This window comes from Opisthocomus hoazin, chromosome 7 (genome assembly GCF_030867145.1).
Source record: "Opisthocomus hoazin isolate bOpiHoa1 chromosome 7, bOpiHoa1.hap1, whole genome shotgun sequence".
Classification (NCBI taxonomy): domain Eukaryota; kingdom Metazoa; phylum Chordata; class Aves; order Opisthocomiformes; family Opisthocomidae; genus Opisthocomus; species Opisthocomus hoazin.
Window position 1 is genome coordinate 64,793,225 of NC_134420.1, and position 62,474 is coordinate 64,855,698.

The window sequence follows — 62,474 nt, forward strand, 5'->3', positions numbered from 1 at the left end:
AGGGCCCAGCAAGAGTTCAGCCTGCTTTTTGAGGATGCGAGGTTTCAAGGTGCAAAGCACACTACAGATACAGGTCTGGGGAAGCAAATCAGCTCCTGCATCCAGCTCTGGACACATGTGCACAGTGTAGCTTTATCCCCTCAAAGGAGCATTTGTGTGTTCACTGCTCACCCCCACACTCCTATTTGCTTTGGTCAGACAGGATTTTGGTGAAACTGAGGGGCATTCACACAGAATTTAATTTTCTCTCCTTGTCTTGTCTTTGCTCAGCTCTGCTCTTCACTCCTATATAACGGTGAGAGTTATAATTTATTTTCCGTAAGCCAATCCCGCTCATTTGCCTGGGCTGCCCCTGGACACAAAGGGAACAGACAAGGCAAAGGAGAAGAAAAACAGACTCGAGTAGGAAAGATTTGGGTTCCCTATTCCTCTTCATGCACCAAAGTAGCAAAAACATGCAGAGAAGGGAAAAAGGCTAAAGCAAAAACAGCAACAGCACTGGAAGACAACTGCTATTCCCCAAAAAACAAATAGCTCTTTCAAAATCAGGTTTATATACTCAGAGAAAGATCCCAGGGGACATATCCGTTTTTTCCTGCTGTGTAGATTTGTAAAACAAATTATGTACCCACCTGAGCATTGCATAAGATACCAATTAGAAACATCTGAATAAAAGAAAAACTGATGAGCCACACTGGTTAACTGCCATCCCTGAGTGATGCAGTCTGCTTCCATTTCTCTCTTCTTCCACTAAAACATAGTGGAGTGTTTTACGAGCCTCGGGTCTCATTTTCCAATTTGAAGTCTCAGAGATGCTCGGCACTGCGTTCTTACCCTGTAACTACCCCCCAGGCTCCCGTAATCGCACTCCACGGTCTACACTTGCCTCTCACCAGCTTGCAGCAGCCCTTTGCGAAACACTTTATCACGATTTCTACGTCAGCTTTGCCAGACCCATGATTTTTCCTGCCAGGTTTTCTTTCCGGATGGCAAATCTGAGTGGCTCTGCCTGCAACCAGAGCCGAGCCTGGCCTCCAACGCCTGCGGGAGACAGCACTCCCGACCCACGAAGGGAAAGAAACTTTTCCACCAAACTCTCCCCACTCGGCTGATAATATTTAGGCTTAACTCCACTGCTTCACTGCTCATCTGTAGAGCTGAAGCGTTTTGCTAAGGGTAAAGGCATCCCTCCCCTCTTCTCACAGACGCAGAAAGCGAAGCGCTTCAGTTAGACCAGGGCACAAGGTGCCTGGTAGAAGGCACGGTTGTTTGGGGTCTCTGACCGCCCGGGGAGCCCCTCCCCAGCTTTCATGACTCCCCACTTCACCCCCCAGCCGCGGACACGGAGGGACCCCACGCCGGGGCAACGAGCAGCCCGGGTGGCAGCACCCGCCTCCGGGATGCCCACAGGTGACAGGAGGGACGGGGATCCCTCCCGAGGGGTCAGGACCCCTCGGCGGCGTGGGGGACGGCCAGAGGGACGCGGCACGGTGGCTCCGGGGAGGGCCCTTCCCCCGGGGAGGCTGTGCCGGGACCTCGGGCAGGGCGAGCCCGGGGAAGGGTCCGTCGGCTGGCGGTGGGGCAGGGGCCGGTCCGGACCCCCGCCCCGCCCGCGCTCCGCCCCGGAACCGGGCGCGGCTCCCGCCGGCGGGCAGAGCCCGGCGGCTGCGGGCGGCGGCGGAGGGTCCGGGCCCGCCGCGCCTCGCCGCCCCCCGCCCGCAGGAGGCCGCCGCGGTAAGGACGGGCCCCGCCGGGGGCGATCGCGGGGTCCTCTCGGTCGGGAGAAGTTGGGCTGAATCCCGCCCCCCTGCCCAGGGCCGCACCCCGGCCGGACATCCCACCGCCCGGTCCCCACGGTGAGGCGGGGCTGGCGCCGGGGGGAAGGACCCCCGCCGGCTGCTCGGGGGCGATGCTCGGCGCTGCGGCGGGGATCGCCGGTGCCGCGGTAGGGAGGGGTAGGTGGGACCCGGGCTGGGCGCAGGTGCGACCGTACCCGCATGGCTGGGACGCGGTCCCGACCGCCGGTTTGGGTGGGAGCCGGTCCGGGTTGCGGGTGCAACAGTGCGGCGTCTGGGTGGGACGAGGCCCGGGTTGCGAGGGTGGGACGTGCGGGTGGGAGCTGGTCTGGGCTGCAGGAGCGAAGGTGGGATGCGCGGGCTGGATGTGGCTGGGGTCGCCGGTGCGACGACGCAACGTGGAGGTGTGAGGTGGTCCGGATCGCCGGCGTGGTGTGTAGGTACCGGTGGTCCAGGGTGCAGGTGTGATGGTGCGATGGGCAGGCTGTGCCCGGGTGTGACAGCGCGTCTGCTAACACGTAGCGTACGGCTGCCGTGCCTGCTCCCGGCGCTGGGCCGCTTTCAGGCGTTTGTTTTGAAAGGTTCTGTTATCCAGTGGTTTGGGGACAAGGTCTGCCAAGTCCTGCCCGGGTTTACTTACATACTTGTCTCATGCCTTATCCTCCCTTTTGCTCAATAGCTCTGCAATGATGAAGTGGCTTCTTGCAACATCAGCACCCAAAGCCGAATTCCAGAGCTTGGGGGCGGGGAGGGACTGCTCGAATACACTGATCTTAGGAGAAATACCCCAAAATGGTGTTCGTGGTCCTCCCTCCCAGTACCGGGTTGGCACTGTGAACTGGGTGCCGTTCTTTTCGGATTCCTAAGACCGGAGAATTTCTCTGAGTAAACCTGCTGGTTGCAAAACACGTTAGGCTCCCTGGTAGACTGCAAGGAAACTTCTAGCCTAAGTCAGTTAACAAGAAAAGTTGGAGTCAGCAGTTACAGTAAAGGTTGCAATCGTCCTACTGAACTTGCACAGAATTCGGGCTGCCTGGACACTAATCTTATTTCTTTTCCATCCACTTAAGCTTGTTTTTCCACTACACAGAGAAGCAGTGGCTGCCAAAATTGCGGGTGGGGGGGGGAGGATTGCAGGAACCTATGAGCATATGTGCGCTCTTTTGCCCTGTTATAAATTAATAATCCCATTCTAGGCTGTTGTCCAAGAATTTTGCTTCAAAAATGCAAACAGTGTAGAAGAGCCATTGTGTAAAAGATAATCTAAAAGTGGGACAGGAAGGGACCTGGCAGGTCAGCAAAGCTAGGCACTGAATGATATTACGCCTTATTACACACCGCTGTAATTCATTTGTTCACGGTCTCCCGGGAAGGGGAAGTTTCAGAACTTTGCTGAACTCATACTATAAATATTTTTCCTCAATACTTGGCTTTCTCTTACTTTGTATTTGCACAGTGATTGCTTAGTTCTCCCAGTCTGATGCTTTTCTCTCTTATCAGTGTAGAAATAGGAGCAGCACGCTTTTCTCTTCGCTGTGCAATGCCAAACAAGCTAGAACTTGCCATCTGGTTTGATGAAAGAGGCTCCGGCTGCTGCTGATCCCCAGCACTCCTGCGCTGGGCTTCTCGCTCTCCGACTTGGATGAGCAGAGCTGCAAGGCTCGGAGCTCCGTCCAGTGCCTCTCATACTTGGACACCTCACCTAGAAATAAATACCTCATCTGGTAGGTATTGCAATTAACTTCCTCCTCGGGCTCCTCCGGTCCTGGGATGAGGGTGGGAAATTGGGATTTTCATCCCCAGGTGTCCGTTTGACTTTTGCTTTCTGCTGTCAGATCTGATCTCATTCCAGCCCTCTTATTCATCTCCTTTTAATTGCGTTTCCCCATGCTCTGTGCTGGTGCGGTATTCTCCCAGCTTTCTCCCACTCGCTCTGTTGTGAAGGGAGATTTAAGTAGGATGGGGTCTCCCTCGCTTTCCATAGTGACCCCTGCCAAACTCAGACTGACCCCTCCTGTGGGACTGGCTGCCTGATCCTTTTAGGTCTGTGCTCTGTTTATTACAAATTTTCCTCTTTTGTGGCTGAACTCCCAGTTTTACTGAGCTGTGTACCAAGTGGCTGCGCTTCAAATGTGTTGGAAGCTGAACTCTACCCCTTTCTTGTGTTCAAGGTATGCCAGATAGGTCTCCCAGAGCAACCGAGTAGAAAATTGTTCTTATCAAAGTAAACTAAGTTGCATTTTGTCCCTCTTCCCCCCCCCATTTACTTCCATGTCTTCAATTATTGTTATTTTTTCTGCAACGATTATTCTGTTGGTGAGGGATTTTTAATCCCACCATGGTACCTTAACCAGCCATGAGTAGAAGATGGGAGTAATTCGACAGCAGGTAGCAACACAATACCATAGATTAAGCAGTGCACAATATTCGTAGAGCTGAAACAGTCGGGTAAACTTCAGACAAACTCAGTGCTCATATCTAAGCTCAGATTTAACTCCCAGTTGAATATCCTTGCTCTTAATATTTGCAATAAGGTCTATCAGTAATGATTCAGAGGAAATACCACCCACTGAATCAACAAAGTCAACTCGGAGGATCACACAGTGGATCAAAGCCAGCTCTGCTTGATATGAAGTACTGCAGTTGGTAGGTGCAAGCAAACACATCACAAGGAGTTATCCCTGTTGCGTTCGTTAACATTGTACATGGCTTTTTATCTAACTAGGTGAAAAATAGCTCAATATTTTGCAGAAGCTAGATACAGCCCGGCAGCTTGGTAGCCCTGGTGTTCAGTGTAGGAGGGACGCTCGAGAATGGCTACGTCCTTCTGACCTAATATGTTATAATCTCTTTGGTATTATCCACCAAACTCAAGTTTATTCCAGTGTTTCTCTGCATTGCGTGTGCAGCAGTCCATCATACAGTGCTTGTGAGCATTGTGCTGTGGAGGCTGCCTTCATCTCCCAGTAGAAAAAGCTCTGAGAGCACCAAGTGCTACGACAGAGCGGGCAAACAATCTGTATTTTAATTGTACAAAGAGCTCTTGGGTGCTGCGCTGTCAGCTGAGATGTTAAGACAACATTGGGAGAAGGAAAGAGGCTATGGCAAATTTTGAGCCTTGGCTTTCTCCTTCTAATGGAGGGTGGCATTATGCTGGTAGGTCACGGCATTCCAGTTGTTCCAGTTCTGCAGGCGTGCTGTACAAACTGGAGCGAAGAGCAAGACGGGAATGCTTCAAAAAAGGGTTCGCTACGTTTGTGCGACTTCTCGGTGCCACTCAGGATCCTCTTGAAGGGCAAATATCGTCTGCTTCCTTTTTTCCTAGGAAAAAATAACCAGTGAGGAATGGCCAAGCCTTATGATTGCTACCACATGTTGTCAGTGGTAGACAAGGAGCCTGTTTTATGGAACTGAATGTGGAAACAAATAGGGAGAGGGTGCATGGGGCTCATGAGCCCCCGAGTCATAGCTTGGCATCTACAAAAGTGGCTGCAGTTAAAAGAAGCGGTTGTACAGTGTGGCAGGTGAACTTTGGCTGCAGTTTTGTCAACTTAGCCTTTCACATCTGCGGAAAGCATCAGGAGAGGGTCTAACAGCGTGACAGCTTTTCTGTTTGATGTAATGAACAGATACTGTTCACAGATTCAGCTGTTTCTACTAGTTTGATACCTGAGCTGACATTTCAAAGCGCTGGGAATGCTGAAGCGACAGATCAATGGAAATCTTAAGCAAGCAATAGTGTTTGCAGAAAGCTCTATGGCGTATTTCGAGATGCTCTGAGAAACCTACTGAGCTGATAAAGGAGGTTGGGGAAAGGCAGAAGGAGGACTGAGAGCCAGTGGATGAAGTCCTCATCCCAGCATGGGAGTCACTCAGCTGGTTCCAAAATGTTTCGGTATCCTAAAAGTTACAGCTCAGTTCAGCAGGGACATTGCTCCAGCACGATGTCCAATAAAAACAGTAGAAGCAAATGAAGAGCTGCCACATCTTGTAGCTGGTAGGGCGCAGCGTTCGGCTTGGCATGGCTGTAGCAGGTGTCACCAGTTGGGGCTATTTTGCATGAACTTCCCAGTTGTTTTTCTCACCATGCCCATTATTTTGCCTTGGCTTTGGTGTATATGGTATTAATTTGGGGGAATGTTTAAGGGCAGAGGAGGAATTTGCTCTTTGCATTGCCGCTTCAGTCTGCTATGCAGGTGTTGTTGGTCAGTCCTTGGTGCTGGGAGGACTTTCCCAAAAGGTCCCATTGGTAGGTTGCGTAGCTGCTCACAGAGTGCCCGCAGGTTCAGTAACACTGATTTCTCCCCAAATCCAACTTGCGAAGCCTTCTGCTGCCTCTGCTGCTCCCAAGCTGATGGTTAATGCCGAAGCAGGACACCACTAATGGCAGCAGACCACCTCGGGACTGCGCTGGTGTTCACGTTTCCAGCTGTGAGATCTGAGTCATGTTTTAATGAGCAAGGACAGTGGAGGAATGTGGAGATCACTCCAGGAAAGTGTGGGAAAGGAGGCACCCTGCAACCATAAAACCTCTAAATTTAGCTCTGGTTGAAAATGGAAAATGTTGGTGATTTTGCCCTTGCAGAGGCCAGAGGAGTTTGGAGACCCACGGCTCTGCTCCGCTCTGCAGCGAGCCTCTCCGCGGGGCGTCGGGGCTGCCGGCCCCCCCTCACCCCGGCAGGGCCGGTGCGCACGGGGGACCTGCCAGCCCCGGCCCCAGCCCCGTCCCCATCCCCGGGGCTGCACAGTGAGCTCGTCCCTTGCTGGAAACACAGCCCCTCTCCAGCTGCCCCGGCTGTGGCGGGGACGAGGGGAGGGAAGCGGCAGCAGCCCCTTTCTTCTCTCCAAGTCGATGAATGAGGATGGCATTGTTTCTATTTATTTATTTATAACTTTGGTGAGTGGCTCTGTTTGTGTCGGTGTAGCTAAGGAGTAACTTTGTTACCCTCCGCTCTGTCAGTTAAATTGTGTTATTTTTAATAAGGCAGCTATCACTGTGCTGCTTCTGTTCTGCTGGTTTCCTCTATCTGGAAACTGTCTACTTCTCGTCCGTCCTGCTTTTTGTTGTCATGGCGTGGCATTCGCTGAAAGCGGCGAGCTAAGCGTTAGCTTTATTCTTCTGACAGAGGCCCCAGATGGAAACAGAAGTTTCCATAGTACAAGGCAGCAGCTTCTTGTGAGCAATGGTTTTCTTCCCACAGCCGGCCATGGAGCCCAGCGGTGGCAGATCAGCTCTTTCCATCAGCTTGGGGGTTTTGCCCCCTTTGCTGCCTGGAGCTGCGGACCCTGGGCGGCTGCCTGCGCAGTGTTGGTCGTGTGAGTAAGGCTCCCTCCCGCCCCAGAAACAGCCACAATCTCCTCCTTTGTGCCTTTCTAGCTCAGAAAAAGGCTGGTTCATTCTCTGAAGCAGATTAATTACTTCTGCTATTTAAAAAAAAACAAAAAAGAAATCCTTTAGAGTTGGTCGGCTTAACTTTCAGCTGCGTGTACAATGCAGTAAAGCAGATGTGCTCGGAGCCAGAGCAAGAAAGTTTGCATGGAAAAAGAAAGTGTGGGTTGCGATATTTACCTGGCACTTCAGCAGCGGGCTCTGCAGTTTAGGAAGTGTTGGTGAGCGCGTCTTATTCTTGACTTACGTAGCGAGTGGTGCGAAGTTGAGCCCGCGATGCAGGCTAACTGGGGAACAAATATTTTTATTCCCTGATACATTTTATGACTTGTTTCCCTTCTGGTTTGCATCACGCTGATGTGGCGCCCGGCCCCCCGAGTAGCTCACGTCAGGAGCCTGGCTGAGCGGCTCCGTTTCTCCCACGGAGGGCTGCTTTCCAGCCGTCTTGGCGCTGCTCGCTTGTTTATGTGCTGATGGGCTGTAGTTCCACACTGCAGAACAAGCTGTCCAATATTCATGAGTTATTTTGTATTTACCCAGTCCTGAGGCTTCTTTCATACGCCTCGGGATAAATTCTGGGTTTTGTTATTTCCGTTACTCGGAATGCACTGGAGCTACACAGCCATTACCAAGCACTAAATATGGCCTCTATTCATCTAGAAGTAAGGTAAGGGAAAGGACTATCACAAGCTAAATTGATTTACAAGCCTGTAATTCCCAAACCTCTGTTCTGATAACACTTGTAAAGCAAGTGTTGGAGCAAGCCATATGTGCAGAGATGAATCACTTATAAAATGATATCCTAATATTAGTTGTGTATTTATCTATCAGGTAAACATAGTAATTTTCCTCTTGATGATCAACGACAGCCACATGCTCAGCTGGCATAAAGCACTGCAACTCTTTGTGCTGTGCAAACCTGAGGATGTGGCTGAACAACTGATTTCTTTGCAAACGAAAAAACAGTATCAACTATTTGTTTCTAAAGTGATTGAAATTATTATGCAGGAAAAACTAAAAGAGATTGAAGTGCTGATATAAGATATCCTGCATGTAAGTTAGACCTATATATAGTAAGGTCATTTTGCCCCAGTGGGAGAATTTCCCATCGTAAACCTCCAGCTGGCTGAACCATATTAAAATCCCTTCACATTAGTTCTAAGAGTGAGTTAGAACTGGAAAGGTGATGTCTAGGAGGACAAATTTAGGTCCTCTGGAAACAGCTGGACCAAGTACTGTAGCAAAATGAGGGGTTAAGCCAGTCAACATTCTAGGATTACTGCATTATAAAATAGGGACTTCAAACTTTTTCACCCAGCAGTAGAGAAAATAGTCTGAAAGCATCTTTGGAGTGGATTAGTTTTGAAATCATGCTAAGCCACTCTTCTGCTCTGTGCAAGAATTTATATTTTAAATGGCTCAAATGCTTAACTTCTTGAATTGGTAACCAGAGAACATGCTCAGCTGCTCTGAGTAATGTTCATATTCAGACAAGCTCGCAGGGAAGTACCTGGCAGTATCCGGGTCTGTTCTCCATAATGTGTGCAGTATGTACTTTGCCTGTGCCGTTAGGAATCCTGGCTATGCTCAGCCTTATCTGAACAGAAACATTCAGGATGTTTGCTCTTGGGCTGTTCCCCAGGTGAGATAAGAGCCACCATGATTCATCAGCTGTTGAATGGGAAAGCTGGTCTCCACAGGCGGGTGTCGTGTTTGCAGCCGGGTTGGAGAACAGCTGGAAAAATGCCGCTTCCTTATGTACCATTCTGCAGACTCGGTAGCTTTTTTCAGCAGGGACATCAGTAAACGTTGATATGGATCTGTGTAGCTCTTCGGCTTAACGGTGCCTACAGCTCTTTCCTCTGTGGACCTCCCACATCCCATCGGTTGTCAGGGAAGAGCCGTTCCCTGCCCAAAGATGTTCATCCCTGTGCAGGCGAGGAGGGTTTGTGCCTGTGCGGGAGAAGTATGGCTAAAACCTGCGCAGGGCCTGCCTGCCTCTCTCCCTCTGGAGAAGGGCTCAAAAAGTCTTTTTTCTGTAATCACATCTTCTTGTTCCTGCGGCGGCAGCGTGTGTGCAAGGGAGCAGAGTTCAGCCGCCTGGGCAGCCTTCATCCTGGCAATCCCTAAGCGGTTCCCCTGCAACCTTAGCATGGGAGTAATAGATGTATGCAGGATAAATAAACTGAATAAATACCAGGCTCTTTACTCAGCCTGTGCTTAGGAACACACACATCCTTCAGAAACCTGGTCTCTGCCCTTTGCTCTGGGTAGAACTGGTGATGCAGTTTAGGGTTTTGACAGAAAATTTTGTCATCACCTGTCCAAAGAAAGCACCCTGCATTTAACGGAGTGGTCTCCCCAGCTGGAAGCACCCTCCCCAAAACAGGATGTTTTTTTTGTTGCAGAAACTTCCTACCAAAAGAGCTGTGGAGTGAATGTATTGGATGTTTAAAGCAGATCAATGCCATTAAATACAAAGTTCCCAGAAATACGCATGTGCTGACAGTAGCAGAGTCCTTTATTTTCATTGTCATCTGAAGTATCCATCATATAAAGATTACTTCAGAAGATTGTGGGGTTTTTCCTCCTTATAGCACCATCTAAAGTGAATGTATTCAGCAGAAAAGCAGTCAGAGACTGTGGTCTGTGACAAGAGGGCTGAGGGGGTGCCAGTCTCCAAGGAGGATAGGGAAATTGGGTAAGAAGAGCCAGCAGTCAGCTTTGTATCTCCCTGTCTTCATCCTGTGACTTCCCGAGGATGCTCCGGTGACTCCGCTCCCCGAGGAGGGAGCAAGCCGGCTGTGTTCACCGTGCTCTCCCAGTGCCCAGGGAGGTCCTCGCTGGCCCACCCCATCTGCTCCCCAGCTGCTCCTCTGGCATCTCCTGACAGCCCCGCGGCACGGGATCCTGCAGGAAAGGCAACACCTTCCCTTCCTTGTGGTCGGCGGGAGGATTGGGTTTTCCCCCTAAATTTGTATGTCTTCACCTGGCCAAACCCCCTTGCAGTGCCCTTTCAGCACTTTCTTTGACACAGGTCCTTCTGGTTGCTTAATGCAGAGTTCAGTTCTCAGATGGATGAAGGAGTGTTGTTGAATTATCCAGATTTCTTTCTGGTACCCTAATTTTTCGCATGTAAACATGTGGTTGCATTCACTGGCTCCGTAGGAGCAGCAGTACCCAACAAGGTGGTGGCAGAGAAGCGGAGGCGAGTATGATACCCATAATTCTTGAATACTGGCTGTGCTGTTGTTTATTAATTTAGTAGCGGGCGATGCTGGGCATTTTAGGCAGGATCACCTAAAAAGAGCCATTGCAGCAGACCTCTGGCTGGCACCTCTCCTTGCCAGTCAGAAACAAGCTGGGTGTCTCCTTTCCGAAGCCCTTGACACAACTTACAAGACAAGCCATTGGCACGGGACCTGATTTGTCACATAAATGTAGAGCAGCGAGAAGACACTGATTCCTGCAATTAGGAAGAATATGATTCCTAAGGGCAAGTGGGGTGTATTTATTTATTATTTATCTGAGTCCTGATTTCGTGGACCAAGCGTGTGGGCAGGGGAGCCACTGCGCTGCGATCCAGAGGCAGCAGAGCAATGCTGGAGCTGTAGAAGGTCTTGGCTCTTCTTTACCTAACATGGGACTAAACTCTCAGTTCTTGATTTAATCTGTCTCATTTTGATGTAATTACTGTTCAGAAGGCCACCAAATCATCTGCTAGAAAATCGGGGTGAAGTTGGGCTGATTTGCTCGGGGAAAACCATGAGCCCTCTCTCTGAGCAACCTGAGAGCCAGGTTGGTGGGACAGGAGCTCAGACGTGAGGGGATGGATCCAAAAAAGGATTTATGCCCTTAACACCCTGCATCCTTGTGGTCTGGGGGCAAAGCTTTGCCCCCCGGGACAGCGCTCAGCTCTTTTGGGAGACGAGCCTTCTGACTCCCCACCGGCTCCCGGCTCCAAGCACATCAGTGTGAGGCTGCCGCTGCTTCCTGCAGAGGAAGAGGAGGCCAGGGTTGCTGAGGAAACCCTCACTGCCCAGACGGTGCCCAAAGCCTTCAGGCAGAGAGGCAGCCCCACGCGTGGACGCTTTCTGGTCCAGCCGTGAAAAGCAAATGGCTGTGCTAGGGCTGAGTTACAGCCAGTTGATGGACCTCGGCTGGGGACTGAGGTTGTCAGGGTGAAGAAGCATCCGTCCATCCGTCCGTCCACCTGCAAGTGGCTCCCACGCAGGCTGGTGTTAGAGCGTGGCGAGGGCGCGGGCAGCTGCCTGCAGCAGCCAGGCAGGGCTGCAAACGCCTGGGAGCAGCACCAGCGACACATGGGCTGGGAGCAGGGGCCGGGATCCAAACCCCCTCGTTTCTCTCAGCTGCTGCCCATTGCTGCTGCTGTTAATCTGTCATGGCAGAGCAGCCCTGGGGCTGGTTTTTCCGCCTTTTAGCCCAATTTCTCTGCTTCTGCTTATTTTTTATGTGGGAGACGATGCAGCCTTTCTAAGAACACAAACGTTTCTGGCATATCTCGCAGGTCCAGGCTTCAGATGAAACCTGATGGGAGCTGATAGTCTTTTAAATTTCTTCCGTGGTTGCGAGGACAGGAATTTGCAACATCAACAATCCTTTCTTTGCGGGAATTTTTTTTCTCTGAACTTTTTATTTTTTTCCCTTAAACCTGCTGTGAGCCCCGTCCTGCTCCCAGCAACCAGATTAGCGACTAATGTTTTGAGGACTTGAGGATATCGCATCAGGAGTGCACGTAACTTAAAATGAAATTTATTCGCTGATGTAAAACCTGTCATGAATTAATGGTTGTCTTGGATCGTATAAACACGCCCTCAGAGTGCTTCCTACAGCAGGGTGGGGAGCTGTGCAGAGTCATTTCCCTGGACATTGAATTGTTGTGGTGAAACTGCCTTAAATAGAAAGCACGTGGGCAAGTTCTGCTCTTAAATGCTAGCTGACTTTGGACCAAAGGGCAGAGATATCAGTGTATTTCTAATAGTGGTGGAACTGTACTCATTTACACAAGGGTTGAGGTTCCCCAGTAAGGTAGAAAAACTCTTGCTGTGGGCTCCAACTTTTGATCTAGTTCAATTCAGGGCAGAGAGCCCACAGAGTAAGAAAAAAACAGTATTTGAAGTCTAACTGCTACCCTGAGCCAGGCAGGATGCCTCTGCTAAATGGGCTGTGTTGAAATATTCACAATTTAATAATAACTGGCTTTCAGTTAACACCTCCTGAGAGGCTGAGTGGATGCATTTTACAGCTGTGGCTCACAAACTAGTTTCCACGTGAAATCTCGATCAGAAAGGCACAGAGATGTTTTCTGTTAAAAAGAGCTTTTAAAGTCTGCAGAGCCTGCTCAGCCCATGAAAGCCCGGCTGGAGTGAAGGGATGCCTTGGAGAGAGCAGGATTCCCATCACCGAGCCCCTGCCTAGGGGGACACTGCCTGAGCCCCCAACCTTTGCTGTGCCGCCCCTCTCCCAGCTGTCGATCCTGGGGTGAGCAGCCTTGGCTTGGACACCCTGCTGATTTTGAGCTGTCCTGGCTCGCCCAGCATTTGAAAGACCTCTGAGATCTTGCAGTGTGTAAAACCCCGGTGCCATAAAGCCAGAAAACCCCGCGTGGGTGATGCAAGGTGCGAGAGGCTGTCCCCACCACCTGCCACCCCCACGCTCTCCATCCCATCCACCCCGGCCAGCCGGCTTCCTCTTCCTCTATTTTCTTTTGGGCTTTTTTTCCCCCCTTTCCTTTGCCAGATCCTTTTCCTGCTTTGGTCATTTCCCTGCTCTGAGTCACCCCACGCCAGGGTTGCTTTCGCCTGCAGATGTGTGGTGCGGTGCAAGACTCCCAAAGTGTCACCCTCCCAGCGGCCAGCGCGGAGTGAATGAGGGGGGTGACAGATGACATGCAAATGCCTTCCCTGGAGGCTGCAGGAAAGTCTTCTTCCCGAAGACTGGTATTTGCATGCGATTAGACACCGACATCCTGTTGAACTTTCTTAGAGCGTGTGATTTGCAGACACGCTCGCTCGGGGATTTAGTCTTTATTGACTGAAGGCTCCTTGGCAGGGAAGGAGACAATGAGCTGGCTGGGGAGCCGGTCGAGGAGGATCCTTCATGTGAGAGAGACAAGAAAATAATTTGGCTTCAGCTCCGAGGTAGGAATTCTTTCCTCTGTCCATTTTCTCTGTCCTCATAGCATCCTGTGGAGGTGTTTAAAAACAAACAAGCAAAGCAATAAAAAGCATTTGGCTCTCGTCATTTCTGTTTGTGCGACAGCTTCCCACCGAGTGGGAACCGGGAGAGTCAGAGAAAGTTCCCACCGCACTGTCCGTGTTGCTGGGTAACAGTTGCTGCTTCTCACGTGACCCCCAAATCATAGTAATAAATTGCATCGCAGAATATCAAATGATGCCAGAGTCGCTGCAGCGGGGTGGGTGCGGGAGCGTGCGGGTGCTGGAGCAGGGAGCGGGGGGGCCTCCCAAGCCACCTTACCCCCCGGCCTGGATTTCCATGGGATCCAGACCCGAGTCCCGTTCCTTCCCAGCTGGGGCCAGGACACCTCGCCGGCTCCCGTGGCTCAGCCATGGGCAGCGGGGACGAAGCCCTGCAGAGACGGGGCGAGGCATTTTGCAGCCTGCTTTGCTGCAGTGCAGCTGGGAGCCAGCACCCTCCGTCTGCGCGAGCGAGTGCTGGCCACCTCCGGCATCCCTCCAACCCGAAACCTCCGAGGCCTGGGGCAGCGTGGGAGGGTGCCGCAGGGCTCGCGTCTCCCGCGGGAAGCTGTTGAAATTGGTGCGGCTGGCTTGGCGCTCAGAGGCAGAGGGAGGGCTGGTGCCTTACTTCTGGCCGGGTCTCCCCCGTGGCAGTGGCCGTTTCTGAAGCAAAGGTCTGACAGCTGCACCAGCTTGGTTGCACCCTGGCTTACCGGGTTGAGGTAAGCTGGTTATTGAGCATCTTCAGACAGCGTTACTTTTGTAACAGAGGATTTTCTAAACCCATTTCAGTCTAAGCTAGTCCAGCCTTTAAATAGAAATAAGGCTTTAGATGTTGCTGAACGTCCTAACATGAACATTCTTGAGCATCTCACTTGAGTGTGATTTGTGCGTGGTACATGTAGCAGCCTGAGGATTTATTTACTTTTTTATTTACTGGCGAGGAAGAAGGCATCAGCGATTATTTTTGCTGGTGTAGGTGTAGTTAATCCTGGTGTACAGCCATCGCTACCGACACATACAGAATGGGCACATTGCCCACTTGTGTGAGACATCACTCAATATCGTAGCTTATATTTGGCCAGGGGAGGGAAGCTGTTCCTGCACAAAGTATCCTAATGGTGGATGGGACTGAATCAGGACAATGTGTTTTTGCTTTCTTTGTAAAAGAATAAGCTATACTAGGAGAATATATATACTTTTATGTCAGTATGGCCGTGGTCCCTTTTGTCAGTGAAGTCCTCTCTGGGAGTTTGCTGCCAGAAGAAGCCTCTGATACAGCTGAGGACCAAGAATAACTAGATCTGAAGGCGACAGAAGCTACTGGCTATGGCAGAAAAAGGACAGAGCAGCAGTTGTTTTGCATGTTGGGTCTGACTCGCGGCTAATTTTGCTGTAGTCTGTGGGGCAAACCACATCTTTTGTTTGCACACTTCGATTTCCCACCGTACCCTTACCAGCAGCTCCCCTGGGAGACTGAATACGCTGCCGGTTCCTACCGACACCAATGGGCCCACACCAAGGGGTCAGGTTGGTTTCTAAAACAGAGATTTGTGGTCCCTCCCTACTTCTTTTGGTGCGTGGGAGGATGATTTCATGAGTCTGTACGTACGCGAGCTGTTCAGACGCTGCACGGGAGAACACAATACTACAAATGAAAGCAAGAGGAGAGGAGGAACAAACCCATCGCGCTTCTTGAAGTGGTTTGGGAAAGCACAAAGCCAGGATGTTGTTTCTTTTCACTGACTGAGTAGTCTGACATGTTGCAAAATACAAAGGCTTGGCGTGTTCCCAGCGGCAGCGTGAAAACTGGAACTACTCAGAAGCAAAACCTATCATTAGCAGTCAGCCAGGCAGAACGGGCTCCGGAGTGCCAGGAACGGGCATGGAAGGGAGGAGGAGCTGAACAGCAAAAAAAAGCTTTTCTTAAGGGCCAGCGGAGTGCCCCAGCAGCGTTGCAGAGGGAAGCAGGGAGCTGCGAGGGCTGCACGTGGGGTCGAGATGCGCTCGACTCCTTCAGCGGGCAGCAAGGAGCTGCTGTTCCCCCTCACTCCCCCCCATCCTGCAGCTTGGGCAGTGGGTCTGTTCCCAAAAAATCAAAAATTTGAGCTGTAGTTTTTCTCCTTTTTGTTTTCTACTCAATTACACTTTGCTACCCTGAGAAATCACTTTTTACTTGTCCTCCCAGGTCCTTTCTGTGATCCAGGTCATCCTGGAGGCATGTAACAATTTAGACTGAAAGCTGTGCTGCGCAGCTCTGTTCTTCACAGCTTCATAGGATGGAGAAAGTATGACGTGCTCTGATTTATCTCCCACAGATGTCATCTCCCTAGGAGCTGACTTGAAGGACAGAGGGGCACAGAAAACTGAATCTGGGAAGCACCTGATTCAAAAAGAGGAGGAGGAAATTTTATGAACTGAATGGGATGGATGCAGGGAACATCACAGCTTTGCAAACCCAATGATCCGAAAAGTTAGCGCCGTGGACTGCAATGTGGCTGCGGCCAGGTGCAAGAGGACAAGCCTTGATGGTGCCTTTATGTTCCCCAAAGGAATCTCTTCAAATTAAGAGTATTCTTTTGCATTGATGCTTCTTTAGTTGTCATTCCCTGCACGGTCTAACCAGCCTCTGAGGGTGAGAAGCACGATGAGGCGAGGGTTGCGTTTGTCACAGTGGATGCAGTGGGCTGTGGGTGTCCCCACGGCACCAAGCACAGGCGCGCCATCGGGATGTGCCCTCGGGAGCAGCACCGAGTGCCGGTGCCGAGCGTGTAGCTGGGCAGGGCAGACCACGGGTGCTGCAGGCACGGTCGGACACAGAGGCCGGGGACATTGCTTCCACCGTTGCTTCCTCCTCTATGGCCTGGGCAGCAAAAAGCAAAGCTCCGCATGTCCTTCTGCTGGCAGGAGGCAAGATGGATTCAGCCTCTCAAGTCTATCGCCTTGTCTCTTATTGCCAGGGGGCTTTCCTTCCCTCAGCCAGCATACTCTGAATGGCCTCCTGAGACAGTCAGGTAGATGCCTGCCTTTTTGATCCCTTAGCTGTCTCACACTGCTGGGATCATTTACCTGCTAATGAGCTCCTGTGGTCAGAGATAAAAGGTGAAACTACCAGCCCTTTAAGGATGTATCTGAGTGGCTTTGCAGCACTGTGCTTCATGGGAAATATGGAAAGATGTTGTGTTCATGATATATCACTCATATCTGTGTTTGTAAACAGATTTGTCACACCATCTGCAGAATCGTACTGTGGTCTCCTCCATATTTATTTCCTTTCCATTTATATGGTACAGCTCCTGTTTATTTTATTCCCTTTTTACAATTAGGTACATCAGCTGTCTTTTTTCTTCCCTACAAAAAGAATGCACGCTCTGTGGCAGAGAATATTTAATCAATCCAATTTGTTCAGCTTGGTGCATAAAAACACAAGCCGGCACTGTTCGGAGAGGTACCTGCCAGGGTTTGTTTCTCATCTCTTCACATCTGTGCAAAGCAGGTGGGGAGGAAAGGATAATTCAGAGCAAATCCGCCAGTAAACAGGATGCTCTGTCGGTATTTCCTGTCTCCTGTTTCACTGGTTGAGCTTAATTTTCAAAAATCAGCTAAGCCTAAGGTCAATAACGCTATTATAATCTGGCTTTCTGTAGCTGATATAATATATAATGACATATTTGTTCAACTGGGAGCAAAAAGCCAGCCCGCTTTGTTAATCAGGTGCGATAAGAAACTTGTAGTCATACGCAAATAAAAAAGTGATTTGCTGAGTATAAAAAGAAGTCAGACAGAGAGAGGCAGCTTGCGGTCGGCAGCCGCTTCTGCAGCCCCTCGGCTGAACGGCACGAGCCCTGGCACAGCTCCGGGCAGGGCAGAGCCAGGAGGACCATCCTCCTCCAGCCGGCTTTTCACCCCGCCAGACCACGAGGCTCTTCGTGCACACGCGGGGCCCAAAACCAGATTCTCTGCTTGGTGCGCACTTTCGCTTTGGGGAGAGGAAAGGGCCCGGGTTACAGCAGAGCCGAGCGGAGGGACGAGTCCCACCCAGTGAGCAGGGCTTGGCCCCACTGCCAGCCCTCGGGTTTGTGCCCATCCCCTGTGCAGAAGCAAAAAATCCTGGATAGTCGATTCCTCCTCCCAGGCAGGAGGCTGAGGGTCTCTGGGGAAGCCACCAAAGAACATGGCTGGGCAGGATAAGCTGTGCTCCACCCTGGATAGTCTTCAGCACTGCCCCTCACCGAGGGTCTTCACCTACAGGCGCTGGCAGAGCACCCCTGGGCTCGATGCGTGTCACAGGGTAGGGTTTGACCACAGCTCCTCAGGAGTGCCTCTCCAGCCGCATGTCTGTAAATACGCTGCAACGAGGGGTGCAGGACGCTGCCCCAGCACCAGGGCTGTGACCCCGGGGCAGGACGCTTTCCCTTCTCTCCCTTCGGGGAGGCAGGGTTTCTCTTCTGCCCTGCACTGAGCCTAACCCAAATTCCTGGGCTTGGGTGCAGGGGAGCGGCTGGAGTGACTAACTCCAGCAAGAATTTGACCAGGAGTGAGTCAGGGCTCTGGGCTGCAGACAGTGATGACAAATCTTAGAAATTCAAGCTTATACTTTGGCAGGAGGGTTTATTGTTTGGGTTTGGGGTTTTTTTGTTTTTTATATGGTCCTTTTTATTACTTTTCCGCTGCACAGTATGTTCTCAGATGGTATATTTGCAACTTCACGTTTTTCAATTGAGACCATCATTTTTTCGGCTAACTGAACAGTGAACAGCTAGGCACTTGGCCAGTTCTTTAGCCTTTGAAGCAAAGGGAAACTCTGAAAGATAGTTTCTCCAGAGCCTCTAAAACAATTTTCTGTGTCCGTATCCCCCTAACTCCACCACCCCTCTGCCCCTTGCGCAGCGCAGCCTTTGGTGCTGTGAGCTGGGTGTGCCTGCCAGAGTCCCACCATCACCTTGCCCCAGCGGAATTGTTCGAGCTGTCTCGAACATCCCATCCCACTGTACTTTCCATCTTTCCAAGAGGCATGTTCAGGCCTGTAATATCATGCCCTAAATATCTGCCGCAAATAAGTGAGCACACTTTTTGGCTGTGTAGTATTTCCCAAGGGGTGGCTGCCAAAATGAGACTTTTGGGTAAACCAGCAGCCACGCTGCTCTGCTGCGGTGAAAAAGCCAGGACATTTCTCAGCAGTGCAGTCCCCAGGAAGAATCACAAGGCAGGCTTATTACTAGTTTTATATTTTTATATATATATCTGTAAATAATATATGTATTATACGTATGAAATTTATTATTTTAAATAACAAGATTATTTCCAACCATTGTAAATGGTCTATCCTTTATCTTTGCTTTCTGGCAAATAAAACTGTTCAGAGACTTTCAGTTCCGATTTTCAAGTCCTTTCCCTACATGCTGCAGGGCTAGAAACCCTTGTACTGGAGCTGCTAAGGAAAAGCGATATTCTCCCATAATCCCTTCAGTCCCCGAAGTGCTGGGTTTTAGGGGCCAGCTTGCCCCAGGTTATTCTGAGCCCCGTGTGGGCTCACCAGCCCAGGGAAGCAGAGGTCCCACTGGCACAGCAGGGAGGGGAGGTAGGGCTGGCCTTGGGTCCAGCAGCTGGCCCCAGATTTGTCCCCCTTCCGTGGGAGAGCTGGCCTCACTGGGAGCAATTCAGCTTTAAAACGATTGCATTCAGTTTTGTAATGGATTAAATGACTAACTTAATCACTGCGGGTCTGAAAAATAAAGATCCTGCCTGAAAACATGGAATTTGGCACCAAGGGTTAATTAGACTTGGCTTTGCTATTTCTCTATGCTGGATCAGCTCCTCGCCCTCTTACGGGCCATGTCCTCCAGGGAGACGGGCCTCGACGAGATGCTGCCCATCTCCGAAAAGACGCACTGCTGTGTTCATGGCCTCCTGCTGCTGCCCCTTCGCTTGCAAGCCGTTGGGCTCTCACCTTATCACGCACAAGCACCACATTTTGCAAATACATCTGCTATTACAGCAGGCAAGAAGAGATTTAAGTGAGTGCTATAAAACTAACCTCCACATCAGTCAAAAGAAACAAAAGCAAAAAATAACGGGGTAATCGGATGCTCTTATGAGCAGGGTAGGCTCAAAATGACTTCTCCATCCCATTACAGATGCTTAGAAACTGCACAGCCTCTCCAGCGCAGTGAGATTTTAAAGTGGTTTAATGGGCATAAGGAGTTCAGAGCTGATAATGCCGCTTCCAACCTTATCCTTTCACGGCATGAAAATAAGTAGTGGCTATTGACTGGTGTAAATTGGATACTTACAAAGCTCTATTTGCTGGCTTAGATGTGCTAAGAGTCTCTCTACAGAGTTTTCAGGGTCTGAATGTAATGTGTGTGGTTAAGGAGAGGATATATTGAGTTTCCCTAACAGAGGACTGGTTCCAGTGTGTGCCCTGCATGCTGGAGAGCTGGTGTAGGAGCAGGGATCTCCTGCAGTTGAGCTTTACATCCCGACTGCTAGGAGGAAAACTAGGGCTGTTAGAAAGTTGTCGGTCAGTCCAGACAAACTTCTCACTTTGTCTTTTCTTTTTCTTTCAGGACAAACTGTTCACGATGTCGATCAAAAAGGAAGGTGCCCACAAGAAGTGGGTTGCCCTGAAGGAGAAACTCGGACCCCAGGAGACTGACCAGTCAGAGGCCAACCTGGAAAATGCAGAGCCGGAGCTGTGCATCCGTCTCCTGCAAATGCCGTCCGTGGTGAACTACTCTGGGCTGAAGAAGCGGCTGGAGAACAGCAACGACGCCTGGATGGTCCAATTCCTGGAGCTGTGCGGGCTGGACCTGCTCCTGGAGGCCCTGGACAGGCTGTCTGGGCGAGGAGTGGCCCGGATTTCTGATGCCTTGCTTCAGCTCACCTGCATTAACTGTGTGCGAGCAGTCATGAACTCCCACAAAGGCATTGAATACATTGTGAGCAACGAGGGCTACGTCAGAAAACTCTTCCAAGGTGAGAAGACATCTTCCTGCTTCACCCATCGCATGTGGCATGGGGGGAGAACTTTTCTGTTGCTTATCCTCCTGCCCTGCACTAGGCTTGCAAGCTGTTGATCGCAACTGTTCAGTGAAAGACATTGTTTTCTTTAAGCTATTGCAAAAAATTGCATGGAAATGGCATTGCCTTTGCCACTCAATGCTATTTAGATGGGCTCATTTCCACACAGATGTCTTCATAGTTCACAGAGAAGCCAGGGATAAACCCAGCCTTAGCTGTATGCGGGCATGAGAAGTCCTTGACCCTTCAGTTGTCAGCAGACATTTGCTGTTTGGTCTTTCTGAGCCCTTAGGGCAGGAGAAGGGGAGCTGAAAGGACTTGGAGTCTTGTAGCCTGTAAAGAAGAGAGAAGGTGGCATGTCTTAGACTCAAGAGAGATTGTTCTCTGCGCTGCTTGGTCTGTTCCTTCTAGAAGATGCTAGGTAATACCACTCACTTTCTCCTGCCATTCACTTGGCTCATTGTTAGGTATGAAAGTCATCAAGGCATCTCCTAGGATTTATTGTACAGCACTTAATGATGATGGTGCTGGGAGGATAACTTCTGTGCTGCTCCACAGAGCTGAGATCACAGCTGCGCCCAGTAACCATTATTAATAGCTCTTTAAAATGCATTTAGTCTGAAAGCTAGCTTGCTCCCCTCTTCAGTTTTGAAGTCCTCTTCCTTCCTTTCCACCCTGTATTTTCTCAACCAGTGTGAAATATAGAGCTGGCATTTTTCTGCTGTGAAAAACAGGGGGGTACCCTGGGCTTTTCAGTAGTCAAGCTTCTTTGTGCACTGATAAAGGAAAAATAAGATGGTCTAATCCACTCCTCCCAGCTCCCAGGGCTCTCAGAGAAAGAGTAGTGGAAAAAGGGAATACATGGGGACTGTTTAGAACAACTGGCCTACTTGATATGCATATTGGGTGTTTCTGCACTAAAAATAAGACTCATTAATTGAGGAAAATGGTTCATCTGCTGTTCTAGAAAATACCCATATGTGAAAAGTGGAAATAAAATGTGTGATTGTGAGTGCTGACACCTTGGCTGCTGTTGCAGCACGCCGCTGGTACGTGGAAGAGATGAACACATACAAACTGGACCAAAATGCCGATAGGGTACCTGAACTAGCATTTGCTGTTCCCACTAGCAGTTACCACCAGATATTGCTATTAGGATGGAATATCTATAAATTGAGATATCTTTCTTTCTATCCTCCACATACTGGCTCCAGTCCTTCAGTCTTTTTGTACAACTGGTCATAAGCCATGTAGCAGGAGACACTGAGATTCAGAACATTAATGTGTCATTATAAATCCTTTTTTGTTTTTTTTTTGTTTCTTCTCCAGCACTTGACACAACTAACGTTATGGTCAAAAAGCAAGTATTTGAGCTCCTGGCTGCACTGTGCATTTACTCATCAGATGGCCACGCTTTGGCTTTGGATGCCCTGGACTATTACAAGGCAAGTGTAGGGCTGCAGCAGGATGTACTGCTCTGCTCGGATGTATGCAGCTGGATCCATGTACCACAGAAAAGGGCTGAAAATGAAGGTCATTTTGCTTCATTTTGTTAAGAGAGGCAGGAATTTAAAAGGTGACGTCTGTAGGAGTTTTGGCCTGGTCAGCAGAAGCCCATGGTACTGCTCTGTGAGTTGTCTGGGCAGATGACTGCCAACCATAAGGTTTCTTCTGGCAAAAAAAAGCGCTACCAGTTCAGCAAAATGGATGGTGTCACATCCATGGGTTTCACTGGCCGCAATGCCAGGTATGTGGCTCAGTTATCAGAAAGCATAAAGGGATCCAAGAAGAGTTTCACTGACCTTCTCTGCTGACCAGATCCTGCTCCATGATGGAGAAGTGCTGCTTTTACCTATATCTTTCTGTCTTGTGCACAGTGGGATAAACTGAGAGGTTTTAAGATGCTAATTCCATCTGAGAGCCTGCACCAAAGTGGTAGATGTTTCTGAGCTGTCTGAACAGAAATATCACTTGTGTTATTAACAGAGTGTGAAGAACCAGCAGTATCGATTCAGTGTCATAATGAACGAGCTCTCCAACACAGATAACGTGCCATACATGGTGACACTGCTGAGTGCTATCAATGCCATCATACTGGGGAAAGAAGAGCTAAGAACAAGGGCACAGATCAGAAATGAGTTCATAGGTAAGGACGGTTGTTGCATCTAACTTTCTCCAGAGAAAACCAGTTGTGAAGCAGTTTTCTTTTCAGATGTATCCGTAAGATGACTAGAGAGGGCTGGGGAGCAAAACTGCAAATATTAAAGGCAGACTCCTTTTTCATTTGTCTTTTGGTCTCTATTCTTTTTAACAACCTTGCTGCAACCAGATTTTTTTAACTTTGCTGCTTTCCCATAGCTTTGTTCTTTTGTAGAATCCCAGCAGCATTGTATCGCTTGAGCTTCTTCAATACATTTCTATAATGAACCATCTTATGGGGCCACATTTCCATATGTTAGAACTCCTCATAAGAGTAGATAAGGTTTCTTTGCCCTGTGTCTACTCAGTGTAGCCAGAGAAACTGCCCTGTGATTCAGAAATGCTTTCCAACTGCTTGAATACTGGGGTCCTAGGTACCGTTGTTAGGCTTCACCTGATGTAATGCGTGCATCTGAGCCGGTGAGCGTGGGCTCTGTTTCTCTCTGTGGAAAGCGAGGGACATTTCACAGCACTGTTCATCTGACCGATTTTAGATGTCTAATTTGGAACGAGGTGGCTTGTGCCCCAGAAGTGGCTGTTGCCCTCAGTAACTCCAGGGGGATGCTGCAGTGGTTCACACAGCTGCACACATGTACCATGGGTCTCTTCATTTCCCAGATGACCCTACCCACTTTGAAAGATCCATCTGAAGATATTTTCACTATTTCTCTCTGCAAAAAGTGGTTATGAGCATTACGTTATATAAAGATAATAATAGATCAGTGCCAAGTAGGTCATAATGCCAATATATATGTACTTTTGTCCTTCCAGGGCTTCAGTTGTTGGATATCTTAGACAAGCTAAGGTAAGGATCACTGTTAATACTTTCTTTATAAATGGAATTCACAGTAACGTAGCTATGCAAACTTAATACTTACCAGCCTTCAGTTGTGTGAGTTGAAGTATACCTGGGTGGAGCGGACCATGCTAGTGTGCACCCATTATGCGGGAATCGGAGGCATTAAGCTGGCGTTAAGATGCTGTTGCCAACCGCAGTGTCACAGGGACAGCTGTTGGTGCAGATGGCATTGACAAAGGCTCTGGGTACAGATGGAGCAAGGCTCAGCAGCATTCTCGTGGAGGCTGTGTTTCAGACTGAGCCCAAAGTAATGGTATGGGGTCACTGAGCAGCTTTCTGTGTTCAAAACCTCTTCGCTGCTGGTGTTGGTCCCAGAAGCATCCAGCTAAGACACTTCACTAACACATATCTGGGCATACCCAGCTTTGCAGTTTCTTGATTTAAAAATGATGTTCTGTCAGAAACACCCATGATAAATTCTAGAATGTGTTATATGTGAGTTGCAGTTATCCATGTAACTGGAATTGGTCCGTTCAACCCCATAAAGATAAGGGAAGAGAAGATCTTTCAATACTGCCAGTTACCAAGGGTAGAGATCCTCCACTGAATGGTGTTGAGAGTGCTGAAAAAGTTGATTTTAGAGTGTTTGAGCTTATTTTAATCCAATTTTGAGTAACAAAGAAGGAAGTTCTTCAAACAGAAATGTCATTGGAATATTTTCAATTTGTTTTCACTTTAAGAAAAATAAAAAGAAGAAGGTGGCCCAGTTTCAAACAGGTGGAAATGCCACTCTGTTGTTACAGCTCTAAGGAGAAGTCATACAAAGCTTACACTGGGCCAGGTCATGCCATGAAAAGTTGCATTCATTTGTACGTGTCGACTGTAGAAAGAGGTACATTCAGTTCAATAAAGGATGCACTGATGGCATTTGATCCTATATAAATAAGGTAGAGTTGGGTACTTTCAACACAAACTGGCTGAGTCTGAGAGGCAGACATAAAAGCCATTTAAACAAAAACAATTCTCTGAAAATCACTGAAGGGCTCTCCAGCAAAAATGAATGCTGTAATATTGCAGAGACATAGAGGAGGAGGATCTGCTTATCCAGTGTGATACATTTGAGGAGTTCAAGATAGAAGATGATGAGGAATTATTAAAGATATGTGATGGGATAAACATGAACGATCATCATGAGGTCTTTTCATCTCTCTTCAATAAAGTAAGTAGGCCCTCACGTGGGGCACAAAGTCATGCAATGGCAAAGTTAACACACTTTGCTTGGAACCAGTCTTGCTGTGATGAAAAGCTGCCCTGTCTTCCAGGTGAGCCGCTCTCCAGTCTCCATCCAGCTCCTGTCCATCCTCCAGAGCCTGCTGCACTTGGAACCATCTCATGACTCCAGCCTCCTGCTGTGGGAGTCCTTGGACGCAGTAGTGAACAGAGCCCTTTTGCTCGCAAATGACAGTAAGAATGACATAACCATCCAGCCTTGCACTGTCCTCTTGTTTTCCCTTGTCTCACCCACTGCCCACAAAAGTCCTTCCCAAATGTGCAGAAAATAATTTATGGGACTTGCTAAGAGCTGAACAGAAGCTGGGACAAAGCTACACCTGCTGCATGGGGTCGAGTCTTGATGTGAAGCCCCAGCCATACAGATACCAGTGAGAGCTGACCATGTTTAGCAGTGTGCTTGGGATTCATGGGCTTGGGATTCATGGTCTTGCTTTGATGGTTAAGCTCTGAACTTTGGGTCATGGGAGTCAGTGGGAGTCTGTCCTTGTTGGCATCCCGCCGCTGGTGTTGGCTAGTCTTGCTGGCAGGCATGCTCAAAATAGTGTTTGTGGGCCAGGAGTGTGGGAAGGAAATTGCCTGGAAGCTAAAAGTGCAGTTAGGTAAAGTGACACCAAGGAGTGGCCTCTGTGGTTCCAGATCTTGTGCTTGGTGAGGGTTGTGTGCCCTGGCTGCCAAGAAAGCTAGTGTGATCCTGGGGTGCATCAAGAAGAGCGTGGCCAGCAGGACGAGGGAGGTTCTCCTTCCCCTCTACACTGCCCTGGTGAGGCCTCATCTGGAGTACTGTGTCCAGTTCTGGGCTCCCCAGTTCAAGAAAGATGAAGAGCTACTGGAGAGAGTCCAGCGGAGGGCTACGAGGATGGTGAGGGGACTGGAGCATCTCCCCTACAAGGAGAGGTTGAGGGAACTGGGCTTGTTCAGCCTGAAGAAGAGAAGGCTGTGAGGGGACCTAATAAATGCTTATAAATATCTGAAGGGTGGGTGTCAGGAGGATGGGGCCAAGCTCTTTTCAGTGGTACCCAGTGACAGGACAAGGGGCAATGGGCACAAACTGAGGCACAGGAAGTTCCGTCTGAACATGAGGAAGAACTTCTTCCATCTGAGGGTGACGGAGCACTGGAACAGGCTGCCCAGGGAGGTGGTGGAGTCTCCTTCTCTGGAGATATTCAAGACCCACTTGGACAAGGTCCTGTGCAGCCTGCTGTAGGTGACCCTGCTTCGGCAGGAGGGTTGGACTGGATGACCCACAGACGTCCCTTCCAACCCCTACCATTCTGTGATTCTGTGATTCTGTGAATAGCACGAATCAACCTATGGGCCACACCCCCTTCTCTAACCCCGACTCATTTCTCTAGTCCAAGGGAACACAGTTGAAGAAGTCATTGAGAGGCTGCTGTCTATCAAGAAACATCCAAACAAGCAAAAGCGAGCTGAAAACCGGCTGTCTGGCAGTGCAAATGGAGGTGTCCAGGCTGAGCTAGAGCCATGCACACGTGCAGCTCAGAGCACAGCGTGTTCATCAAACCCCTCCAAGGCATCAGCACCTCCCTCAGGGCCACCTGCCAACGAAAAGAAGATCTTGTCCTCCCAGCTCACAGCCTGCTGTGCTTCACCGGAGACATCTAACCCTCCACCCAACGCTGCTCCTGACCCAGCACCTCCACCCCCACCACCTTCACCCCCGCCCTCTGGCACTGCAGCCGTGACCCCCACATCCCCTGTGTTGAATGCACCTCCAGCCCCTCCCCTCCCTGTAATCCCACCTCCTCCCCCTCCGTTGCCCACCATGGGGGGCATCCCACCCCCTCCACCTCCATTGCCTGGATTGGGGGGCAGCCCTCCACCCCCACCTCCATTGCCTGGCATGGGGGGCATCCCTCCCCCTCCACCTCCATTGCCTGGCATGGGGGGCATCCCTCCCCCTCCACCTCCATTGCCTGGCATGGGGGGCATCCCACCCCCTCCACCTCCATTGCCTGGCATGGGGGACATCCCTCCACCTCCACCCCTCCTGCCTGGCATGGCGGGAGATCATATAGAAGCTGTGGTGGTCTCCCAGCTCAGCTGCCCTCTTGGCTTGGGCAGGCCTCCCCGCAAGACAGTGAAGACGCCAACGTTGAGAATGAAGAAGCTGAACTGGCAGAAGCTGCCCTCCAACGTGGTGAGAGGTGGGTGCTTCTGGAGTAAAGTCACTGCTACTTTAAGGGTAACCCAGAGGAAAAAACACTGTCTCTGAATTTATCAAATGTGGTTTACTCCATTTAGATACAGAACTTCCCTGATTTCCATTACATCTGACCTGCAGAGCTTAAATAAATAAAAGTGGCATGAAACTACTAATACAATATAATAACCATTCCAACCAAATCAGTAGTTTGGAATAGCTTGTTTATAACTAAAATACTTTGAAATTAAAAGAAGGGGGAAAGGATGGAAATATTTCCCTAATCCACCATGACATGCCTTAGGCTTGAGTTCTCAACAGGCCCTGATCTGGGTTCCCCAAACTTTCATTCTCCAATTTCTCTATACTTGCATCTGGGTATATTAAAGTAATGAATTAGAGTGCAGGTAAGGATCACATCACAGTTCTAGAAGGACATTGAAAGAATTGGAAAGCCATGAGAATCATTGACTTGTCTGTTGATTTTTGGGTTACATTTCCCTGTCCTAGTGGATTCAAAGAGAAGCATGAAATGTGAGAAGAAGCCGGGACAGGCAATGTCAGCTTTGTCCTAAACAAGCAAGGCATCCACTGCATGGAAGTTGCCATAGTTGAAGTCTAAATAAGTCATGTTTTCAGTCACAGGAATAGTTAGTTAATTGTTGAGATTGTTTCAGTAGAGACTTCTACAGGCATGTTTGGATGATGGGGTTTTTTTGAAAAAAATATGTTTAAGAAAGTGCAGTGGGAATTAGTTCAAGCAGTCCTATAGCCAACATTATGCAAGGAGGCTTCATTATAAAATGAAAAATGTAGGAAGGTCACAGTCAGAAAATGTCCAGGTTGTGGCCAATCCTTCAGCTAGCATGCAAGGAAGCAAAAATAACATCAACCATGGGACAGGGAAAGAAATGACTGAGACCCTGCTCACGCTGACCTGGTTTGCCTACCATGGAGGAGAATGCAGTTGCAGAGGGAGGGATGGGGCCGTATGGCCTCTGTGTGCCCAGTGCTGCATCCCCTTATCAGCACATCTTGGGGTAGAGCTTCAGTTACCCTTCAAGCCCTTTGAATCCTGCCTGTGGGAATTGCCCCTCTTAAACAATTAGCATTTGTTCAGGACTAACATATCTCTTCTTATTTCATGCATCTTCTGAGAAGTCTCCCTTCTAGCAACTCACATTGCCCCAAAAGCCAGGAGCTTTCAGCTGTCCCTGTAGCCAGTCTGAACACCTTCTCTTTTTTCAGAAAGTCACTCCATGTGGGCTTCAGTGAGCAGCAGCAGTGAGGAAACTATAGAGCCCAACTACACAAGCATAGAGCAGCTGTTTTGCTTTCCACAACCAACCCCCAAGGAGAAAACAGCCACACCGGTGAAGGCAGAACCGAAGGAGGTGAGGAGGTCCCTCTCATTCTTTCTCATAAAGATCACTGGAGACAGCTCATCTAATACGAGATATCTTCTTTTTCTTTAATGAAGATCACATTTTTGGACTCCAAGAAAAGTCTCAATTTGAACATATTTTTGAAGCAATTTAAATGGTAAGATACGGCCAATTTTCGTGACAGTTGACAAAACTTTGAGCAGGTTTTGCATAGCATCTGGAAGGTCCTCATGAAATCTATTTTAGCCAATGTGCTTTGGTGGTCTGTGTTACTGAAACATCTGAACATTTCCCAATTTGCCCTATACTGTCTTTAACATACTGGGTTTAGGCGTTTAATTGCATTTTTACCTACAACATCCCTGTATGTTGGAAAAGGTGTTACATGCCCATGTTACAGATAAAGTTGTGGCACAAACTCTTAGGGTGACTTAGGCTATGAGACACCTCTGGAGGTCGAACCCCTCCTCAAAACAGGGCCAATGGAGATGTTAAGAATTGTGGGTTTTTTTTTTTTGAAGTTAATCAAATGCCCAGAGAGAGTCATCTGAGTTACAGGGTTGATCTCTGGCCTTGAGTCATTTGACCAGGGCCAGAAACAAAATCTGGGGCATGGCAGGGATCCAGGTCCCAATTCTGAGTTAATCACGGGGACATATCTTTCCTTTTGGATTACTGTGGCTCTCACTAGGGAAAGCACAGAGCACTTGCACAGATCTGTGTCTCGATAGCATGTGACTGTGGAAGAGGGGTCTTTGGGTGACAGCTGACTCTGCTCCTTCTCCCTGCAGCTCCAATGAAGAGGTGGCTGCCATGCTCCAGAATGGGGACCGCACCAAGTTCGACGTTGAGGTTCTGAAGCAGTTGCTGAAGCTGCTGCCTGAAAAACATGAGGTCAGGAGGCAAAATGGTACCCTTAGTTCACAGAGCTGAACACATGGTGCAGTCATGCAGTCTTGATTCTTTATTTCTCATTAGATAGAAAACCTGAAGGCCTTCAAAGAAGAGAAATCAAAGCTTGCAAACGCAGATCAGTTTTATCTTCTCCTCCTTCAGATTCCCAGGTAAGGGTGTTGGTCAGGAACTCCAGCCCAATCTTTTTTCTGGGTTTACCTCTGGGAAGTTAAAGTTTTTTTATAGAACCCACGCAGACAGATATAGACGGATATAGCTGGTAGATTCCCCCTTCCATCTTACAGGCATCCCTTTCCCCATTACTCCTAGATGAAGGGCTGTTGCTGCTCCAGCACCTCCTTTCCCTCTGAAGCAGCAGAAGCTGGCCCAGACCCAGGGTCAGACCTGCCCAAGGAAGCCCCATAACCTACTGAAAGGCAGTGCCAAATGCAATGACAAGAAGGGGTAACCCATATCTCACACAGTGCTCAGTCTTCTCTTTGCTGATCACAGTGCATTGGCAGAAACTACATCCGCAGTGGTCCCCGAGGCAAGCAGCAGCTCCTCCCCTCCCTCCACAAGCCACAGGCACTGGTTTGATGTGGCTGTGGTTGACAGCCGTGTTGTGGGGTTGCCAGACTTACCAGCGATGTGGGAAGAGGGCGGCTGTGCTGGCCAAGGTCGCAGTGCCTTTAAGCTTTGAATCAATCTCTGTCCCTAGCTACCAGCTGTGCATTGAATGTATGCTGATCTGCGAAGAGACCGCTGTTGTGCTGGACATGATTCAGCCAAAAGCTGAAGCCATCCGGAGGGCCTGCGAAGGTAAATGACCTGACCTTATTTCTGAATCTTGTTTATGACATGAAGCTTTAAACCCCTCAAAGTTCCCGTGGAGCTCTGCAATGATACAGCCCAGACCCCCAGAAAACTCCCCTGTGGTCTGTTCACTGGTTTGCTGCAGAATACAGGATGCAGCTTTAGGTTGCTCTATGGATGGTGAAAGTCCTGAATAGGACTGGAGATCATTTTTCCTCACCCTCAGCCCTCTCTTTCTGTAGCAGATGTATTTCTCTGAAACACTTTCAACAGTGAAGCATTGGAAGCTCATTAGCCCTTTCAAAGAAGCTGAATTTCGACTGCAGAGCTGGCCTCATTACAGCTAATTCATCCAGCACTATTTGTCTCCTTAAGGCCTTCACACAGCAATTTTCTCTGCTGCCAGAAAAGCACACCCCAAACTTCCCCCAGAAAGTAGTGATGCTTTAGTTTTTCCCTGCCTACAAATGGAACAGAAGAAAAAGTTTGTTATTTTGGGCTATAGTTTGCTCATGCTCCAATTTTGTGAATTCATGGAGACATTATGCAATAGCTTTCGCCTTCCTGTGGCAGAAACCTCAGGTCTCACTCCACTGAGAGCAGGATGCTCTTGTGACGCTGCCAAGTGCTGCCTGTCCTATGGAGCCAGTTCCCCCAACTCCTGCCGGGGATTTCCCCAGCTGGCATTACAGATGCCTGCTGGGATAAATTGAAGCTTCCCCCAAAAAGTGTCTTACCAGCAGCCCAGTTGTCCTTTTGGAGCTGTTCCTGCCTCAAAGCTGAGTGCTTCAGAAAGCGCACCACTGCAGCACCCCGTCGTAAGAGCAAGGACAGGGACTGCACCCTTCATGGCCGGATAATCACCTCCACCATGCGAGACCAAGAACAGGGCGAGCGTGTCTGGTTTTAGAGGCTGGCAGATAGTCGCAGGGCGGTCAGAACTGGCTTCACTGCACAGCTGAACGGAGTCTGCAAGATTAAAATTGCAGCCCAGTTACCCTCGCCCACACCAGGGTAAATCTGGGTAATTCCAAGGAAGGCGGCAAGTTGACCGCTATTAGTGAGAAGAGTCCAACTCTAGGTTATTTTCCACTAGGAATGAGAGACGAGATGTAAAGAAAGAAAGAAGCATAAGTCAACAAAAGCTTGTATCCAGCCCAGTTCATGAATCTATTGTAGAATCAGTGTCTCTGTAGATCGTGCCATTGGGCTGAAAACCTGAAATATCAGATTTGGTTTGGTGGAATTCAGAACCCCACCTTCTGTGCAGTTTAGGAAATGTTCTGGTGTATCAGAGGCTTTTGTTTAAAAGTCCTTTATGTTTTTCAGATCTTCTGAACAGTCATCGTCTGCCGCTGTTTTGTCAGCTGATTCTCAAAGTTGGAAACTTCCTGAACTATGTAAGGACTTCTTTTGCCTTGTCCTTCCCCCATTACAGTACATGGATGATCTCCTTTAGGATTGTAATTTGGATGGACATAGGAGTTACGTCTACTTTCTTTCTGTCTTGTAGGGAAGTCACACAGGCGATGCTGATGGGTTTAAAATCAGCACTTTACTCAAACTAACAGAAACCAAAGCAAACCAAACCCGCATTACGCTGCTCCACCATATACTGGAGGTACCACTACCAAGTCCTGGGTGGTAGGGAAGGGGGAGGATTTTATCATGGATGAACCATCTTTCCCGCTCCACTTTTAGTTAATGCCACACACTCATATTTGTGTCTTCCCTGGCCAGCACAGAGTGTCACAAGTTGGGAGCGTTGAAGTCACTTAGGCTAGGGGACGCTGCTTGTGGGCATTACTCAGGGAGCTCTTTATTTGAATACTTTTTCTGCTTTCCTCCAGCATCTTCCCCCACAATGGCTGGAACTTCTTTTTTCGTATTTGTGCAATCTGCACATCATCAGCTGCAAACCACAGAGGCCACCAGAGCTATCCTGGCTGGTCTGTACCCAGTCAGCCCTTCTGCGTATCCATGGCCTCTCCCTTTTCCACCAGACTATGCTCGAGCTTTTCATGCTCCTCTCCAAGCCCCCATGGCTTTCTTATTCCCTGCAATGCTGGGGTTTTTTTCTCCATGCTCAGATCTGCCACCTTCATTCATCAAGGTCCCTCCATTCCAGTCATGCATGTTCAAACCCCACTTTAGCTGGCAGTAGCTTCAGCAACCACAGCCCTGAAAGTAAATTATGCAAATAAGATTCATGCCATTTTGATACTCTTCTGGGACTGTGGGAAGTGTCAGACTGCATCAAACCACAGTCCTGCCTCCTCCCATGGCCAGGAATAGGTGTCTTGCAAGAGGGTAGAAGGAGAGCTCAGCGGCAGGTCAGCTTTACTTTGAACTATGAGTATTTCTCAACGTTCAGCCTCTTGTAGGTTTTTATAGCCTGGGAGCAATGCCTGTCCTCCCAGAACGTGCCATCCTGTTTTGAATGAGGCTCGGCTCTGCGAGGCAAAGCAAATTGCAGAAAGGCAGCAGCAGCAGGACATGGCATAGTAGTCCTTCCCAGGCACTTCTGCCCATGTCTCTTCCTTGCAGCTTCCTCTCAGCTCCCGCTACACAGAAAATAACACTTCTTTCTCTCTTCCACTTTAGGAAGTAGAAAACAGCCACATGGACCTACTGGAACTGCCAAAGGATCTTGAATATGTTTCAAAAGCAGCAGGGTAAAATTGTGTGTCACTTCCTTCAAATTAAAAACAAAAATAAATCCCATACACATCAACAATGTACCAGAAATTAGGAGACATGCAGCTGGTATAGCACATAAACAAGATGGCATCATATTCCGTTTTAACCGAAAGATTGGGTTGATGAATGTTGAAACCCCTTTAACAGAGAATAGTTCTACTACAGCTGGCAACACTTAGGGCTGAAATTTGCAGAGCATTCAGTTAATGCCGCCTCCCAGGCCCTTCCAAAATCTACACTGCCTGTGTGGTAGCAGGAGCTTCTGAAGGCCAGCTACTCAGAGGCATTTCTGAAGAGCCTTTAGCCAGGGAAAGTGAGCTAATGCTGAGCTCTGAGGGTGGAGAACAGCCCTTTGAATGGGTGGACTTTTCGGGGGGCATTTATCTATTCAGTACACAAAGCTGTAGGTAGACCTGGCCGCTTTGTCATAAGCACTGTGGGGGAAGGCTGTTTTTCATGAGCTCGGACTGTATAGAGAATTCAGAGCTCAGGTTTTAGTTCAGTGAAGTGGTGGGAGGCAGAGGGACAGCGAAACCACCAGCTCAGACTCAGACTTGTCCTGTCTTTGGTCAGCACAGGATGCTGGAGTGTCACCTAATGGGGGGGTTCTGTGTGATTTCAGAATTAATCTTGACATTATACGGATGGAGTCCAGCACCAATTTAAAGAAGTTGCTGGAGCTTCAGCAAAAAGTCTTATCATCAAACGATGGTGTGAAACAACAGTATGAGAAACCTATCCAGGTCAGTAACAGAGCTCCCTCATATCTCCCCCATTACACACACAGAGACAGTGCGCAGTACATACACAGCTGAGGAGGCTCATGAGAGGGTGTAAAATCATAGAATCATAGAATGGTTTGGGTTGGAAAGGACCTTAAATATCATCTAGTTCCAACCCCCTGCCATGGTCAGGGACACTGCCCATGAAAAATATTGCCACAAGACACGCTCTCAGATCTGGAAATAGGCTGTGATGCCACACAACCCATGAGTGATTAATTGCCACTTCCATCCCAAACCTAGATATCTTGGTGAGGCCTTTTCTTGAGGCCCCTGCCCCAACTGCTCTCTCCACTCTGTTGTGTGACTACTCACTTGTGAGATGTAGATGTTCACCCTCTGTGTGGATCACCAGAGTAAAGCCTTTCTCTTGGGATTAAGCTTTGCACTGAGCTTTCCATGTCTTGCTCAAGCCACCCCTGTAAACTGGCACAGCAGAGTCACCAGGAGCAAAGATCATCTGCAAATCTTAGTTTCTTCCCACCTTATAAGCTCTGCTGCAGTTAAAAGTCAGGGCCCAGGGTCCTGCTCCAAGCTCTTATGTTGATATCCTTTTTTATTTAAGTGCACTTCACTCATCGTCGTCTGGATGGTGTTTTATTGTGTATATCAAATGCGTTTCAGGATAGCATTGATGCCTCCAGAAAGCTGGAAGAAGAATTTGAAACCATTGAAAGGAAGAGAGAAGAGCTTGCAAATTATCTCTGTGAAGATCCAAGCAAGTTGTCCTTAGAGGACATATTTAGCACCATGAAGACCTTCAGAGATCTCTTCATCCGGGCCCTGAAGGTTGGTGTCTGCATTACATGATGCTGAGCATCCCTAGCACTGGTGTATGCCCCTGCTCTGACAGAGAGGGGTGGGATGGGCACCCAAATCTGGTGGGGGAAGGTGCTGGTTATGGCCTCCTCCTTTCAGCACATGGCATGAGGTCAACTGGGAAGCGATGGCTGATCCCTGTTCCACTCATGCAGTAGTGGTGCTCCTGGCCTGGCCCACACCCTGGTGATTTATGATTTTCGTGCAGCTTTAGCTGCTGGGTCACAAAGATGCTTTGGAATGAATTGTGTAAGTTTTAGAGGAAGGGGCGTATAAAACTTAACGCTTTGCTCCGACAGGCTCAGGACGGGGATGTACAGTGAAAAAGCCACCAGTTTGGAGGAAATTGTGGCTTCACTGCCTTCCACTTTTGCCTCAGCTAGAGAGCAGGCAGGTCTGCACGCTGGTAGGTGGCTGTGTTGGGCAGATCACCACGGCCACCTCCTGCTGGGATTGGCAGAGTTCTGGCTAAGCCAGTGGTCTCCCTGTCACCCTCTTGGCATGACAGACCTGACTCCCCATGCCCGTTTTAGTTCTTGCACAGGATAAGGCCAGAATTGATCTTCCTGCTTCGCAACCATCTGCAGATCATCTTCATCGGCTTTTCTAGCAGACATTTAGCCAACCTTCTCATGCCCCTGTTACCTCACCACAGGAAAACAAGGACAGAAAGGAGCAAGCTGCCAAAGCAGAGAAGAGGAGGAAACAGCTGGAAGAGGAAGAGGCGAAGAGGCAGAAGGGCGAAAATGGAAAAGTCAGTGAGTATCTGAAAGGGCTTCAAAAAAGAGAGATGGAGCTGACAGGAGCTCTTTGCTGGTCCTTTAATGGACCAGTGACGGTAATTTATTCTGTGGGTTTCCAGGTGCCGGCTGACTAAAGGCTGTTAGGTGTCTTATAGCCATAGCTATGAATTGACTTTTCACATTTGACTCTGGGCAGAGAAGTTAATTTTAGGTTTGCTGACTGAACAGCAGAGAAAAAAAAAATCAAATTGAAACATTCCAGTTAACTTTTTCAGTTTCTAAACATAACTTTTGAATCCCAAATCTAACAAGAAACGTTTGACTTCTCCCTCCCCACAAAATCCCCATCTACACTTGAATAGTTTGTCTTTTGTCTGACATCCCAAAAATCTTGCAGATAATTTAAATCTGCCTTTCTCGGGATGAAAACGAAAGGCACAACTGAAAAGTACAATTGGAAGAAGCTGAGAGAAAAGAAGAATCAAGATTATTTTCCCTCCATCCCTGCCCCCTCCCCCCAAAACGGCCCCCACCTACACGGATAGCAAGCAGGAGGTGTTTCAAGGTCATGGTACAACCAGGCACAAGTCCAGGCAGAGCTGGTGCCAATGGTGCCAGCCTGTAGAGCCCAGACGTTGAGGTAAACCCTTTGACTTCATGCAGGACATCCTGCTGTGGGGCCACAGAGCACGGGCTGCTCCCAGCCCTGACATCGGTGCCTTGCTTTTGCCCGGTGGTTGCTTGTACCAGGGCAGAGGTACGAGCCCCAAGCAACAGCATCACTGCAAAGTGTCCTTCTGCCCCACCTCGTGGGCAGATTTAACACCCGTCTCTCTCTCTATCCCAGTTAAGAAGGGGGTGGTGAAGCAGGAGGAGGTGTGCGTCATCGATGCACTGCTGGCTGACATAAGGAAAGGGTTCACGCTGAGAAAGACAAAGAACAGACATGAGTTGGATGCAATTCCTAAAACCTTGCCTGCAGAGAGCCCGGAGGAGACCCAGTCTGGTAAGGACACAGACCCAGCTGTAACTGCAGCTATTCATGCCCATCTGCCTCTGAGCCTGAGCCAAGCACAGAAGCAAGAAGCCTTCGTGTTTGCATTTGGGGCATTTTATTTCAGGAGCCTTTGCAGCCAGTAGCGTGAAGAGGAACAGAAAAGCCTGAGCTTTTGCCATCCAGATCTGCCCCAAAATTAGGAGCAGTTTGGAGCAGCATGGCCTTGCACCCATGCTGATAAAGCCCCTGAGAGGCACAGCCCGTGGGTCAGCCATCGTACCGTGCTGATGGAGCACTGGTGTCCTCCCCTCTCTGTGCTATCAAGTCTCAGTAGCACAGCTTGTCACTGCCTTGGAGACTGCTGTGCCCTGTCTTAGTCTACATTTGGAACTCTAAAGAAGCCCTTAAAAATGATTAGAAAACCCTATTTGCAGAAGGACCCAAGTCCTTTAGGTGCTTTTTAGGAGGTGCTCATGGGTTTAGCTTTTCTTTGGTCTGTTGACCTTGGTGTCAGCGCACGTTAGATAAGTCCAAGGACATTGGCCTACCATAGAGCCTGGCTTGTGCACTGTGGCTCTCCTAAACCTGTGTTGCAAAGGCAGGATTAGGCTGGCTGAGGAGCAGTTCTGAAGTCCTCGTGCAGCCAAGCCAGCAGTCCCAGCTGGTTCAGAACCTCACAGGGTGGTTCCCTCTTCCTGCGGTCGGCTTCCAGGCACCCCTGTGAGTCCAGGGGCTTCCATGGAAATCAGGCAGTTGGCATCAAAGACACAGAAACAACTGCTGAAAACAGAGCAGGGGCTTTGTGGAGCTGGAGCCTTGGGAGTCCAGCTGGAGTGACCACATGGGGTGTAAGGAGGGGAGGTATAGGGAGGGTGAGATGGTGCTGCCTGCATAGCTGCTTGAGGGTCTGTGCACCTTCCACAGGCAACTGCTGGCCTGTAACATCTCCCAGTGTCAGAAACACCTTGGTTGATGACAGGTGCAACTCTGCAGCTGTTGCTGATTTCATGTTTTTTGTTTAAAGGAAAGAGCATGAAGGATCCACAAGCAGCAGGAAAGCAGATTGATGATAAGACCAAGCAAAACAACAATGGTCATCCCTCAGAAAGCACCTCTTCTTCAACCACTGCCCTGATGGAGATGGGTGGAGATGTTACAAATGCCCCAGCTTCAAACCAGGTGTTATTTAAAACCAATGCTGGAGGAAATTTGCCACCAGAGTCCCAGACGGAAAGCCCCTTGGTAAGCTTGGTGGAAGCTGATGGGGCCAGTGACCCCATGCTGGGCGCCGGGGTGGAGCAGGCAGATATCTGGACAAGCCTCCAGCCGAGCACAACAAGCGGCTCCATTGCTTTCTCTGCTGCTAACATAGGCACAGGGATAAGATTTGCAAGCCTCAGTTCGGGCACTGCTCTGAGAGACCAACTCAATGGATCCATCTCAGAAGGCCAGGACAAGGAATGCCCAGCTGATGGCTCGGAGAGCTACAGCCTGGCACAGGAACCAGAAACCCGGCCGAGCGAGACCAGAGTCGACCCCAGCAGTGCTCAGGCCGCTCCCTGTGATGAGGCTCATCGGGCGGAGTCAAAAGAGATGGCAAAGGAAAATGAAGACCCTGGTACAGACTCGCTGTTGGACACCTCTCAAGAGAAGTCGTTCTCTGAGGAGCCAGCCACCGACTCCTCTTGTTCGGCAGCGCTCCCGCCGGGGCAAGCCCACATGGACAGGGAAAAGCAGAGACCATCTGGGAAACGGAGGAAGAAGAAGAGGCACAGCAAAAGCTACTCAGGTAGCCTATTTCATATGTAGCCCTCGGGAACTGAGTTAAACTGGGGAGGCTTCCTTATATGTTTGTATATGTCTGTTGCCCTCCACTTTGAGGTCCGATGCCCCCTGCCCCTAGAGCCACGCTGTTATTTTTTTAAACCTGAAGGAGGCTGAAAAAAAAAACAACAAGCATTGTTCATTGTCTTGACATTTTTAAGTAGTTTATAAAGGGGTAATGATGAATCAATAATTAAAAAGCCCATTACACTTAGGCAGTAAAGATGGCAATAAGCACATCTGTCAAGTGTGCTAAAGACAGCTACAAGGCACGGTTATGTGCAAACAAGAGCTCCATTACGCTCCAGAGCAGTGATTAAGAGCAGTTAATACTGGGTACTTAATCAGCAATCACCCCCTCTCCACTGCTTATAAACACATAAAACCAGCAACAATAGTGCTGCCGTAGGGTTGTTTGGTTTCTCCTCTCCTAAGCCGAGCTGCAAGAGCACTTTGCCTGCAGTGACTTGACAGCCTGCCCCAGGGGTACTTCGGGGGCTCCCGAACATCAGGCCCTCCAGCCGTCCCTGCAGAGTGAGGGAAGAAAGTCAGCAAATAAAAAAGAGCATCTTGCTGATGCTTCTGCGAAGGGTCGTATTTGTCCGGCCAAATCGGTCCCTCGCACTGGGGTGTGCCAGGAGAGAGCTCAGCGGCCGGAGGCAGGGAGCCACCCAGGTCTCCGCCTCATGGTGAGCATCCACAGCTGGTGCCAGACCTGAGAAGTGTGTGCAAGTCCCTCAGGATCTACCGAGCTGAAGCCACCCTTGGGTGGATACTTAAATCCCAAATTAGAGGTGACTCACAGGGAAGACACATAGGTCTGTCAGCCTTTGGAAAGGTGCAATATACTGTCCAAAGCCTGTTCCCTGCAAGATTCTGGGGTCAAGCAAATGAAATGAAATGACAGGAAAGTGGTGGAAGTCTCTTTTTATAAATGTTTAATGTTTTCCCCTCCAAGGAAGGTGGAGGAGAAAGGAAAGGAGGGTTTGAATACCCACTGCTGAGAAAGACGGCACAGGGTGAGCATCTGCCACAGAGGCCCTTACCCTTATGATACTGGCATGCCCTGGGGCCACAGTTATTTATGTTTTTAAACATGCCACCTTCCCCTAGGGAAAAAGCAAGCTGCAAACCAGAAGTGGTTTCCCAGAGCAGAGGTTCCCAAACTTGCTTCCTGGGAAGCCGCAGGAGGAGCTGCAGCAACGGGAGCACCCCACTCTCCCAGCCGTGGCGATGCTTTCCCAACATCTGAAATTAGTATTTCTGGCTTAAGGAATTTACACCACACCACCACCCCCCCAAATGATCCCCCCTGGGCATCCAGGGGTGGCATCTTAGGAACCTCTCTCCTCCTACACAATGTTTACATCGTAAAAAGTTCCCTGTTGTTACATTTGCCTTGCCATGATCCGATATATTTAGTGTCTCTCTTTTGTTTAAAAGCAGAGGTTGAGGCTGATACTGGAGATAATAAAACAAAAAAAGGTTGTGTGGTACAATGAGGTATGTAAACTCGCAAAGGTGTTTTTATGTGAACTAACCACAGCACTGGGACTTTACAGACCTAATCAGTATTCAGCATATCAGCTAAGCTTTTCGTCTTTGTGTCTAATCACAAATACATGTAAAATAAATTTGTTACTCTGATTTTTACTCTCCAGGGCGTTGATCTTGCATTGAGTGGAGTCAGTGCTGATCTCCCCTCGACGCAGGATCACAACCCACATGTCTGTCATTTGTGTCAGCAGCCAAACTGCCTTTCCCTGCGGATAATTAAAAGTCACTGTTCTAACCAAGTGAATCCAGCTTCATCTGATAAACAGAGTCTTTGCTTTGATCCCATTATTTTCTCAAAAACTGTAAAAATGCAATTTCAGTACCTACCTCCTGCAAAGAACAATATTTGGTTTACTGGTGGGTAGCCACTTCTTATAGCACCGTTAGATGTCTGGACAAGGGAATAAAACATTGCACCCGGGGAGAAGTACTAGTTGGAGCAAAATACCAGCTCCAAGTCAAAGCCAAATTCAATCCCAGAGCTGACACAGCGTAGTCTGTTGGAGCAGACAGACCGTGTGTACATCTTCTGCGCATTCATGCAGCTTTCTGGGATGGGGGCGGGGGGATATAATTTGGCTTTTGTCCTCCCAAAACATAATGCAGGTAAACCCAGTTTCTGGTGAAATTGTGTACCAGGTTCCCTGCATCTTTCACTGATGCTGGCAATGTACATTTGGCCCTCAAAAGAAAGCTTAAGGAGTTTCAGGATGAGACTTTGATTTGCAAAACTTTGCCTGTTTTTACAGCAAGTGGAAAGAAAAGCATGAAAAAGAACCAACCAAAACACCCACTGTACTGAAATTGCATAGTTACGCATTGTCCTTTCCGTGCTGATGAGCATCTCTCATGAACTGAATCAATAATGTCAAATCTCTCTCTGTCTCGTTTCCCGAAAGGAATGTATTTATCCTCCAGCATCCCCCTTGCCTGGGGCTGGGAGCCCGGCTGGGAGCTCAGCTCCTGTGCAGCCCGGCAGCCCAGGCCCCTGGCGTGGTGGAACAGAGGAATCTCTGAGGGATTGCTCCGTGAGGTTGCTTTTGTTCCAGCACCTGAAGTGTCACTGCTAGCAAGAGAGAGTGAGAGATAAATTGGGTAATTACAGTCCTGGCTGCTCCTGTGCCCCTCTTGGCCCTTTCCATGCTGCACCGCAGGACTACAAGTGGAAAAGGGAAGTAGCTCTGTTGGTTTAAAAATCATAAGGAAGATTTACAGCAAGAGCAGAAAAAGTAGCAGCAGGGCACAGGTAAGAATGACAGGACCAGTGGTCGTGCTGCAGAGGGAAGGCAGCTGAAACCAGGAGTTAAGTGTAACTCAGATTATGTGTGTTTTAAGCACAGGTATTCCAGCAGGCAGGCTTAAAAAAAAGTTGTATTTGAAAAAATTAGAGACACAGACTGCTTTGAATTCTTATTAGAAGATGTAGGAAAGCAACACAGAGGAACACATGGAAGAACGATACCTTTCTGAAGTCGGGCAGGAGTCTCGGTGCCTGGCACAGCCGCATCGCCCCGGCAGCACCCGGCTGTGCTTCAGTGCTGGGAGGGCAGAGATGAGCTGCACCTTGAAACCCACCGTTCTCTTTTTCCTCTGCTCCCATCTTTATGTCACTTGGCAAGGTTAGCGGAAACAAAACCCCATTTGCTTCTCTTAGTTTCCAGCCACCATGCTTCCTCACCTGAAGGCAGCTCAAGGCTGTCCCTCTTGATGCGACAGCCTCAGCAAGCCTCGAGTGCTCCCCATCAAACAGGTGGGAGAGCCCCGTGAAAGAAGTTAAATATTTTTTCCCAGGATGTTCCACCTGATTATTCTTTTCTTTGTTCAGAGAGATCACCTTTTATTTTTTGGCCCAAGTGCACATGAGCTTCTGTAACAGCAGCACAGTGAGGGCAGGATCTGGTCTTCCAGGAACAGCCTGTGACTCTGAAATAATATTTCAGAGCAGTAAAAGGGCTGCTGTGATCAGCTGCTCAGCTCTTGCCTCACCTTGACGGTAACTTGTTATGCAACCGTTTCTGTATTCATGTCAATATTCTTTAGAAGTCAGCTTTTGCACCCAAAGATTGGTATCCCACAGAAATGGTTTAGCTGGTTTTCCTGTGGAATCGAGGCACTGATGGTCACGCTGTGTTCGTGTGCGCCCTGGTGACGTCTGAACTCATTTCCAGCCCAATCTGAAAGGGGCTTGGAGAAGGACCATTTAACAAAAGCTGACAGTCAGACAGCGGAGGGACTGTACAAACGCCTGGACTCAGGGGAGGTGCTTGTCTGAGTTCCCTTGTCTTAGACCCTACAGAATCACCGCAGACAAACGTTCACGTCTGTTTGCCTCTCTCTTTTTCCTCTCCTCCCATCTTTACGCCACTTGGAAAAGTTAGGGGAAACAAAAGCCTTGAAAGCACAAGTCCATAAGCAAGCAGGCTTTGGCAATTTCCCTGCTCACAAATCTACTTGATTTATTCCCTAGAAAATAAAAGAACAAACCAAACCTGGAGCATAGGTCAGTGCTTGAAGACTGCAGCCTGGAGAGGAGGGAAGGAAGGGGAAGGGGGGGTGCACGTCATCAGCCTCCCCCTGGCAGCAGGGCTTGACACTCAAGGTTTCCCTTTTTTTTTTTTAATTGTTTTCCTTTAATTCTAGAGAAGCAGTTGCTTCACCTCCACTTCTGCAGACTCCGTGTTGTCTGTGGGCACTTTTCTAATGGACCATGAGAATGTAACCGAGCTAACGCTTGTCTTCCTCTATGGTGTTTGCCTTCATATCTGTCATTAGAAATGGTATTTGCTTTGGTTATGGAGTGGGACAGACTCTTAAAAATGACAGCGTGCTGCCCCACCCCTGAGAGTCCTGGTAAATCCTGTAGATTTAGTAAGTTCAGCAGTTTAATACCTAGAAGCATATTCCAGTATTCTGCTTGGCAAACACAAGACTCACGTTGTTGGACTGAACTAACATCCAGCTTAAAAGCAAAGCTGCCCAAACTCTTGAACATCAGGATCAGTTCTGGCAACATGAGTTTTTTATGAAGTACATAAAGATTTAGCTCTATCTGTTTTTAGGTTATCTGAAACTGTTTTCCCTAGTAGCACCCCAACCATTAGATACACACAGGTGCAAAACCACACCGCTTTTGTTTTGTAGCTGCAAATAGTTTGCATTTCCCCCTCCTCCTGCAGGTGCCACAGCAAGGCAGAAGAAATAATGGAGACCCAGCGAGCTGCTCGCGCGTCCCCGGAGTGCTGCCAGCTCCTCGGAAGCCAGGTTCTGCATCGCTGCAACGCCGCCGTGGTCACCTCAGCCCCGCCGGGACACATCGCTTCTGCTCGCGCAGCCTTTCGCTCCCTTCCCCAAGACCCAAGGAGCCTCTCCGGAGACTTTGGCACCCTCGGCCTGTGCCTTATGCCAGGGGCCCGTGGGGACCGGAGCCGGTTCTGGTCTTTTAACCTGCTCTTAGGCCAAACTCCTTTTGAAACGACAGCTAAGCGTGGCCCAAGAAAGGACTGCACCATTTAGCCCTCAGAGAAATTTTAAAAATAGCAGTGCCTCAACTAAATTAAGGGTATAAATTAAGCAGCGGCTGTACCATCAGAGGCGGAAGCATGTTACTCCCTCTTCTCATTGCCCGCTGATGATTTTTATCGGACCAAGTCCAAGACCCAGATCAGACAAATGTATTTTTACTCTCAATCATTTAAAGGAAAGGAAATCAGTTACAGGAAAAAAAAAAGCAAAAAGTATGTATCTTAGTAAACATATGGCCATACAAACAGTGTCTGGTTCCTACATGGCGCTTATGTGCAAGTAATTTGAAGCTCATCAGTAGTTTTGCGGTAGTCTTCTCACATGCACAGATGTGTCCATCAACTTCTGGAGAGTCAGGGCCCAAGTTCCTGTTATTAAAGTGCCAGAAAGAGGTTTTCCAGTGTGCTCTGTTGGACACATTTTCAGCTCATCCTTTATTAAATCTCTGGGTCTGGATGCCATAGTCAGCTGCTTGCACTCCAAAGTCTTGCTGTTCAAGGTGCAGAAGGCGTAGGTTCGTGTTACTTTTGCTTTAAAACTGGGAATGTGCAGTATTGTGTTTTAAAAATTCAGATCTTTATTTCTCAAGTTTTGTAGTAACATTGTATCATAGTTTTGTACATAGCTGTCCATTTAAAATGATCTATGTTTGTTGAATCTGTGGTGTGGTACTGCGCTGAAACATGAATCAAGTAGAAGACCTGAGTACATTTAAGAACTATGCCTTTATATGGTCACTCACTGCGGCTAGACTAACGTGCAGGCTGAAGCTTATTTTGCTTTGCTTAATAGGACTTGTAAGGTCCTTGTAACACTGAAAACTTTGCTGGACTAAGTTAGAAGTTAAACCGAGAATTAAATCACTGGTTTATTTCAACCAAAGCATTGCTGTGAGCATATTGAGAATCCATTAACAAAAGCAAAGATCAGCTGAGAGCAGACACATGGGCAGCTTCAGTTCGGGAGACCCCACAGAGCGGCACAGCCCGTTGCGGCTGAAATCCCATTCGCAGCTGGCAGAAGCAGGCAGAGCCCCACCGCTCCCCGCAGAACCACGTAACCTGCCCCAGGTTTCGCATGCAGGGCTGTCTCTATCACATTTACAGGTTTCCCCTTTTTTTCTTTCTTCTTTTCCAGTCTCAGAGCACATCACCCAAGCACCAGTCCTTTTTAATTCAGCTTCTCTGCTCTCAGATGAGAGCCCACACTACAAAAATTTGAGTATCAAACATGTTTTCCCGGTGGCCTTGCAACCTCGTTGTCTCCAGCAAGAGCCTGCAGCCCAGGCTCGCAGTGAGCAGCCAGCCTCCTTCTCCCCAGCCTGCTGTTTTATCGGCAGGAGCAGCATCATTCTGAGATTCTGGACTTTCCCTGGAACAGCCAGGCTTTCTGGGTGTTCCCCAGGGAGCAGTGCCTGCTGATGGCCCGCAGGCTGCTCTCTTCAGGTGCTGCGGCAGGTGTCCACTTCTCTGTCTGGGTCTGTCAGCTACCCCCATTTCCACCTAGAGACAGCAGCTCTTTTCACACAGCCACAGTTCTTACTGCTCTGCATTCTTACCCTGGCCTTCAAAGAGAGGGTGTTTGGCGTTATCTTTCCACTGCCCTCAAGAGTTTACGGGAAAATGGGTTATTCTGAGCCACTGCCTGTTCTTTGTTCCATAGTCATCTGTGAAAACTCTATTAAATTATCTATACAATCACATCCCAATAAGCAGCCTGAAGCACAGCATTTATAATTTATTACTCCAGAGCAGCTCTGCTTCCATTACAGTGATTATTTAACAAGAACAGGGGGACAGAATCAGAGCATGCAAAGAAAGATTTTCAACTGGGATGTGCGGTTTTGCTCCATTTGTGACGTTGAAATAAAGCTCATGATCCTGAAGACTTTTCAGTGGTTGCAAGACCAAATTAATTGCTGGTAAAAATGTTACTTCAACAGGTCTGTGGTCATTTAAGCCAACAGTGACTTTAGACCTCAAAAAATAATTCTTGTTGTTTATTACAGCAGCTGCACATGGAATCCAGTATCTAAACCAGGCTCTGAACACCAGAAGTTTCTAGCTGCCAAATAACTCCATATTCCTTAGTTAAGCATTGGCTATATGATAAAATGAAGCTATGGAAGAAATCAGCAGAAGTCTTTTCCAAGTATTTCACATCAGAATTCAGATATGTTTAATGGGATGGATTTTCAGGGTTTGTCTTGGGTTTTTTTGTTTTTGTTTTTAATTTCAATACTGAAAATATTTCAAAGTTTAGAATAAAATAAATACTTGACAAGTTTCCTTTCTCTTGTGGGGATGGGGGAGGGCCTAAGATTCATGAGAATTTGTCCATCAAAGTCGTATATTTTCCACATAGTTTATGAAGCACCTAAGCATATCATTGCTCTATGTGCTTAGTAATAATTATCTCTCAAAGAAACAGAGATGTATAAATGAAGCTGTATCTACTACATGAGCCCCACCACAGCATTGCACTATACTTAGAGCATGGCTGAAATCTCTGTGTCCAAAGTAATGCCAACACCTTTTGGTTTGAGTGTACCATCTGGTCCTCTCCTGCATTCAGTAGAGCAGAGGGGGCTGAGAAATACCTTCTGTTCTGGTTAGAAAGAGAGAGGATAAATTGAAATAAAAGAAAAATGCATGAGCACATTTCAGCAAAATTAACCAGTTTTCATTCTGTCTAAGCATAAAGCCTGGATCTACAGCTTCATATTTCTGGTTTGCTGTACAGGGTGGTCAACTGAGTACAACATACAAGCTTACAAGTACTAAAAGTCATCACTGTACCAATCCTAGCTTGCTCTATCTATATACATGGTAACAGTCACAGCCGTGAAATACAGGTGAACGTGTTAGTCATGGGATTACTTTCACCTAATGCATCTGAAAGCAAATACAGTCATAAACTAACTAACTCCATCACGAACGATGTTTTGTTTGGTCACCTCACAATCAAGGTGTAGGCAGCATATGAAAAACAGCTTTGCTGGGTCTAGAAGCTTGACTACAGAGGGTTAAAAATGGGGCAGTGATAGTGAAGGGACCTCGCTGGGTGTTTGCAATTACTACACAGTGACAATCTTGCAGAATAACCACATTGTTTGCAGGATTTTCAATGGCAATGCAGGTCCATAGTAAAGAAAAAGGTTTCCTACTCCTTAGCATAGAGCAGGTACCAGCCCTTAAATACCAGTAGAGAATTTGATCACTGCGAGTTAATCAGCATATTCAGCGCTGTAAGTGTAACTCAGTCCTTCATCCGCACTGTGCTTGCACTTAATTCACATTAGGGACTCTCTAACACTCTCTTTGCTGCGGCATGAACAACTCTTGCAAGAACTGTGTGTGACAATTCATACAGAGCCAGGTGTTGGTAGGAATTAGCAGGCGCTCTGCTCTTCCCTAACAGAGACTTTGGGCAGACTCAGCTCACATTACTCAAAGTCAGAAGACAAGAATCACTCTGTGACAGTCAGCTTCTATCAAATCAGTTTAGATACACTCCCAGACTGTCAAAGAATGTTTTTTCTAGGATGAGCAGTCTTTGCTGATGACACCTACATTACGGTTGCGGTTGGTTTGCCCTGCTCTGGGCATGCAGAACCTGATGTGTTTGTTTAGTGCTTATGCAGCTTCAAACAACATAATCTGCAGTGAGTTTAGTCATGAACTGGTGACAATAAATGACCAAATCCATCAGTCAGAATAGATGGAGAAAGAGCTACCGCAAAGAGATAAGGTTTGCCCAAAGAAGAAGAGGCAGCACAGGCAAAAAGGGTAACAGATCTGTATTGTCCGCTGCTGTGATGCTTCAAAACCCACAGCTCGATTTTGTAATCTAAATGAAACCCCCAACAGCACACAGCTTCCAGGGGTGATCCTTTGAGGCCAAGAGACTTTTTCTATACACTTTGCTGTGGTTTTTTGTTCATGTTTTGTAATCTCCATGCTTCAAGGTTTTCACAGCTCAATTAAGACAAAACCACAGCTGATCTAACCCATGGAGGTGGTGATAGTCTTCTGAATGGGAGCTTGGACAAGACCACTTCCAGGGTCCCTCCCAACCAACATTTCTATGATTCTCTGTTCAGCAAGAACCAGATACAAGAGAAGCAGGATAGTTCAGAAAAGACATGAGTAGCAGGAGGTCAGAAACCCTTTCAGGTCTATAGTTTAACATACTGTGAAGAATACGCCCTAGGAACAGTGACTGTTTCACCATACAAGCAGTCCACAAACCCATCCTGAATCACAGACAGCATGGGCAGAAATGGTTTGCTTTTCTAAAATACCTGCTTAATTGGAAAGACCCCAGTCAGAACAGGAAGACAGAAGGGTTTTTATCTCTCCAGGTACTTTCAGTTGCTCTGCTTCACTTGCAGAGGTCTAGAGGACAGAGGAGTGACCCTGACCCCCACAAGGCATGTTGTGTGACACATACAGCTTCCTGCAGAGCTCTCAGTGCAGACCACAGCATAACTGCATGTAGATCAAATGACAGCCAACACGGTAATCTCTTCCAAACCATGACCGATCTCAAACCTAGCAAACATCCCAAGATTAAAGCTATTATATCCTGTCACTAATGCCTTCAGCTATACAAGCCCCAATTAAAGTAACTGCTGAAATTCCTTTCCGTTTTGAAGAGTTCATCCCTACTCCCTACAAAGCCCTCAGTTAGTCCTACAGCCCACCTCCTCCCAGCCTTGCACAGCCCATCCCCATACTCTTACACAGCCCTTCGCGTGGTTCCTGGGTAGAGCTGCCTTGCTGCTCTGCTGCAGGGCACAGAGACCAGCAAAGGAGCCTTAGCAGCAGTCTCCCCCAATGTCTGCCACTCACGGCTGGTGCTGCTGATCCAGGCTCTGTCTGCAGCAGATCCCAAGGCTCCTGCCTTCCCGCCAGCTGCCAAGAAGAGGAACCAGTTCTCTTAGAATAATTTTCCATTAACCCCATCACTAGGATTGAGCCCACAGGCATTAAGCATACAGACTTCACAGCCACGGACCAGCCAGCAGCAGAGGCAGTAACAGGGTGAAAAGTGAGCACTTGCTTTGTTTCCAACTGCTTCCAGCTTTTTGATGTGAGAAAATGGAGGCACAGCAGTAGCTGGATCTTAATACAGGAGAGGTGGGTACCTTGCTAGATTGCAAAGATTAAACAGGTTTTTGACTGCCGGAGCACTGAAATGAAATGCCAGGGACTCAGGCCACCGGGATCACTCATTTTCTGTGCTGACTTTCCGAGTGGCTGCGGGCAAGCTATTTCTCTGTGCCTCAGTTTCCACATCTGTAAAATGGGGGCAATGGTATCCTTTGAAACACTTCGGCAACTGTTGATGAAAAATGCCACAAAAGAAATACTGTTAGTAATAAGCAATGAAAAAAAATCATTCTTCTCTTTTTCTCTTTTCTGACACCATAACACACATTTGCGGCCATATTAGAGACACAACAAAAGGAAGAGGGTAACTTTCAAAGAACTACTCTTCCCCTAAGACCTCTCTGAACCCAGATTGAGGAAAACCCTTGGAAACTGCTTGGAACATACCTGAAAGGAAGAGAGTGACCCTTCTACCAAAAGATTGCTTGTGCAAGAAAGGATTAAGATCTCTAATTTCTTCTACTTCTTGTTTTTATCCTTGTAAGAATCATAAACATTGAGAATAAATTACACCTGTTGAAAAGTCAGTGTCAAAAAACATCACACTGGGAGCCTCTTAGCAAGGCAGGTCCCTGAATCCAAACCACAGCAAGTGTAGTCCATTAGGAGGCAAGGAACAACAGCTTCGTATCCCTTAGGGACCATCTATCTATATAACCAACCGACTAACCCTCTCCCCGGTCAGGTTATACATCCTGGAGCTCACTTCCAGCCATCTGGTAAGCAGCACATCTTACCCTCAAAGACATCTTACATTGCAGATATTGACTCTTGTGCTACGCTTTTGATGGTTACCTTAAAAGTGTCTAGGGACATAGTTTTTAATCAACTCCAACCCTCATCCCTCCCCATCCCCAAAACCCCCAACCTTTGGAAATATCACACAAGGGGAAATAATTAGGTTTTCTGAGGCATTCACTGAAATCTTTGTTTCTAGCATAATAAGGACCAATAAATGAACTTCAATCTACAAGAAAAATCAAGTTTTACAAAATAACATAGCCCCATATCAGCTCATCGGCAACACTAGAAATGAAAAAATGAGGGTGCTTACATGGCCCAAGACACAGAGGTAAGATGGTTCTTGGATCTAACTCTAAAATCTAGACCCTATGCCATCAAAATACAACTTATCTTTCTAGGCTAATGAAAAGTGTGCCTATTTTTAGCATGTCAGTAAGCAGATGAAAACAAAAGCCTGTATTGTGGCAGTCCTCAAGCATGAGCAACTTCTCCAATAAAGCAAAAGGTAGAGTAGCAGAGCACTGAAAACAGCTTCACAGTTAATTGCAAGTTAATTGATTTCAACTGGCTCATCAGAATCGGTCTGTTGTGTGGACTCAATCTCTGTTCCCTGCCCTGCCTAAATAGTGCTAGCCAAATACTGAGCTTTTGGAGCTTTCTATAGTAAAGTGTTTTTTTCCTCATTTGGTTTCACTGAGATGTGTATGTATATATTTACCAGAGGTAGATTTTTGCACTTTCTAAGGAGAAATTTCACACAGAGATTTTTTTTTTTTTTTAATATACACACTAGCTCATTTGAACAGTATCAGCAATGCAAGTTACAGCTGCCTTGAAGTTGTACCAAAGATTTAATCTTCCTAAGAGCATGGATTTCTCTACACAATCTCAAAAGTATAATCTCTGGAGGTACATTATTATAAGCCTATTTATTATTCAAAGCATATTAGCTGTTTCTTGTGTAGTATGCCTTGTTTATTAGGATTTTTAAAAACAAGACTTTCCTTTACAGAAACCCTGTAGCAATTTAAACAAGCACTCTGATTTAAAAAAAAAAAAGCTTCCCAATTAATAGTCTGTTACTGATTCCTCCAATAGCTTAATTAAAATAAACAAGCAGCAGAATTTTAACATGATTATTTCTAATAAGATTTTTTTTTTTAATCAGCTCATTTTACTCCTAATATTTCTAGCAGAAAGTGGCTCATTTCTCATTAGGTTCCTTCACAGAATCCCTCACTTGTCCTCCTAGGGTAATTACAGACATCTGTACAAGTTTAGCACAAAGATTGTGAAGTCCTAAAGGGGATACATTAAGTTATTTACATAACTTAAATGTAAGCCTGCTTTACCTTTGGGAAAGTGTTAGTGCTTATTTGTGCAAAAAAATATTTTTGGAAACCAACCACAAATTAATTCAAGTAAACAGCAAATGCAGTTAATAGTCATTTTCTATTACAGGCCTTTGGCTTAGCTATTTTAACTGTTTCTATTTTGTATGTAAATTGAGTGTTATTTTCTAGTTGATTTAACACTTAATGTCTTTAGAGTAAATAATTTCTTACTAAATTCAGATTAAAAACACAAATCAAAAGTTTTATTGCTTTCTTTTGCTTCGGATCCCTTGGTTCACAGTTCTGCTCAGGCTGTTGTAAAAGCTGGACGCTACCATCAGTATGAACTGCTAGGTTGCAAAGACAAACTGTTTCACATTATGGGAGACGCTTTAGAGGTGTACTATGGACTAGAGGTGCAGCTCCCTTAAAGAGTTTTGTCTGTGTAACTCACTACTTAAAATTGCTGTGTCAGGAGGCAAATGGTCATTCATAAGTATTACTCTAGTCCTTTGGGAACGTAAACGCAGTGTGTATACCAAGTAAGTCTCTGATCCTGCACTAAACATAAAAATGAAAGTATTCATCCATCTAACTCCATTAAAGCCGCTGGTTCTACTGACGGATGTTTTGTTAAAGGCGCGTGTGAGGGCTGGGAGGACAGGGGTCTTTGTCGCTGTCTACATACAGTCCCTAAAAAGGCTGCACCTACTGTGCTATTTCTGGAGCATTGCTACTTTTTTCGTCGTTCCCCGTTTAGTGGTGTTTCTACCATTGTTGATGACCATTGCTACAGAAGTTAGCTAAGGAGAGAAATCACAAAGCAACTACAGCTGCTGAGATTAAGCGTCCCAGGACACCGTTCGTCCACAAGAGATGCAAGTGTTTGCAAAAGAAAGGTTCGCTCCATCAAGCAAAAAATACCAAATCCTGGGCCAGTAAGGCCCTCTGATGACTTTGGTAAGTCTGCTTCCATATATAAAATCAGGCATAGGTACAAGATGAGGACTTCTGCATAATCTTTTGCAAGAGGCTCCAAGAGAAACTGTACAGTTTCAGGGGAAATGTAAAGATTTGTCCTAGGTGAAAATTTGGTTAAAGGGCAAAGTAAGACTATATTCTTCATTTTAATGCTTACCAGTCATTTCCCTCTGTAGTCACAGGTCCCTAAGCAGCTCAGCCTGAGCCCTCCTCAGCTGTAGCTTGTTGAATTCATTAGGCTATTTGAGAGCTTCTCTCAAAATCCCCACCCTTCTGCACTCAAGGTAAGTTGTGGTAATGGTTCCTCAGGAACAAGTGACTGGGTCCCTGCTGTCCAAGAAGTCCCCTGCATAGAGCACCTGTGGCAACTTCCATAGGAGGCATCCATTTACCCCTTCAAAGGAAAAATCCCATAGAATGGCTGAGCAACAAAAGGAAAAGAGCAGCTAGGTAGAGATTTACAATGATGATCGTGTTTGCTCTTCCTTTTTTTTTTGTATGTTGCAACAAGAAGGTAGAAGGATCAAGAGAAGTCAAAAGGAGCCTTATGGCCAGCAGTACTGCTTTGCTCCTGACTGACACAGCTGAAACCACCATGAAATTTCGTGTACAAATGTTTCTGCCGCTTGCCTCAATGGGAAGGACACTGTTACTTGTTTCACTGTGGGAGTTAGCAGTGGCCAGCAGTTGTGGGGAACTTTACTAACCTGTGCACTTCCTCATTGTTTTTGTAGAGCAGGAAAATAGGACCAGGGCAAGCCATGGAGAACCTGCCATCAAGTATGCAGTGCCCAAATCACCACAAAACAGTGTCCAGAAGATCTGTTCAAAAGCTGAACAAATGCATTCAAGTTGATATGGACTTCGAAGAGGAGAACCCGAGTGCAGACCTGAGCCTTTCTCCAACAACTGGCTTTTCCAGGAAGCTGCAGCAATCTCCAGGGAACACATCACCTTCCCAGCAACGTGTTTCCTCATCTGCCCAAGGACAGTCTGATGTGCCGGCTCTGCTACCGCTGCTGCCAGCCCCTCCACCCCTACCCCCTGGGTGCAAGGTGCCTCCTCCACCCCTCCCCATGCCTGGCATAAATGCCCCATTGCTTCCACCTCCCCAGCCGTGCAGTAATTCCAAGTGCAGTCATCTTACGTATGGATGTGGGGGGCAGTTCCACCCTAAGAAGACACCAACATTGAGGATGAAGATGTTCCACTGGCAGAAGCTCCCCTCTGACGTGGTGAGACGTACGTGCTTGTTTATAACACCATGCTGATCAGTTTGTTTATTCTGCATCCAAACAAAAATGCCTATATTGGGGGGCTAGGCCTTGACTCAGTAAGTCAGGTCACACAGGGGATCCCATTGCTCGCTCTCAGCCCTACAAAAAAATGCATAATCATAAAAAAATACAGAAAGCTAGGTCTTCACCAATAAATGAAGGAAGTAGTAGTCTGGGAAAACTGAGGCTCTGTAGCTGTTAAAAGTATCTTCTCTTAACCTCTCAGTCTCTATTTGTCACTGTTAGAGTGATGTGAGTCTGTACTAATTAAGCTTTGAAAAATGCTCTGAGTGTACTGAGTGGAAATATCTGTTGAACAGTCCTGCTCTGTGGTTCTTCCCAACGAGCTCCTGGCACATTGCTGGTGAGTGTCTTCTCAGCTGAAGCTGGGAACATGTTCCCTCAGCTGGGCTGGGGAACATGTACCCTCAGGGTAGGATGCAGCCTCCAACTTCATTTCATACTGACCACAGCCATGTGGTTTGTATGGGGTTTCGCACACACCCCCCCCCCCCCCCCAAAATAACACTAAGGTCTGTGGTTAACGTGGTCTGCCAAAGGGGTTTGCCAGTCCTGTTCAACCTTCAGCAAGCACACTGTGAATGTGTTTCCATTCATATTTCAGCTTTCAATACTCAGTTCACACAACACAGATCTCTTAGTTGTTCTCCATTGTTCTTATCACCAAGAAAGAGGGATGTGAGGGTGTAAGAAATTGCTGCTGAGATAAAATACGTAAACATGCATGTAAAAAACCAGTCTGAGCCACAGTCTGCTTTCTTGGGCAGAGATACAAATTCAGATTCAGCCCCGATGTCTTCAGTTTCACTGTTGCAATCTTGCTAAAGAAAAAGGAGGTAAGATTCTTTGTTAAAGATTCCAGTGTGGTGGACAAGTTCACGTTTTGAAGTGCCAGGTGTTAGTTGGATGGCTCCTCATGATTCTGGTAATAATGCTGGGCTTGGGCGTCCTTATCTCTTGCAATGAGAGACATTTACCTAGTTGAATGTAACATCCCCAGTTTGGGTGCCACAATTCTGCGATGTTTGATCAGCAACAGCAAAAAGAATTTGGAGTAGCCCATTAAGTTCACCTGCTGCCTTCAGTTCAGTGAATTGAATGTGGCGGTAGTTTTCCAGGTTTAACTAGCCTTCAGGGCTTTGGGGTGTTGTGTGTGGGAGCTGCCACTCTTAAACAATTAACATTTGTCCAGGACTAATGAGCATCATATTTCATTATTCCTCAAAAGTGTTTTCCCTTCCACAAATCATACTGCCTTGAAAGTGCTCCTCTACCTCCATGGTCCATTTTTTAAGAGTTATTGTCTTCCAGAAAGCCGGTCCATGTGGGCTGTGATGCCAAGCAGCAGCAAGGAGCTCATAGAGCCTGACTACGCAAGCTTGGAGCTACTTTTCTGTGTCCCATCAATAGCACCTAAGGAGAAAACTGGGCCAAAAATAAAGAAATCAAAAGAGGTACTTGGACTGCTTGCTTTTTGTAGAGCCTGGCAAAATTCTTGGAAGCGAAAAGCTTATTCACTCTTTATTGCTGTCAATCCTTTATAAGAAGGTAGAAAGTTTGGAAATTTTTTATATTGATTGCCTAAGACTGCCTTCAAAAAGCACAGGAGAGGTTTAAAATTAAACATGTTGAAGTAACCCTGCTAAGGGACAGGTCTTAGTGTGAGAGAGGGAGGATGTGGGAATCTCAGTACAAATTCTTATAAATTGGAATATTTCAGACAAATCAGTTCCCTTCTCAATACCTTTGCCTCTCTCTCCTTCTGTAAGAGCTAATGAGCTGTACTGTTGTACATTGCTCTAAGTTTGATCAATGAAGATTGTTGCTGATGTTATTACTAGAGAAGAATGAATCTGGCCCAACAAACAAACAAAAGGTCTGAAATTTCTGTTAAAGTCAAGGCAAATGTGTTTCTAGCTGACTGCTTTTTTTCTTTTTCTTTTGATAGATCACATTTATACGTCCAAAGAAAAGTCTCCTTCTGAGTATATTTCTGAAGCAATTTAAGTGGTGAGATTTTGAGAGCACCATCTGAATTAGTTTGTTGTTGTTTTTAACTAATGAGGTGTGGCAGTCTCTTTCCAGGCAATTAATAGCACAGCTGAAACTGGTAAACCTAAACTGAAGGCCACTAATTCATAAAGAGACTGTATTCATCAATAACAGCAAAACCATGTGTAAACATATTTTTCTTTGGTGGTAATATCAATTGCTGACAGCACTCGTTGGTGAAGCTTCTTGATTGGAAGTTTCAAGTTACTTCATTTTAAAGCGGTATCTCCAGGAATTCAGATCCAAAATTGTATATAGTTTCTATTCATGGTAAATTTCCATTTGTTTAATTGTAGAAACTGTTTCCTATTTCTAGAGAAACTAAGTCACAGTCCTCACTCCGGGGAGAGCCAAGGAAAGGAATCTGTACTAGTTTTAAGAGCAAAGTATCTTTGCTCTTAGATTCCCTGAAACTACTGCAGGACGAAGACAGACTTTCTGCAATGGCCTGTGTTACGAGGGCTTCAAAAAGAAGCTCAGCCTAGAAGTGCCTCTGTGTTAAAAATAAATCAGAATCAGGCAGAGGGATTTTTAAATTTAATTTTATTCTTTTTCCATTGCAAGCTGCTTCTCGGTGGGGAAGAGATGCACATAGCCTAATCCAGTTGTTATTTCCTCTCTCTGCATGGACTCTTTTCAAAGACATGTTGTCTGACAAATTTTCAGGCAAGGATTTTGGGTAAAATCTTCTGAGGTCTTTATAATAATTCTCAGCAGGAGGAGAGCAATTGGTTTAGCCTTGGCTTTGCTGCAAACAGTGGAGAAATTAAAAGTAAATCTCTTCTCAGTGACACTGGGCACCCACAGGAAAGGGAGAGTCTTCAGGGTTTGTTGTGTTAAGATGAACTAAGCCCAGAAAGCACATCTAAATTATAAGAAATGTTGCTTTAGTCTTAAAAAAAGCCTTGGTTTTTTTCATATCTCCACTGTACTTCTGAGGACTCAGATCCAAAATGTAATGGGAGGCAAGTATAGTAAGAATTGCTTCATTTACTCCTACAGTGCTAGCTGAGAGATTGGGGTCTCTTCTGTTTGTTGTGTTGCCCCTCCCAACGCCCCTTCTCCACAGCACCTCTCTCTTTCCTACAGCTCCAACGAAGAGATTGCTGCCATGATTCAGAAAGGGGATAGATCCAAGCTGGATGCTGAGATACTGAAGCAGTTACTTAAACTGCTGCCTGAAGACCATGAGGTATCTATTAAATGTGTTGTTCTGATGGAGTTCAGCGTGTTTTGTGCTCAGCTTGAAACACTTGCATTGCTAAAGCAAGAAGCTACGACCAGATCCCACATTTGCCCCAGCAGTGCTCTGGCCTCTCCATGCAAAGGTTAGGCAGCAGCACGCTGGGAGACTCAGCACACGTGTACGCCAGCTGCTGCTCTCTATTGCCATTACTTTCATTAGGTGGGTGGGTACGTTAGTATTTGTGGACTTAGGTGAATAAAGAGCTTTTCAGAGCAGGTTTCAATGAGAAGAAAGGACCCATCTTTTTAAAGGGGTTGCTAGACTTGGATGCAAGCCCTGCCTGTGGATCAGGGACTCGTCATAACAAGGTGCTGTACAAATGCAGATGACCTTCCCATCAAAACTTACATGTTTGCCCTTGCAAACTAGTTCATACACACAATATATCATTCATCTGCCTCAGTCCCATTGCGTGTCCACACAGCAATTTCAGAAAAGCCAGTGAAGTGATTGGGAACCAGAAATGTTTGTGCTGGTATTTTACTGTTTTATTTCCCATTAGATAAATGGCCTCAAATCTTACAAAGCAGACAAATCAGAACTAGCGAATACAGACCAGTTTTACCTCCAACTCTTGGAAGTTCCTAGGTGAGCAAAATTTTCCTTGTCTTCAACCCTTGAGTGTGATTCTTGTACGATTTGTCCGTAAGAACTCAGGCCTCTGTTTCCTGTGCTAGGGGGATGCTCCTGACATTCAGCCTTCAGGATAAACCATCTGACTGCTCTTTAGAGAGCTGGTTTTTTTCCTTCCCAAAGGTGAAACGAGCTTTTGGATACCTTTGGCAAGCCACAGTGAAATTAACCTTGGAATTAAAAAGTTAGTGAGGTAACTTTTGACTGTTGTAACAGCTGCCATCTGTATGGCATGAAGTTGCAGTCTGAATCCTGCCAGGAGGCTACTGAATCCTGCCACCAGGCTGCCTATTCACTGCCCCGCTGGCTTAGAGATTCCAGCCTACCAAAGAGAGCCCACAAAGCCGTGAGTGAATCACAGCAGTGCCGGCGCTTTCCCCACCTCCCTTATTTTTGCCAAGTCAGATGAGGTGTGGACAGAGAAATTTTTATGCTGTTCATAAAAGCATGCTCATATGTCATAATTTGTAGGAATAGCTCTCCATAAATCTGATCAGTTGCCATGCCACAGCTGGAGACACTTTTTTGAAAATGTCATGGTGAAAATGTGGCTTTTCATTTTCTCAAACTTATAACTAGCTTTAAAAGTACTTTGGAAAATGTTTTCATGGCTCTTCCACAACATTAATCCATGCTGAGGCATAAATATCATTAAAGGACATCACTGCAAAAGTATTTTGAATTTCTATTTGGGAAGTTAAAAGGAAGAACAAAAATCCTGGCTAGTGCTGCCCAGGAATTGTCAAAAATTACGGCCTCATTATGCTAGGAAGTCACTGCCAGATGTCAGTGTAACATTGCTTTCTGAAAGAAGAGATGATAATTGTTTCTAGGACATCTTTGGAAATATCTGTTTGATTTATTTATAGTCCAGTTCTCATGTCAGAGCATTAAAGAGAACATAACAATGCTGGTACTGCACTTTGCCTAAAATGGGCGATTCTCTTGCTGAACACAAGTCAATTAATCAGGCCCGTGGGTTTTGTTTTTGTGGTGTTTGTTGGGTTTTTTTTTTCCACTGATCTCTTTCAGCTACCAGTTGCGGATTGAATGCATGCTGATTTGTGAGGAAACAAAAATTCTGCTGGAGTGTCTGTGGCCAAAGGCACAAGCCGTCAGGACAGCCTGTGAAAGTAAGTACATCAATGCTGTGCCTATGCCCAGGCTCAGTCTAGGAAGCTTCTCTTCTACTTGAACAGCAGCAGTGGTAGCATATGCTATAATCTAATCAAAACCAATCTTTTAACTGCTGAATATGTAGCAAACATCAAAATGATTCTGCAGATTTCTGTTTCTAGAATTCACTCTGCAGAACTGCAATCTGTGCCGCCCTGCTCTGAAGCGGAGCTTCTGTTAGCATGGATAACACACACCTCTCTCCTATCAGTGGTTCTGCAGAGAAGAAGAAAATTTCCTTTCTGTCAATGCCAGATTCTGTTTCAATACAGGTTAAACTTTTATATGCAGCTGAGATTTTTGTCTATAACAATGGATTGGTGCAAGTTTTTCCTCTAGTGCACACTGGTTGCAGTCCAGCTTAGCTCTGCAATGGAGCAGGCCACAGTGATGTACCAAAATCTGGTTTGGCTTCCAAAACAGGTGTCCTGCGCGATGTTTACCAGTGTTTCAGGAACCCCTTCCACACAAAATTAGACTTGGTTTTAGTTTTAAGTCAGCTCTTCCTTGAAGTTGTTCTTGCATTCTAGTTTCAGTTCCATAGTTTGAGAGAGTCATTGACCTCCTGTTGAACAGTTAAACTGCAAAATTGTTGTTCGTGTCTGCATGCAAACTTGGCTAGACCTGGCTGTATGATGTCAGCGCTACAGTTGCTCTTTACTGCGTTGCAATTAACAGCTTTCTGCTGTCTCACCATCATCCCCGTCCACCTTCCTTCCCGTTGGCTTTGGTCAGCATTTCTGTTCTAGTTCTGCCAAAAATTTTATTCTTGCCCTAGATTCTCCTGCTAAAATGCACAGCTTCTGGTTATCGCTCTCACTAACAGTGCTAATCAGGCAAAATGCTCTTTGCTTTTCTTAACCTAGAATAACGTGCTGGAAATGGGGACTACAGACTTTCACAAGTTTATACGCTTTCACATATGTGGTTCTCCCTCATAAGTGGCTGCAGAGATGGCACATCTATACTCCAGACTTGATGGGAAAACTACTTGTACATCTACAGCTACTTGTAGAGAAGAGACCACAACAGAAAGTTACTCATTCCACTTCCGATCAACTGATTTATTTCTGTACTGGTGTATTTCCAAATCCACAATAATGGCTTGACGTAATCTTGGATGAGAATTTTGTTACCCCCACTGTCAAACCTAAGAAAAATCCTATTTTGGATCATTTAATTTAGTTTATTGAATATGTGTCTTTTTTTATTCTTCAGTACTTCTTACCAGTCACCGACTGCCAGTTTTCTGCCAATTGATTCTTAAAGTTGGAAACTTTCTGAACTATGTAAGTAAACCTATTTCTTCAATTGCTCTATTTCTAAAGGTAACCAAAAATACAAATGCAAGACTCAGAAACTGAAGGAAGGAACTTTTTACTGTATCTTCTAGGGGCATCACACTGGAGATGCTGGAGGATTCAAAATTAGTGCCTTGCTCAGACTAACAGAAACAAAAGCAAACCAAAGCCACGTTACTCTGCTTCACCATATTTTGGAGGTAAAACAAAACTGTGAAATTATTCCTGCATGCATTCTTCTCAGATGTTCATTCCCCAGAAACTGAGGGGCTTTGATCTCAGTAGCACCCCACCGTAGGTATCTGGAGGGTGAACCTCTGTGCCTGAAAAGCGACATAAACGTTTCCACTGATCTCTGTGCGGACAGGATCAAATCCCTGTGCAGTAATGTTTAGAGAGTTAACACTCAGTTTCCTTTCTCAAGTTCGCTTAACATGTCTCCTTGCTGTTTTCTTTCTCTTCTCCAACTGCTCGCTTGTGTTGACACGTCTCCCAAACGCATCTGTCAAATGAAATTAATTTTAATGGTATGAAGACAAAATCTCAGGTCAGCTTGCGCACTATGCCAGCACATGGGATGTGAGCCTGAGCAGTTAAAAGAACCTTTTGCTTTCCTTTTAACTCGCTATGGGTGCCAACGTGAGAAAAAGATTGAACAAGACTAAATACACCCCTACACTTGTATGAATGAAAACTGAAGTGTTAATTTTTCAGTCCTGATGTCATCCAGCTGTGAAAAACTTTCATACTGTCTGAGTGACTGTACAAGGTAACCATTTTTCACTTCAATTTTAGGAGGTTGAAAAAACCCACACGGATCTGCTGCAGCTTCCCAGAGATCTTGACTTTGTTTCCAAGGCAGCAGGGTAGGACATGATTGTTTGTTTTTGTCATGTGTGATTTGCCAACCTCTTAAAAGCCAACAAGAAGCTGAGTCATTTTATGGTGGTGTAATAAGGTCACAGGACTTCTCTGCTGTGGGAGAGAGAGGTTCCCTTCTGACACCAAACAGTGTTGAGATTTATAAATCAGCCTGGTTAAGACTTTTTATGTGGAGCTCAATGAGATTTTTCTTTCGGATGCTCCAGTACCTCCTTAGAAGTAAAACTGTGTAAATAGTGAACTCCCTCATTCTCAAGGACCATATTCTTCTTCCACATACTGCAATAGAAACATACCTTCCCTGACATTTCTCATTCACATGGAAGCCTATCAGGAGGCACATGCACAGAGCTGGTGTAAGAAGGGAATGACTGGGTTGACTTACTGGCAATTAGGGGACCTCGGGAGTCCCGGAGTTGAGTATCAGCACAAGTTTTTAATATATGTGGGTAGAAAGAAAAAATCTATTTCTACAGAATTTCCTCCATGTGCCTGGACTCCCAATGAGTCTAATGCCTGCTCTTTCTGTTTAGCTCAGAACCACCACATGGAGATACGTTAGATTACACTAACCAGAATCCACATTTATAACACAAGGATTAACATTTTTTAATGCTGTTATGAATCCATAGGAACCTTGCAGTGTTTTGTATTTCCTGGTAACTAGAAGCAAGGTAACTTTTTAAATCTGGAGATGGATTGACATTTGTTAAGTAGATGCTAAATAATTTTTGAAAAGTATTTTTATTCATTAATGCAACAGAAAATACTATAGCTTTTGCAAGTTATCTGTGCAGAATTTAAGTTGGATATTGTTTTGACACATGAATTTCTTTTTGGGTTTTGTCATAATAGAAATACTTTTGTTACCAGAATCCAAATCTTGCTGGTCAATGATATAAATGTGCTCTTTTTCATAAAGTAATTGCACTCTAGTCAAACTCTAAAAGTTAAAAAACTGATTTGCTAACCAACCTGTGGAGAACTGTTTACAATGCAAATCCTGCAAGGGACTCTTCTAATGCTGCTTACATCTGGAGGCACTGTGAAACATCCTGCCAGGTTTTGCTGATTCGGTATTTTCTGTCTGGCACAAAGAGTAGGCCAGAACCATAGACAATGTTGGCTCAGCAGTGTAACATCTTTGGGTCTCCGCATGAGCTAAATAACTCTAAGAAGGGATACAATTTTGGACTGTAAATAGATTAGGGAGGAAAGGTAAGGAGGGAGAAGAACCAGCTAAGCAAGGACAGTATTGGCATGAGGAAGATGTGTGTTATTGCCTATGAATAAAAATAGGCTGGAAATTTTGGAGGAGTTTTCTGAATAACAGAACAGTGAGGTGCTTCCACACTCTGTCCAGGGAGGTTGTGAGGGCAAAAGCACAGATTCTTACTTAGATGAGGGTTTGAGCACATAGAAAAGGATTCATATAGAGGTGAACTTCCTGCAAAAGCAGGGTCCGAGTTGGATGATTAATTCTACATTTATTTGCAGAGATGATACAGTTTATAATAATCTTCTAACTTAATGAAAACAAAAGACTTACCCTTCAATGTACTGTCCCTTTTGTGGACCTTTCAGAATCCACTTTGACGTTATGCAGGCTGAGGCAGGTGCCAATTTGAAGAAACTGTTGGAAATAGAGAAGCGTTTATTTTTGTCGACAGACGATTTAAAAATACAGCATGCAAAATCTATTCAAGTAGGTAATGTGGGTGTGACACACTTCCCATCCTTCTTTCTAAACACTTCAAATCTCTTCTCAAAGGCACTGTGATTCAGGTTGCAAATGGACATAGAGCTTTATGGGAAAGGGGTCATAGCTACACTCCCCCTGCACCCTGGTGGAAGGAGCATCCCAGATTTGCCCCCACTTCTATAATACAATTTTGTGATAAGGAAAGGGCTAAGGACCAGTCAGCTTTGCGTGTGGGCAAAAGAAAGGAAGGCCTTAAAAATGCAATGTAGGATGCAACTATAAATGCATACAGTGCAGTACAGAAATGTGTCTTGTCTCACCATTCTTTGCTGGGGAAAAAAAGTGAAAAGATTTGCAACATGCTTTTTTTTTGGCACATATTTCCAAACATCCTAGCTTTTCATGTTCTCAGATCAGCATCACTTAACTAAGCTAAAAGGCAGAAATCCTGGTGTTCTGTCTCCCTTGATCAGTCATGCCAGGTTGTGCCAAATTTCCACGTGGTCGTACGGTGAAAGCGGAAACATATAATGGGCTGCTTCGGGCCAGATGAAACCAGGGGAAATGCAGATGGTTCAATTAAGAAGAAAATATCACACATTGTGAACCAATCTTAACTGTGATTTTTTTAAAAAACTGACTGCTCTTTGTTAACTGGCCTGAATCTTCTGGGCAGCTCAGAATATGCTACTTCTTAATATCCATAAATTGTGTTGCAAACTGTGTCTCAGGGCAGTCTCGATGCTTCAAAGGACCTGCAGAAGGAGTTTGCCACCATTGAAAGGAAGAAGGAAGAACTTGCTGATTATCTTTGTGAAGACCGAAAAAAATTGTCTTTGGAAGACGTATTTAGCACAATGAAAACCTTCAGAGAGCTCTTCCTCAAGGCCTTACAGGTGGTTTGCACTTATGACTGTTTAGAAATAGATTGAGAACTTTTTTTTAAAGCAAGCAAGAATTTCTTTTTTCTTCTACTCCAAACTGAGTTACCTAAACCCCGGCTGCAGGAGTAAATGAAAGTAACTGTTCATTTG

General features: G+C 46.8%; 1 protein-coding gene across 16 annotated transcripts; it reads left to right on the forward strand.

Annotated features, from left to right (window-relative positions):
• The first annotated feature begins 1,390 nt into the window (after positions 1-1,390).
• INF2 (inverted formin 2) lies at positions 1,391-44,804 on the forward strand. 16 transcript variants are annotated; one of them, XM_075426702.1, is made up of 26 exons: positions 1,680-1,856; positions 3,297-3,520; positions 13,258-13,346; positions 15,722-15,911; positions 19,973-20,381; positions 21,756-21,871; positions 22,413-22,572; positions 23,397-23,430; positions 24,502-24,643; positions 24,747-24,888; positions 26,070-26,882; positions 28,127-28,272; positions 28,359-28,420; positions 29,055-29,157; positions 29,242-29,327; positions 29,879-29,979; positions 31,303-31,373; positions 31,487-31,594; positions 32,578-32,648; positions 33,296-33,416; positions 34,080-34,244; positions 34,930-35,032; positions 35,865-36,023; positions 37,039-37,803; positions 39,285-39,341; positions 42,572-44,804. In XM_075426702.1, the coding sequence occupies exons 5-25, from the start codon at positions 19,988-19,990 to the stop codon at positions 39,338-39,340; spliced, it is 3,918 nt and encodes a 1,305-aa protein (XP_075282817.1). In that variant the 5' UTR covers positions 1,680-1,856; positions 3,297-3,520; positions 13,258-13,346; positions 15,722-15,911; positions 19,973-19,987; the 3' UTR covers position 39,341; positions 42,572-44,804. The 16 variants fall into 16 exon arrangements, with proteins under 16 accessions (XP_075282827.1, XP_075282818.1, XP_075282824.1 ...); XM_075426703.1 differs by lacking the exon at positions 15,722-15,911 and having other exon boundaries at positions 1,665-1,734; positions 3,302-3,520; XM_075426699.1 differs by lacking the exon at positions 15,722-15,911.
• The last annotated feature ends 17,670 nt before the right edge of the window (positions 44,805-62,474 follow it).

Bases quoted from the DNA above. Each gene is read 5' to 3' on its own strand.
- INF2 (XM_075426712.1), top strand. From the start codon at position 19,988: ATGTCGATCAAAAAGGAAGGTGCCCACAAGAAGTGGGTTGCCCTGAAG. The intron at 29,158-29,241 runs GTCAGGAGGCAA...ATTTCTCATTAG, and splicing joins TGCTGCCTGAAAAACATGAG to ATAGAAAACCTGAAGGCCTT. The intron at 31,374-31,486 runs GTAAGGACTTCT...TCTGTCTTGTAG, and splicing joins TTGGAAACTTCCTGAACTAT to GGAAGTCACACAGGCGATGC.